The sequence below is a fragment of the Haliotis cracherodii genome, unplaced genomic scaffold (assembly GCF_022045235.1).
Source record: "Haliotis cracherodii isolate W230 unplaced genomic scaffold, xgHalCrac1.p SCAF_12, whole genome shotgun sequence".
NCBI classification, from domain to species: Eukaryota; Metazoa; Mollusca; class Gastropoda; order Lepetellida; family Haliotidae; genus Haliotis; species Haliotis cracherodii.
In genome coordinates, this window is record NW_027266267.1 from 16,240,266 (window position 1) to 16,311,298 (window position 71,033).

Below are 71,033 nucleotides of genomic sequence, written 5' to 3' on the forward strand. Positions count from 1 at the left end.
CCAACCTCTACACACCTTGGTACCTGGCCTTTAGAAGTATGATGCTTCGAGAGAAGGAGTTAGAGAGGAATGTGGGAAGTTGGGCTTTGTTAGATCCATTGAATGTAAGCCTGTAATCATACCTGCTAACGGTTCTGCCATCATTCGTGGACAACTGTGCAAGGGGATTCCATATCCACAAGTGTGTGCCCTTATACAGCTAACTATGGACTCTACTATTTCAAAGGACTTAGACATCATACCAGCCATTGTGAGATACTGCCATGACAGACCAGATGATATACAAGTCCATGTGTCTAATGTTACTACCCAGACCATGATTGTTCCCACTAAGGCTCTACTGTGTGAATTTCAACCAGTGACAATAGAAGACCTACCAGACATGAGATGTTCAGAATCTGAGAAGTGGATTGACGACATTGAGTTGGAGGAAGATGGACTTACACGTGATGAAGTTGCACAGGGACTTGAGGTTGTAAGAAGATATGGTGACATTTTCTCTAAACACGATAAAGATCTTGGACATTCCAACATGGTCAAGCATCGGATAGAACTCTATGATGACGTGCCCTTCAACCAGAGACATCGGCGTATACCACCAGTGATGTATGACCAGGTTCAGAGTCATCTTCAAGAACTGTTGTCCTCTGGGGGGATTAGACACTCTCATAGTCCTTGGGCATCCAATGTTGTGTTAGCCAAGCCCAAAGATGGCTGTTTACGTCTATGTAAAGATTTTCGCCGGCTGAACAACCGCACAATTAAGGACAGTTATGCTCTCCTGAGAACTGAAGAACTTCTAGATTGTCTCAGAGGGAACAAGCTCCACTCAGTGCTGGATATGAAGAGCGGCTATTACCAAGTCACGATAGATGATGACCATAAGGAGAGAACGGCTTTTAGTGTGGGTCCACTCGGATTTTTCGAGTACAACAGTATGAGTGAGTGAGTGAGTTGGGTTTAACGCCGCTTTTAACAGTATTCCAGTTATATCACGGCGTGTCAGCTTAATGTGGGAGGAAAGCCCGAAGTGATGCAGGTCTCAGACGTTTACCACTTCCTTGAAACCCACGAGCACGGGTATGGTGCTGACAAACCTAGAAACATAATCGGGGTGAACCGGGATTCGAACCCACAATCATAGGTTTCTGGCGCGTCCAGGGGACGCAACTCTGCACAGCGAATCGCGGCGCCTTAGACGACTGGGCCACCCGTGCCCCCCTACAACAGTATGCCGTTTGGCTTGTCTAACGCCCCAGTGACGTATCAGTGCCTTATGGAGAAGTGTCTTGAGGGACTGAACTTGAAGATTTGCCTTATATACATAGATGACCTCATCATATTTTCCAGGACATACGGGCACTCGTGAAGAGCAACCTCCTCATGGTGAGTGCTGGGTAACGCTAATCGCTCTTCCCCCGTGTGGAACCGGGGCAGAATATTTCCACAGCCTCCCATTGCTGGTCGTATGAGGCGACTAAAATGGGCAACCTGTTTGCCGTGGGTTGCGTCCCTGTGTCGGCGGAAGACGGGAGTCTGGTAGTTGAGGGCACTGGTTCCTGGAACTGTGTTCCTTTGCCCAACACACTACTTCGACCCTTACTTCGCCTAGACGGGTGGTAAGATGGGCCCGGTCTTATCAATTGGCTGGTCATGCCAGGCCCTGTGCGTAATATTGTATATGCACCACTGTGTTGTATTTTACTGTATATTTTGGTCTTGGCCGTACATTACTTGTGTGTATTCTCAAGTTTAGATTGAATAAATTGCCTAGAGTCTTACGCCAGAAGGCGGTGGCGCATGGGCCAATCTGGCATTATTGACCTCCTGGTTCTATTTGTCATCAGATAACTGTCTTGGGCGGAACCTGTATGACTTTTAACCCTGTTTGACAATAATAGCTACCTGTGTCCTTTTTGCTGGAGTATAGCACCCCTGTAGCCCTGGTGTTTGTAGTCGGTTTCCACTACATCACTGTCCTTGTTGACACTCCATGGCGGAAATCTTTCTTTCATCATGGCTACTCCCCTTCACTCTGGTTCTAGATCTAAAACTAAAAGGAGGCATATAGACACAGATATCTTCTGATGAAGATACTGTACCCAATATCGATTCTTGGCCACGATTTCTTGTTGTGGAAGGAGTTGATGGTCAGCCCCTGAAACTCAACCCCTTTGTCATTTCAAGGTCTATTGAAGGTATTTGTGGTACTGTCAAAAATGTAACTCGTCTCCGGTCCGGTTCCCTGCTTGTGGAATGTGTAAGGAGACAGCATCTCTGAATCTACTCAAACCTCAACATTTTGCAAATACAGAGATTGTTGTCTCTGAGCACAAAACACTCAACTCATGTAGAGGCACTGTACGTGACCATGCAAAATGCCTCTCGGACATGTCTGAATGAGAGATTGTTGCAGAAATGAAGCCTCAAGGTGTATCTTCTGTGAAACGGTTCACAAGGAAAGATGGTGACAACATCATAAAAACAACAACTTAACATTTCACGTTTAATCTCACTAAGCTTCCTTCCTCTATTAAAGCCGGTTATTTCAACATCGGAGTGGATGGATATATACCGAATCCACTCCGTTGTTTTAAATGTCAGCAATTTGGACATGGAGCCAAATCCTGTTGTCATACTCAAGTTTGCTCCCGCTGCAGTAAGACCCATGATAGCACTGAGTGCACAGACACTATCAAATGTGCAAACTGCGGCGGTGTTCACATGTCTTCTTCCAAATAATGTCCCTCTTTTGTGACACAGACCAAAATTTTAAAACTAAAGTACACCAATGATATCTCATTTACAGACGCGAAGAAGTTGGTTACAAGTGAATCAACCACTTCCACTTCTTCACTCACCTATTCTGCTGCAATCCCCTCTTCTCTTCTCAAGGCTGATAATAGCTGTCAAACAGCTATTAGCTGGGTATCCACTGACCAGAAAATTTTATATCAAATTGATGCTGACATCTGCACTTTATCTTCATCAGCTTCACAAACCGAACCGCTGCCAGAAGCTGTACCTTTACCAGACCCTGACATTCAACCTGACTTTGTACCTGAACTCAAAACCAATAGACATCTGACGAACAAAGAAAAAAAAACAAAGACGGAAAGAAGCAAAGGCCCTCAAACATGTTGAGGAACCTTTGTCATTGACTGCTCCTGTAGAGGTTCATAACACCTTTGAACCTCTAGATATGGAGGTCACTCCTTCGCTACCATTACAGCGTAGAGGACCTGCCCCCTGCTCACGATCCCCAATTGAGCCTTCATGAGTTGCTCAACCAATTTAATACAATGGAATTGCAGAGGACTGCGGAATAATTCTAATGATCTTCAGCTTTTAATTCAAGATTTTAAGCCATCAGCATTTTGTCTTCAAGAAACCATCCTCAAGACCACAGATAATTTTGATTTAAGACAGTACAATTCTTACCATTGCTTTTCCCCTCCAGGGGATAAAGCAACTGGAGGATCTTCTGTTATGGTGAGGCAGGGCGTCATTCACAGCCCTGTTCCTCTCATTACCCCACTTCAGGCTGTTGCAGTATGTGTAACACTGACTTTTGTTTTTACTTTATGTTCTTTGTATGTACCACCATTGTACTCTCTTCGACAGTCTGATCTTCAGGCACTGAATGACCAACTCCCTAAGCCCTGTGTCATCATTGGAGATTTGAATGGCCATAACCCACTTTGGGGTAGTAATGACAGCAATTCAAAAGGTAAATTATTGGAGGATTTTTTCATTAATAAAGACTAATGTATTTTCAATGATGGTTCTGAAACGTATCTCCATCCTGCAACTGGAACGTATTCTTGTCTGGACTTGTCAGTTGTCGATTTTGATTTACTAAGTGAATTTGAATGGTCAGTCCACGATGACCTTTGTGGAAGTGACCATTTTCCTACCGTCTTAAAATCTGTGACACCATCTCATGTACCTCCGTCATCGAGATGGAATTTTACTAAGGCCAACTGGGCTTCATTTGAAATACTTTGTACTAACACACTAAAACCTGAAAAGTTTCTGAATGTTCCTGACCCTATACAACTTTTCTCTGACGAACTGAATAAAATAGCTGAAGAATGTATCCCGAAGTCCTCCGCAAATCCTCACATTCGTAAACCATGGTTTACCAACGACTGCAAACAAGCTAGGAAGGCAAGGAAAAAGGCTGAAAAGTACTTTGGACGCCATCCTATGGTCCATAATCTCAATAAATTCAAAATTGTCAATGCTAAAACCAGGCGTACTTTTAAACAAAACAAACGCCAATCTTGGCCCAATTATGTGTCCAAAATTAATTCACGTACGCCGATGTCCAAGGTGTGGAACATGATTAAGAAAATTAAAGGTGAGGGTAATAAATCCAGCATACATCATCTTAAAAATGGCGATCAGTTGTTAACTGATAAATCAGATATTGCAAACAAACTGGGTAAAACTCCTCGTCTAACTATGTAACTAAATTTCAAAAATATAAAAAGCAGCAGGAAAAGAAACCTATTAATTTTTTTTCAGATAACGGGGAAAATTATAATGAAGTATTTTCCATTCATGAGCTCCATACTGCCCTTGGGCAAGCTCATGATACTGCTTCAGGGACTGATAACATACATTATCAACTCCTGAAACATTTACCAGAATCATGTTTGGAAACTTTACTTTTCATATTTGATAATATATGGACATCTGGAAAATTTCCTTCTTCGGTGCGTGATGCCATTGTTGTTCCTATACTGAAACCTTGACGGGATCATAACGATCCATCAAATCATAGACCAATTTCATTGACTAGCTGCGTTTGCAAAACCATGGAACGCATGGTCAATAATAGATTAACATGGTACTTAGAATCCAATAATTTAATTACAAATATTCAATGTGGATTCTGTAAAAATCGTAGTACCATTGACCATTTAGTTAGATTGGAGTCATTCGTTAAGAATGCCATTGTTAACAAACAGCATGCAGTGTCCATCTTTTTCGATCTGGAAAAAGCATATTACACTACATGGAAGCATGGCATTTTAAAAGATTTACATGACTTTGGATTGTGAGGCCGTTTGCCTCAATTTATATCCAAGTTTTTATCTGACAGACAATTTCAGGTCCGTGTGGGTTCCACCCTGTCTGATCATTAAAATCAATATCAGGGAGTACCACAAGGCAGTATCTTGTCTGTCATATTGTTTAGTATTAAGATTAACAGTTTATCAAAAGTTTTAAATGATTCTATTGATGGTTCGCTTTTTGTGGATGATTTTAATATTTCCTGTCGAGACAAAAACATGTATACTATTGAAAGGCAATTACAGCTATGTTTAAATAAAATTCATAAATGGTGTTTAGAAAAGTGCTTTAAATTCTCCAAATCTAAAACAAACTGTATTCATTTTTGCAGAAAATACAAACCTCACCCAGACCCGGAATTAATTTTAGATGACACGCCTATTAAGGCCCTCGTTGGCAGGTGTTTTATATAAGTTTCAATACATGTATTATATTTAACTATTGATAGTCACGATATGGCTGAAATAATGTGACTTAAAATTTTAACTCACTCACTCACTCCAGGACATACGAAGAGCATGTGGAGAGGCTGGAGCTCGTCATTAGAAGATTACAAGAATGTGGACTGAAGCTCGCCCCAAAGAAATGCAAGCTCTTTAAGAGGAAGGTGAGGTACGTTGGTATATTGTGTCTGCTGAGGGTATTGAAGCCGATCCAGAGAAGATAGACAAGATTCAGCACTGGTCAACACCATCTACACCAGAAGACATCTGGGAAATTCTCTGGATTTGCTGGATACTATCGGAAATTCGTCCAAGACTTCTCTAAGATCGCCAGACCTCTCTCAGAACTTATGCCAAAGTGTGCCACCAAGACGTCGCGGTCTAAGACATCCCAAACTGCTTGGAACTGGGGTCCTGTTCAAGAGGAAGCTTTCCAGGAGTTAAAGAACAGGCTTTCGTCACCTCCAGTCCTCGGGTTTGCTGACTTCTCAAGACCTTTCGAGCTGCACACTGATGCTAGTACCAATTGCCTAGGAGCAGTCTTATACCAGGAGCATGATGGTCACCTACGAGTTAATGCCTATGCAAGTATGGGTTTGAATCGATCTAAGCGGAACTATTCAGCACATAAACTCGAGTTTTTGTGTCTGAAATGGGCCGTTTCAGAGAAATTTCACGACTACTTGTATGGCAATGATTTCGTAGTAATGACTGACAATAATCCCCGGACGTATTAAATATCTACAACACGTCTGGCCGCCACAGGACATCGGTGGTTAGCTGCTCTAGCAAGTTACAACTTAACCATCAAGTACCGACCAGGGAAGAGCAACGTTGATGCTGATGTGTTGTCATGTTTGCCCAGCAAACACCAGTCAAGATGGAAGACCTGTCTCATGATGTGGTGAATGCTATCTGTCACAAGATTTGTGCACCTAATCTTGTTGAGAGTTTGTGCTTGTCTACAGAAGTGGTTCCAGGAAGTGAAGCAGATGTAAGTGCCCAGCTGAAGGACACATCCCTTGCTGTTATCATGGAACATCTTGAGAATGCCACGAGACCTGACAGAACTCAGTTCAAAGGAGACCCGGAGATGACTACTTTATTGAAGACATTTGCACATTTGACTTTGAGGGAAGGTGTGTTATATAGAGCCACCAGCATGGATGGATGTGATCAAGAACAGCTAGTACTACCTTCCAGATGTAGGATTTCATGATCACGTAGGACACCCAGGCAGAGATCAGAGCTTATCACTACTCAAGGAACGTTTCTACTGGCCTGGTATGACCAAGGAAGAAGATGACTACCTGAAGATATGTGAGAAGTGTCTGAAAAGGAAGGGGAACACATCCATCAGAGCCCCTTTGGTGAGCATCCAGACGTCGCAGCCGATGGAAGTGTTCTGCATGGACTTCTTGACTCAACAGTAACAGTATGTGTTGGTCATTACTGACCATTTTACCCGGTATCGGATACATCAGCCAAGACGACAGCAGAGTTGTTTTTCAATAACTTTGTCATCCATTACGGTCTACCCAAGAGGATTCATTCTGACAAAGGAGCCAATTTTGTTGGTAAGTTGATGACAGAGCTGTGCCTGCTGCTTGGGATCGATAAGTCGTCTACAACACCCAACCATACCATGGGTAATGGGATGTGTGAACGATTCAACCGGACCCTATGTGATATGTTGGGGACTCTGGAACCAGACGCCAAGAGGGACTGGAAGGCTCATGTTGGACCCTTAGTCCATGCATACAATTGCATTTGACGTGAATCTACCGGACATTCCCCCTTCTTCCTTATGTTTGGGCATCACCCAAGACTTCCAGTGGATCTAGCATTTGGACTTGACATGCAGCCAAGCAAGCCCAAGTCACTGCAGCAGTACACAAAGTCATTAAGAGATCGACTACAAGAGGCTTCACATAACAGCAAGGAAGCACAGCAGGATCAGAAGACCAACTTTGATAAGAAGGCAAGCGCAGCAGTTATAGAGACTGGTGACCGAGTTCTGGTTAAAACCGTCGCCTTTGAAGGAAGACACAACCTAGCAGACAGGTGGGAAGGTGACATATACACAGTTCCTCGTCAGCCGAACCCCTCCATCCATGTCTATGTGGTCGGAGAGGAGAATGGTGAAGGTAGGAAGAGAGTGTTACACCGGAATCTTCTTACTTCCCATTGGTGCACTCCCTGTACCGGATCCACCACCAGAACCACCGAGACCTATCCCGAGACCAAGAAGATCAAAGAGACTTGCTATTCCACTCGAGGAACCAGAGGATGACGAGTCAGAGATATATTTCCCTTCGTCTGAGCCGTCAGTGTCAGCTGCGGATACAGCTGATAGGCCAACTGAGGCTAGAGCAGAAGTTGAAGATTCTGCATTAGACGAAGATGATTTATATTAGTTGGAGACGCAGTTGTGACCCAGCCAGACCAGCCTGAAGATGTTTCAGCTGAGGTTGATCCTGCTGCATAGGAGACATCAGATGTGGAGACCACTGACGCAGATCCTGGTGCAGCCCCAGAAGAACCTGCCAATGTGGAAGATGATCCTGAGTCAGATGAAGATGTGCCGGCACAGCAACCCAGAAGATCAGGGTGAGTATGTCATGTCTGCAGTTCCGCATCCCGATTGGAGGAACAGAGCTGACTATCTCAGTTCTCTTATCAACTCGCTAACGACAGTACTGATGTACAGAATGCATTTCTCCCCCTTGTTTTAGGCAAATGATGAGGACATCATTTTCATGTCAGGGGCAAGTGTGTAGCAGGTGTGTATAATTGTATCTTAGCTTTGTTTGTAAATAAAACTATTTCAAGTTTTGTTTCTGTTGAACTATATTCAACAGAGGTGTGTTTGTTTGTTTTTATCCCATCATTCAAAGTCCAGCCCTCAGTGATCAATCCCAACCCAAGCTCTACTACATTCTTTGTTCAGCCCTCTGCTGATCAATCACATCCCAAGCGATCTGTGATTGGTAAAATTCAAACTTTACCTTCTTGCTCTGACTAACTCCATATTGACACCTTCACTATGCACTGCAATGGGAGTGTGTGTAGATCACCACTAAAGGTTAGTTAATAATTTATCTTTACTTCTAAATAGGATTAAATAGTAATCAAAGATTAGGCATTATAAATAAGCATCTAAGAAGTAATTATATTTACATTGAATCATACATTCTGTTAATGTTGATGTTTTGAATGAACACCCACAATACCCAGCTCCCTCAGTTCTCCTCCCCAACCCCATCGGCATCTATTCCAAATCTCAAAATTCCCAAATTCTATATAAGCAACCCCTAAAGCTCCCTCTTGGGTTGCACACACCACTTTCGCCCCTTTCAGAAACACATTAAATGGCCTGGCCGGGCCCGTGTGCAAAATACGCATCAGTCGGAAAGCGCATGTTAAATCTCCAAAGTAAATAAGTAAGTAAGTAAGTAATTATATTTACATTGAATCATATATTTCTGTTAATGTTGATGTTTTGAATGAATGTGTTTCAGAGACTGAACGTTAACCTAAGCAATATTGTATTTTAATATGATCTTGTATAAATGCTAAGTTATATCTACAATTATCGAAGTGCACAAACTATGCATTTTATTATTCATTTCATTGCATTTAGTCACTCTAAGTATTTATTCCTGCTCTTTCTTCTGCAGGACATATTGTAACGAAAATTTACAGAACTGATTACCCTAGCAGCAACCGGAACAGGATAGTACCTCGTTTTATACGGGTGTTTTTGCATCCGGGCCTTCTGGAAAAGTTGACTTAAGGCCGTGGGTGCCGCCCGATCTTTAGTGAGCGTCGGGCTCCGAGGGCAAGCTTGCCGGGATCTGTCTGTACACACAAGCGTTTTCGGTATGGTGAGATAATTGTATTAGTTTTTGCCCAGTCACACCATTTTAGTCTAGGTTATCATGTTTATCATAATGATATAGCGTGTGTTTTACGGTGACATTTTCTGCTAGAATCTATGTGCTAGTGTTATTTTGAGATTTTCCAAGTCTTTGAACCCGGTGTGTCAACCGAGTGATGTGTCAGATATATTCAAAGACTATGATTATGAAAGCGTTTAAAACCTACAGTGTTGCGGAATGTATTATCAACTTTGTTTGGACAGTAGCATTTTGATTTTATGAATCTCGAGTGTTGAGGCAGACTAAGTTTAGCTTTGAGGTTTTGCACCACTGAGAAGTATATTGAAGATTGAACGGCTGGAAAGCTAGCCAGATAGACTTACTCCAGGTCACCAATTATGTAATTTAAATACTGTGCCCGTCGAAGTTTGCTGTTGTGAAGCATTTTTCTTAGTTTAACATAAACTCAGTGTTTCCTGGCTCATTTGTACTGGCTGTGGTGATTTGTCTATAAGACAGATATGAATTTTGCTTGGTCCATCATTATTACACAAACTCCTCTTGGAACAATGTCTCCATATATTTCTGCGCATGGTTTGTAACCAGTTGTGACCGGACTTGAAACACATGTATCGTTCGATGTATCGTGACCTAGACTTGTAATAAACCACTATGTGGAACAATTTTGTAAATCGCTTACAATATCATGAACGGTGACATTTGAAGGGTATCACGTGTCACACCATTGTGCAACACATAGGGTATGTGAAGCCATTTTACTTAATATGTATTGTAAGCCATTTCTATCATTTCATCTAATAATACTTAGTAATGACAGAAATGATTGTATTGCTTTGATGATGATATGATATATATATATATTATGTTTTAATATGCATATACTATATTATCTGTTGTTTCTTATTACAGGGTGTCTATCGTGATTATAAATAAACATAAGCCTCACACCTCATAGACGTCTTGGTGTCATCTGTATAAAATAATGGATATAAATGTAAATACTTACTGTAATCACCAAGTAATCATAAAAAATATCAGGTCCCTGCTCTTCAGCGGGAATATGTTCAGTCCCTCTGCTTCTCGGCGGATGGGAACCTTTAGGCTTAACTTAATTCATGTCTGCTTTTCAGCAGAAACTTAGTATTTTGCTGCTGGCAACATAGTTGCCCATTGCTACTGCTGCTTTGTAACTCAAGTTGCCAAATATAAGTCATTATAAATATATACTAGCCACATAAAGAAACTGTGCACAGAGAAAATATAGATATAAGGGCACACCGTCCATATACTAGACACATAAAGAAACTGTGCACAGAGAAAATATAGATATAAGGGCACACCGTCCATATATGAAAGATAGGTTTGAACACAGCAATTATTGAAGACATTCAAACGCTCATGCACGTGCCATGTGATATGACGTCATTGATGGGGGCCTATGGACGTGCAATGTGTGACTGCACGTGCACCCTGTGTAGCTGTACACAGCATGTGCAACTCAAATTCGCTGTCACTTTGGAAAGCATGATCTGTGGTCATTCAAAAATTCAAAACTTCTGAGGACACAAGCATATCACAAGCAAATCATGCCAAGATTGACAGCTGCACAGCGTCATGAAGCCATTGGAATGATCCGAGCGGGATTGAGGCAACAACAGGTGGCAACACATTTCCAATGCCATCGTAACACGATATCGGCATTGGTGAGGCGTTACCAGAACACAAATGACGTTGCCGACCACCACCCGATTAATGACGCCAAGACAGGACAGATGGATTCGAGTTACACATCTCCGACACAGGTTCCAAACGGCAGTAACGACGTCCCAGACAATTCATGGACTGCGCCGTATCCATCCCAACACTGTCAGGAATCGTTTATGTCAGTACGGGATTCGACCACGACGCCCTGCCATAATTCCCATCCTGACACACCGTCATCGAGTCAACCGTCTATGATGGTGTCGAAATCATGTTCGCCAACCTCGAATATTGTGGAGAAATGTTGTCTTTACAGATGAATCGAGGTTCAACATTTCTCACAGTGACGGGTGCCAACGTGTCTACCGGCGTTTGGGAGAACGTTATACACGCACTGTATTGTGGAGAGGAACCGTTTTGGAGGTGGCTCTGTGATCATTTTGGGTGGGATAACAGCACGGCACCGAACCCCTTTGGTGGTTGTTCAGGGCAATCTCACCAGTGTTGGCTACAGAGATCAGATTCTGAGGCCTGTGGTCATTCCTTTCCTGCAACGTCATGGCCCGGGATTGACATTTCAACAGGACAACGCTCGTCCTCACACGGCTAGGGTCGCAATGGATTTCCTTCACCATAACAATGTCATGTTACTGCCATGGCCTGCAATTTCTCCAGATCTCTTCCCAATAGAGCATGTGTGGGATGAAATGGAGCGCCGTCTGCGTCGTCTTCCACATCCTCCAGATAACGTCCGTGACTTGGCACAGGATTTGAGGAGGATATGGCAGGCCATTCCCCAGGCCTTCCATGCCCATTTGGAGGACTCCATGCATCGCCGATGCACTGCTGTGATTCACGCACAGGGTGGTCATACCCGTTATTGACTTTGTGACTTTGTCGTTTGACCCCCTACTCCATCTTGATCTTCTGACGTCATCGTAACAGATGTTGTTCAGGTCCCGTTGACATTTTCTTATGGTCCGATCATTCAGCTGCTACAGCGTCTGCATCATTTTGTTCTTGCTGTGTTGTATTTCAATCCAGAATATATTTTCTCCGTGCACAGTTTCTTTATGTCGCTAGTATGGCAGGACTTGTTGGCTGCCCTACCTATGACCTTGAACCCAACATAAGCCTTTCGTATTTCTCTTGCCTTGTCAACTTTGACAAGGCATGTTACTTTGCATGGGGTGTTTCAATAAATGTCATTTATAATAATGGTTGCTGACCAACTGCTGTGACATGGGCCAATGGCCAACCTTGCTGAATAAACAACAATAGAGCTAACAGTAACACACACTCCCTTATATTGATCATAAACCAGTTATTAGACAATATGTTATTCAATGTTCGCAGTCAAACTGTGATAGACAACCCACTTACAAGCTGTATTATATTCAACCAATCATAAATCATAACAATATCGGTATCACCTGTCGTAGAGATGACGTTGTTTAACCCTCTGGATGCAGAGGGTTTTTTCTGACGCACATTTTCCTAAGATCGGAAAAGTGAAAGTTGTGCGAGAATTGCGCTCACGCGGCACTGGATCTACCTCTGGCTATAAAATTACGCAGAGGTGGAGAATATTAAATTTCCTATTTGATGGTGTAAATATAACTGCAAATATTAAACAGGTTTTAAAAAAAAACACTTCTTAGTGTTGTCCGAGAATTTTTTCTGCCTTGAAAAACAGTAAATTTATCCGCTTTTTATCGATACACTGATAAAAGTACTGTGCGACGATTTCTTTTATTTAGAAGCTTTACGGAATCTGTGAGCGAACAAAATACTGTCTAATATCTGAACGACATAACTATATATCAAATGGAGTTATATGCGTATGTATAACGACATACATGCAATGCCAAAAATAGCTTGCCGTAAATGACGAAAACTGATTTTTCTCTATGACGTCAAAAGGCGACAGAGGGGGGTTACACACTTACAAAGAAAAGGGGCATAACTCCGCTAAGCTTAGCACTAGTTTATTGTTACTCAGGCCACTTGGTGAGAATTAGCTGTGGGTAAGGATAATATATTTTCGTGGTGTTTTGTTCATGAGTAACCAAACTATTCCAACACAAATATCGATAAAGAAACTATATACGTTTAGTTGTTAAAAAAACCCAATAAGAAATGATGAAATCGTACTTTATAAAAAAGAGGTAATAGATAAATGGATGGCCCTATGATGTCTAACCTATAACTTAGTCCTTAGATTCCAACATTCTCCTGAATGTATAGGTGTAATTTGACTAATGTTGAACCATTCTTAATGGATCCTAGCCTTATCATCAAATGTAATGAAATACCAAAACAATAACACCATTCTATTTGACGTCATGGCTGGTTTTATGTCTTTCATAACGTCGGAGAAAGACGACACTGGTATTTTGAATTATATTATCTCCCCTACTTTCGTTCATGATATGGAAAATCTCGATGTGTAAAACGGATTTGACGCTTTTTCGATACAACATAAAATGACTGCTTTCACCAAGTAAATAATGTCTTGAATATTAGCTAGTTTATCGTGTGTCTTAATTGGACAAGACACGTACCTGTTTGGTGTTACGATATGGAATATTCATCTCGTGCATCACGTCCCAAATATGTCAATGGGACATCACGTCACTTCATGTACTGACTTCCGGAGTAAACCAACTTCAAGCAGACGCCTCCTGTGATCTTTGAGTTGTGCATCATCTCGAATACAACAAAACACATAACGAAACATTTGGCATCAAGTTACGTAATGAAATACACAAAAGAATATTTCAAAACAACCAAAATTATATTCAATATTGGACAGATATTGTTATTATTTCTCTTCATCTCGTCTCAGAATTACACACTAAAAGATGCGAAGAAAGGTCTATTGGTATAGAATTATCAGGATAATCGTATACAGTTGAACCAACAGGGTACTTTGCATTTGGTTTTATTTTTAAACATTATACAAATCCTGGAGAAAGAAAGTGAACAATTTAATATCCTGTGATCACAATATTGAAAAAAGAATGAACCCATTAATTATATAATGCAAAACGAGAGGATTAAATCGTAAATTGTTTGTGGCTAACACGCACCTGGCAAATCGTTAGATATCACTGTTCTGTGTATCAAACTACACAAAAAAAACCCACAATTCCAAGACCAAGACAATTCTTTCAGAAATGTGTGCATATCTTTTAACGAAAAATATTATCCATTTTGTTAAAGTAATTTATTCAGTTTTAGTTACAAAATATAATGAAACAGCTATTCAGAGACATTGAACTTATGATACTGACTATTACACATCCCAAGAAATACGTACATGCTGCAGTTACATTTACGCTTCATCTGGTAACACTTGTCCAAAGGAAAGAAATATCGTATTCGACACTAAAAACCTATCAATTGTTATGTAAACAATATTCAAACAAACAGAACATTATCAAAGGTTCGTTCATACATGTTGTGGCTTATATTTACGTATGATATTCTTTTGAACATTGACAAATATCCAAAGGGAAAGTAATTGTGTGAAAAAATGTATAAAACATATGCAAAATCTACATCATAACTGAAACTGTAAACAGCATGATACAGATCGTGTGCACTCTCATTCAAAGACCTACACCTCAAAGAAATTACCAAATATGTACAACAATGTTGCCGTATGACATCACTACCTGTGATCGACGTTTACAAAATGGCGTGTTCACTGTCAACAGTACGCGGGATTTTACGAGGGGACTTTCGTTGATTCAGGGATCGTATATACATAAATATGACATGTAAGTAATCAGAAACATTCTGACAAGCTATGTACTGTTATTTGTTGTTCTAATTTTCATTGAAACAAACCGAAATAGTCAGAAATTCCGATAAATACCGTTGTCGTTGTGTATGATTTTGCGCCAGTCATGGCGTCACACAGGACGGTAACTTTGACAATTTCTGTTGAAAATATCAAATCATTGCAATGTATCTATTTTAAATTCCCTAACTTTTCCTACTATTGTCTTCCCATGCCTATTCTGAAAATGTTGAGCCAATATCTTGAAAGAATAGACGAATGGATAGCTCAAAAAGGGCGAAAATGCAACACTGTGTAAAATATGTATTTTGCTTTGTTTACATTTCAAACAAGTGCAGTTTTTCGAGCACAGCGTTCGTTTTCACACCTAACATATTTTGCTTGATTTCATCCTTCCACTTTGTATTGGTGACAAAGACCATTGATCATTTGATTCTAAAATGTATGAGGAATTCAAGGATGTGTGTATGGCAGCTAAGTTTGAAATATACACGATGTTACAGGCGCCTCATAACCTCATGATTTTATTCGACTTCAAAGAGAGGGTTGTAGAGGAGGGACATATATATAGGACATTCACATTTTACTCATGCTTTCCTTTAACCCTCTTGGTGCCTGGACGTCAGTCAGCCTGCATACCTCTCAGCGCCGCACTGCGATGACGTCGCGATTTCAAAAACATATACATTGTATCAAAAGTGTTACAACGTCTTTATTTCTTCACACAGTGTAACCAAATTGTATGACATGCAAATCGAGTTGATTGTCTTAACAGTATCTAAAGTCACCAAATCCAAAAGATCTAAGCACTGCCTAGCCATCGATAAATGTATTGGTATTATAAGTTTCCTACTTTTCTACATTAATCGTAATATGGAAGTAAGACAGCCTTGAGGGGATTCAAATATCTGTCAGGCCTCGATTTGGGGAATTAGCTATTGGGAGCTAGCCTTGAAACAAGTGAGAAGAGAGATTTGAGTTCCTTAGGGTTTTTTCAAGCAAGTGTGTCATATCATTCAAGTTACACCAATTAACATATAATATATAAAGTGACGTACAATGATAATAATGATGATAATATGCTAACACAGTGTCCATCTAATAAAGGCATAATAATAAAGGCAATGTATTTAATATTGCAGTATGTACGGTAACATTCTACAACAGATGCAGTATTTCTTAACAGCTAAATTGAGTAGTCGTAACATTTTAATAGAGCATGTACGGTAGACTGCGCAAACTGCATAGATGAGGAACATGACATTTACTTATGAAAAGACGGTAAACATTAGTATTTGTAGTTTCAGTAATAATTATCACAAAATAATTTCGGCAAATACGGAAAGTAAATACTTGATCCAAATAAAGATACGAATGTACGCGGTAGAAGATATAGCTCGGTTTTAGTTAGTGTAATTATTAGTTTTAGTAGTGATTACTTTGGTGACTACGGTAATCAGTGACTGCGGCTGTGTTGCTATTGACAACGCGCATTTCCTAAATATATACGGAGCTAGACGATAACAGCTAATGGAGTGAATACGGTAATTGTATACTTAAACGATGCGCGTTTGAATGTACGTTGTTAAGAAGTATAAAGGAGGACTATAACAGTATTTAAATGACTACGGTAATGAAATTGTGGTATAGGTTGTGTTGTAGCGTAAGCAAATATATGAGGGACGGGACTCTTTACAATGTATTCAAATACTTGATTAATGAGGATAAAACCTAAGAAATGTGGAATGCGTTGTTATAGCCTATTCTGTAAGCGCACACGGAAGGTAAAGCTGCTCATATAACCTTTGATCGGTGGACTGTCGGAAAATATGGAATAACCGACCTACGTATAAAATAATTCTTGCTTGAAACAGTTGTGTTAACTCTAGGAACCGTTTCGTGACTAAGCTACATGTACGCTACGCTACTACACGGAAATATAAACTGTATACGCATCTGGCATTTTGAACAGATGATGTTAGACATAGAGGGGGAATATACTTATGGATGTCAAAATATAGGAGAGGACTATTGATGTCGTATATTAATGACATAAACTGGAGGTGCCCACGACGCATTACACTTCAAACGACACTGGAAAGTGCCTGAGTATTAAACGGTAAATAATATATAATGAGCAGTCATTTAGAACTTGTACACAGTAGAATGAGAGTAACAATAGGGCAGTAATGATTCAACTTAACTATAACATTTTCTAGACAATAATAACAATGAAATAAGAAGTTTAGTCATAACATCGGAATATTTAAATATTTCTTACCTTGAAACAAGAGAGGAGAGAGCTGTGAGGTCCTTAGGGTTTATTCAAGCAAGTGTGCTGAGGACCAACACCCAAGGAGTTATATACCCCGACAGCTCTACTCGTATCACATTAACAATTAATTTGAAGTTGTAATTTCGGTCTCTGTTATCTGTCCTAGGCTGTCAAAGTTGACTACACAAAAGCAGGTGGTAATAAAATAATATCAGTATTGCCTAACAAGAGTTTATTTTGATTACGGTTTTAGATAATGGTCAAAACATGCGCCAGCTGATAACAAAACATTTATCAAGAGAACAAGGGCCGGGGCGGACGAACGCGCCGACTTTATCTATGATTACATATCGTGAATGTTCGCGCGAATGAGCTTGCCAAAGAGCAGCCGTCATGGTCGACCAGTGGCGATAAAAACGAGAAATACTGGTCTAGCGACTTTCGAATTTTAGAATTTCCTAGTTTAAGTTTAATTTGTTAAAAATATAAAAAGTATAATGAAATATATGCACTGTAATAGAAGCACCCGAATATGGCAAGCAAAGTCAAGTAAGAGCCCTTGTTTGAAATCTAAATGTCCAATAATTCATATCATTGGCAAGTACATGTCCTAACAGTGAAAGACATATGACATTTATGTTGAAGTACTTATTCACAGATGATTTTCCGTGAGTTATATTTACCGATAAAAAAGCCCGATGAAAATGTGCGTGTTTTTGACGTCAGAACAAAATTGATGGAAGTGGTCGTGATTAATTCATAAGCAGACTGTTTCAAAGATTATGTCACAATACGAATGCCAGTTTGGAATGAAAATCTTGAAGAAATTCCGGTTACGTCCATGTATGTTTCAGTGACCGTTCTCTTTTATTAGTGATAAAAACAACTTTGGGGTAATTGACACCGTACATTTTCAAAGGACAAAATGTGAAAGATCGCTAAACAACCCTAACAATACTTAAATTGACATCGCTCAATATTGGACATCGTTATTATTTCTGAATAATTAGTAAGACCATACTAATGTAATACCACCCAAGAGTAAGTACATGTTGCTTCAATCAAAATTGTTGAGACGTTTTCATGGGCAGCAAATCTATTCAACAAACCTATTTTCGATCACTCGCAACTCGGGCGCCATATGTCATTGCTTCGTTGTGCAATCACACAGACCGCTTATTGATGCTCCGGGTGTCAAGATGTGTTGTTAATGGTTTAAATCTAACTTATATAAAGCTTGAAACGAGATGTGATTGGACAATTTTAATACTTGAATTGGAAAGCTCAAGAAGAGTCGAGTAGCTAGGCAATATTTAATACAAGGAAACGATAACTTGCACAGTACAGGTGAGAGGAGGCAATATTATTGTTTTACAGTACAATTATAAATAATATCTAGATTAAGTGAAAGGGAAAACTACAAAAATATGAATTAATTCTATTAAAAAGTGTCCAATGTATATACAGTTCATGTTCTCAAAACTCTGAACAAATTTGCTTCACTATGACCACTATGAAAACATACATCCTCGTCTCAGCATGTATTTCAAACTTGGCTGCCTCATCAAGACCTTTGCTCAAAATATACATGTGAGGCCAGTTTCTTTCATGTTGTTTTATAAATACGACTTAAGAAGTGTATTTACACCTAGGTATGTATATGTACAGTTAAGGACATACATGATAGAGATTTTCCAGGACTTTCCCATTCCATTCTATTCTACTGAAGGAAAAATTTGAAATAGACAATGATCGTAGGTAAATTTAAGTAATGGAATTATTTGTCATAGAAGGAAAAATATATTCTTGGTATTGGACTTCGAAAATAACACTTTATAAAACATCAAAACGAAATCACATTTACACTGAAAACATTTTGTCTTTCAGAAATCGATTATCTATATATTGTGAGTAGATCTAGTTACCTTCATTGTTAATGTTATAAATTGAACCATTAAACTTCTAATAGATGAAGCAAAAAATGTACAAATCTAGGTTGTTTAATATTGGATCCATTTTGACACCTTTCTCACTGTTAAACATTCCATTCCCTTACACAACTAAATGCACAGTATTTTCTTGGAAAGTCAAGCCTTCAAACAGATATGAAAAGCACATATGTCAACATACCAAAAATAGAAAACTGAGCTAAATATTTAACACGGTTAGTCAAATAATAAGCGGTCTCATTCACTCGTCGGCCACTGTGGATATTTTCCAGTCGTGATGTCCTAGATATGCTTTCTAGTTCAGTCAAAGAGAATATTGTTATTTGGAAACTGAAACCACGTGTATCCATTATACTACCACAGCATTAGATCAGCTGTTTCATGTGACGTCATCCACGTCACAACACGCGAGGTCAAATCACGCGCACCTGCACAGAAGACAAATTCACAGCGGCGGGAAATCACCGATCGTCTATTAACCTATTCGAATAAAATTGCAGATTGTAACGAAATAAAATAAAGTGTACTCATTGCTGATATTTCAGATAACATATCAAAAAAGAGTTGAAGACTTACAATAGATGATCATACGTCAATCGAGAGTACAGTGTATATCAATAATGTGTAAATCTAATATTTATATTTGATCTAATATCCATGGCAGAATGTTGGAAATACGAGCTGTCGTGTTATGATAATATATTCCAATTTGTGAAGAGATTAGTAATGTGTATTTGATGATATATCCCAGACAATTCCTGGACTGCACCGTATCCATCCCAACACTGTCAGAAATCGTTTACGTCAGTACGGGATTCGCCCACGACGCCCTGCCATAATTCCCATCCTGACACACCGTCATCGAGTCAACCGTCTATGATGGTGTCGAAATCATGTTCGCCAACCTCGAATATTGTGGAGAAATGTTGTCTTTACAGATGAATCGAGGTTCAACATTTCTCACAGTGATGGCGCCAACGTGTCTACCGGAGTTTGGGAGAACGTTATGCACGCAACTGTATTGTGGAGAGGAATCGTTTTGGAGGTGGCTCTGTGATGATGTAGGGTGGTTTAACAGCACGGCACCGAACCCCTTTGGTGGTTGTTCAGGGCAATCTCACCAGTGTTGGCTACAGAGATCAGATTCTGAGGCCTGTGGTCATTCCTTTCCTGCAACGTCATGGCCCGGGATTGACATTTCAACAGGACAACGCTCGTCCTCACACGGCTAGGGTCGCAATGGATTTCCTTCACCATAACAATGTCATGTTACTGCCATGGCCTGCAATTTCTCCAGATCTCTCCCCAATAGAGCATGTGTGGGATGAAATGGAGCGCCGTCTGCGTCGTCTTCCACATCCTCCAGATAACGTCCGTGACTTGGCACAGGATTTGAGGAGGATATGGCAGGCCATTCCCCAGGCCTTTCATGCCCATTTGGAGGACTCCATGCATCGCCGATGCACTGCTGTGATTCACGCACAGGGTGGTCATACCCGTTATTGACTTTGTGTCTTTGTCGTTTGACCCCCTACTCCATTTTGATCTTCTGACGTCATCGTAACAGATGTTGTTCAGGTCCCGTTGACATTTTTATATGGTCCGATCATTCAGCTGCTACAGCGTCTGCATCATTTTGTTCTTGCTGTGTTGTAATTCAATCCAGAATATATTTTCTCCGTGCACAGTTTCTTTTTGTGGCTAGTATATATGCATACACAATTTGTTATCATGTATCTTGTACCATCACATCATGTACCATGTACATTAGACTCATGGAAAATAATATTTCAGCAAACCAATCACAGTGCCATTATCACAGTTTCAATGAAAGGAAAAACAAATCGAAATCGAACTTTACAGCACATCGTATAGTATCCATAAGCAGTTAACCCAAATACAAAAAGGTATTGCTGTCATCATTGTAGATGTTATGTTGATGTTTTCAGTAGTTGTATTATGTTTGTATCGCGAGTACCATCGACAGAAACGGGGGCCGAGCTACCACTTGTGGAACCGACCTTGACACAATTTGTTTACAATATGGCGTCGACTCATGTTCTAGATGTCGTGGCCACACTTTTGAAATCACCTTTTGCGACAAAATGTGAAACAGTTAGGGCAAGTCACTCACACGGTCATGTAGTTTGAGCAATCACACATGACTCTTAGTCATTTCATATGAAGAAGTAGCAGTTATTTGTCTGAACGGGCGAGTATGTAGGACAACCGGTAGACAAGAAATCGCGGCACAGATATGATGCGTAAATCACTTCGGGCTTGGCCATTGAATGTTTAGGTTTTGATCATGTTCTTCATACACAGAACCACTTTAATATCAACGATCATAGCTATCTTTCAATTTCTTTGATTTGAATATTTTCTGTAAATCAGCATCATAAACAAAAAGACAATCTGCACTGTCGTTTCGTCTCTAGTGCCGTACTAAATCGCATGATACACAGTCGATAAACATATGCAATACTTGAACAAAACACTTCCGTGGCGGACTAAACATTAGTACTCTTATGCCAATAACTGTACAGTGGGGAAAAGTAAATCTTTCTGGGAAAGTGCGATCAGATTTCTTTTTCAAATTGGCTGTCTGATATAATAATAGTAAGGTGAATGTGACATGGGTGCATAATAAAAAACGCCTTCATCAGCATGAAGTTAAATATGGCAGAAAAAGATCGAGAAGCGCGGCAACCACTTTACAAATCTCGCCATATTTCGCAATTAGCACTGCATATAATATGAATTACACGCTGAGATGGTTATGGTGATGATGGTTATAATTTCATTCAATGAACGTCATAAATGTAATGGAAATATACACTGTCATTCTCTCATGTGTACCGACCATTCCGCCATTACCGATAGTCGATAAAAAATGTGGCACTCGCGAAGAGCAACCTCCCCGTAGTGAGTGCTGGTTAACGCTGATAGCTTTCCCCCGTGTGGACTCTGGGTAGAATTGCTGGTCGTAAAAGGCGACCGAATTGGGCAACCTGTATGCCGTGGGTTGCGCCCCTCTGTCGGCGGAGGACGGGATTCTGGTGGTTGAGGGCACTGGTTCCATGAACAGCGTTCCTTTGCCCAATACAACACTTTGACCCTTACTTCGCCTAGACGGGTGGTAAAATGGGCCCGGTTCTATCAATCGGCTGGTCACGCCATGTCCTGTGTATGAAACATGTTCATATTAAAGTATTGCAATTTATGTGAATGTTGGGTATCTATGTATGTATGTTATTAATGTATGATATAAACTTGCCTAGAGTACCATGCCAGAAGGCGGTGGCTCATGGGCCAATCTGGTACTATCAACCTCTGAGTTCTGTCTGTCTGTAATTTTTTGTCATGGGCCGACCTAGCCTGGCATTATATTTGGTAGACTAATTCAGCTATTCACGTTGCTTTTACTGGAGGATACCACCTCTGTATCCCTGGTGTTTGCATGTTGGAGATCCGGTGCAATAAAACATCGCTCTTTGTGGCACTCCATGGTGGGTGGGGAGCAGAGTTGCTGAATTATTTTCTTTCATCATGGCTCACCAATACCCTGGTTCAAACCGTTCCAAACGTAGACATATCGATCTAGATGAAACTGATCAAACCGGAAATTCATCTCCTGTTTGGGATTCATGGGCCCGATTTGTGGTCATAGAAGCAGCTAAAAAACAGCCAATAAAACTCAATCCCTTTGCCATTTCCAAAGCTGTATCTGGAATTTGTGGAGAAGTAAAGAATGTGACACGTCTTCTTAGTGGCTCGCTCCTTGTTGAGTGTTCACAGAGACAGCAATCTCTTAATTTGTTATCATTAACTACATTTGCCATATTGAGGTTGCTGTGTCTGTGCACAAAACTTTGAATTCTTGCAGAAGCATTGTTCGTGACAGAGCCAATTGCCTGTCTGACATGTCCGAACAAGAGATTATGGAAGAACTCAAACTCCAATGAGTGACAGCAGTCAAACGTTTTACGAGGAAATCAAGAGACGGTGACATCATCCCGTCAAGCACATATCTCTTTACTTTTGCACTTTCAGCACTGCCAAAGTCAATAAAAGCTGGGTATATCAACATCAGAGTGGAGGTGTATGTCCCCAATCCACTCGATGTTTTAAGTGCCAAAAATTTGGTCATGGCTCCAAATATTGTGACCATTCTTTGATTTGTCAGCGTTGCGGCGGTGGACATGAGAACACCGATTGTGATGCAGAAATAAAATGTGCAAATTGCAAAGGAAAACATCTGGCATCTTCGAAGCTATGTCCTATGTGGCAAACCCAATCCCAAATTCTAAAGGTCAAGCATGAAAATAACATTTCATTTCATGAGGCAAAGAAACTTGTTGAAAATACCAATGAATAAAACATATTCTGCAGGTGTTGCTCATTCCGCTCCACAAACCTCATCAATCTCTATTCAGACAGAGTTGTCCTGGGTAAAGTCAGATCAACCTGTCAGCATAACTTCAATCAGTACTTCAAATACATCTTCTACCCAAACTGTGAATCTCTCTGAACCAGTCAGTAAGGTGTCTGATGCTGAAGTGCTTGTCACTGAAGAATCTGAGGCTCTTGAACCAGATATTCAACCATTGACCAGAAAAGAAAGGAAAAACCTTAACAGAAAACAGACAACCAGGAACTCCTCACCTTCAGATATAATTGTCCATAACTCCTTTGATGCTCATGACTCAATCGTCCAACATAATTCAATGGAATTGTAGAGGATTTAGAAATAATTTTAATGATATACAACTTTTAATTCAGGATTTTAAACCATCAGCTATGTGTTTGCAAGAAACCTATCTTCAAAACACAGATAAATGTGATATCGAGAAATACACTCTCTCAAAAAAGAAACGCAACCCCAGTCTGAAAATATGAGAAAACCCTAAGAAGAAAAATATTGATTGTAAATACATTTTTTCTGATATGCACTTATACCATGTACAGTGTTTATTAACGTAAGCGCCCAAACACACCAATTTTCGTGCACAAGGGCATTTTATTGTTACTTTTATCATAGCGAGCAAAATTTTCACGTGGCCCATGCCAAAAGGCTCATGCGTGTGCAATTCATGGAAAGAGCAGTAGAAGTATAGGTTTATAAAAGCACGTGTTGATTAGCGATTCACTCTATCATTTTCACCGAGAGACAAGGTCGAACATGCCACGGTTGAGTGCTGCAGATCGAAATATCGCCATTGGTCGTATTGAGGTCGGACAAAGCTTTGGAAACGTTGCCCGGCACCTCAATGTATATAAAACAACGATTTCCCGACCTTTGAGCCGATACACCCAGTTTCATGCAACTGAAGATCCCCCCAGAAGTGGTAGGCCAAGGGTTACCACACAACCTCAGGATTGATTCATCCGGGTCACCCACCTACGTAATCTGCTAGCCACACCTACCGTCACTGCAACACAGGTGCCAGGTTTGAGAAGAATGTCCGCACAAACAATAAGGAACCGTCTACGAGAGGCCGGTCTACGTGCAAGAAGACCACTTATTGGACCTGTTTTACGCCACGAACATCGACGCCAACGACTCAGGTGGTGCACCAACGTTCGGATATGGACCCTCAGAAACTGGAGGCGCGTCTGGTTTAGTGACGAATCACGTTTTCTCTTACAACGCCGTGATGGAAGACAGCGTGTGTATAGAAGAGGAAACGAACATTTTGCCCCGAACTGTGTTCGGCAGGTCGACAGATTTGGAGGAGGGAGCGTCATGGTGTGGGGAGTCATGTCTTTCAACCAAAGATCAGACTTGGTGATCATTCGTGGCAATTTGACAGCCCAGCGCTTACATCCTCATCTTCTGCCGATTATCGACCAACAGAGGAAGCTCTATCAACACGACAACGCCCGGCCGCACACTGCTCATGCAACAGTGAATTTTCTCCCGAATTCTAACGTCAACGTGTTACCATGGCCCTCCCGATCACCAGACATCAACCCAATCGAACTTCTTTGGGAATATCTGGACCGACGAGTACGTGCACGTACACCGCCGCCGCAGACGTTGGATGCACTAGCCGTTGCACTGCAGGAGGAGTGGAGAGCAATCCCTCATGAAAGAATCCGGCGTCTAATCCGTTCTGTTCCTAGGATGTGTAATGCTGTGATCGCAGCTCGTGGTGCTCATACGACGTACTGAGAAAGACGCCCCCTTGCTTCAAGTCAATCGTAGTGAGAGAACTGTCGAAGTCTGGACTTAAACTTGCATAACTGTACTGCCACCATGCCAAATTTCATATTGTTGTCTTCAATAATAAATGTGTTATAATAACTTGAATATTGATATAAAAATCTTGAAAATATAGGGGTTGCGTTTCTTTTTTGAGAGAGTGTATAATATGTTTAATTTCTTCTCACCTCCAAGAGCAAAAGCCACTGGAGGTTCTTCTATCTTAGTCAGACAGGACATTATTCATAGAGCTATTCCTCTTACCACCAATCTTCAAGCCGTTGCAGTCCGGCTAACATTTCACATCGCCTTCACTCTTTGCTCTTTGTATATTCCACCATCTTCTCCTCTTCAGCAGGCCGAAATTCAGTCTTTATTTGACCAACTCCCTCAACCCTGTGTCATCATGGGTGACCTAAATGGACATGACCCTCCGTGATGAAATGTTGATACCAACACTAAGGGCACGGCCCTTGAAGATTTTATAACAAACAATAATTTATGTATATTTGAGGATGGTTCAAACACGTACTTACATCCTACAACAGGAACTTATTCAGCATTGGATCTGTCACTCACAGATGCTAAATTACTATTACGAATTTGACTGGTCAGTTCATGATGACCTGCGTGGAAGTGACCATTTTCCCACAGTATTAAAATCTGTTCTCCCATCTGATGAACCACCTTCAACAAGGTGGAATTTAATAGAGCAAAATGGCCCTTATTTCAAACTCGTTGTTTTGAAACACTAAAACCAGAAACTTTCCAAAACATTCCAGATCCTATTCAGATGTTCTCAGAACAGTTGAAACACATAGCTGATGAAACCATTCCTAAGTCTTCTGTCAACCCGCACATTTGCAAACCATGGTTTAGCAACGATTGCAAACAGGCTAGAAATTGTAGGAAAAAGGCAGAAAAGTTTTTCCGTCGACACCCTACGGTCCATAATTTAGACGAACATTTAAACAAAATAAGCGTCAGTCTTGGAGAAATTATGTATCCAGAATCAATTCACGCACACCTATATCAAAGGTGTGGAATATGATTCAAAGAATTAAAGGCAAGGGTTCTAAATCCAGCATTAAACATCTCAAAGATGCTAATGATATATTAACAGATAAATCTGACATCGCAAATAAATTAGGTGAAACTTTAGCCAAGCATTCTTCATCATCCAACTATGATCCCAAAATTCAGAAATTTCAGCAACAACAGGACTGCAACTGGAGCAGACAATATTCATTATCAACTTTTGAAACACTTGCCTGAATCATGTCTCCAAACACTTTTAACTATATTTGATAATATTGGGACATAAGGGATTTTTCCTCCTTCGTGGCACGATGCGATTGTAGTCCCTATACCAAAACCAGGACGGGATCAAACAGATCCAAAGAGGTTAACACGCGAGTGTGTTTGGGGATGGTAAATATCCTGCATTAGGAATAAACATTGTATTTAGCGTTTATAGTGTTTATTCCTAATACAGGATATTTACCATCCCCAAACACACAAGCGTCATAACCTCTTTATCATATTATGTCATTCTTTAATTCTGTGCTTCAAAATCGCTTTCCCTCTCTCACAAACATTACCGAAACATTGCGAGTTTTCCTGGAATGCGCGCATTAATATTTATTACGTCACAGGGTAAGTGATGTGTCAGTCGGACAGTGACAGTAGCCAATATAGTTCCAACTGAAATCTGTTTCTTATACAGTGGCGAAGCAACATATACGCAAAACAACAATTGTTTTTAATTGCCTTTCGCGGCAATCCATCGGTTTGTCCGCTAGAGTAACTGCCCTTTGTCATTGGGAAGCTACTCTAACCCTAGTCTATGAGACGTCACGGCCACGGTCAGACGTTGTTGACAGTCGGTCTGTCCTGTCATAACGATAAGAAATGTACTCAGATGTACACACAGCGACAAAACGAAAGAAGGTAACAATTCAAACATATTTCGACCAAATCCAACTATTTTAATTTGTGGAGAAGGTTTCAAGCCGCAGAGGTCTACAAGCACAGATATGGCTACTGTTCCCGCTTGGCTAGGCCTCGTGCCCTCGCCAACACAAGACCAAATAGCGTCCATTCCAATTTGGAATGAACGTTGGAATGCTTTGGAAAGATCGATCATTCCAAACTTTCCAAAGCTTGGAAAGATCGATCTTTCCAAAAAATCCAAAATTGGAATGGCAACATTTCCACACATATTTCCAACACTGGAAATGTTTGGAATGACTTGGAATGGTTTGGAATTGTTTGGAAATATGGTTAGAAGGAACAAGTTAAAATATGTTTTATCAGTAATTTGATAAATAAAAAGATAAAATAAAACAATAAAAAGACTATGAATTAGGGGCTTTAGGGGTTGCTTATATAGTAATTTTGAAATTTTGAGATTTGGAAAGAATGCCAAGAGTGGGTGGGGGATGAACTAAGGGAGCTGTGTGATTTGGGTGGTTGTTAGATAAGGTAGTTTTGGTTTTATGATTTTATTTGGGGTTTAAATGCGACTAATTAGTCCTGTTTTAATTAGGTATAAACCTAAGGCTTTGAATTTTTCTAATTTATTTTGTGGATTTAGGATTGATTCTAGTGTAAGTCCGGTTTTAAGATTTAGGGTGGTCTGTAGTGTTGTTCGGTGTGTTTGGTAGTGTGTGCAGTGAATGAGTACGTGTTCTGGTGTTTCTTGTTGTTTGCAATGTGGGCAGTTTCCTGTTGCGTGTAGATTAGCTATTTTACGGTGATTATTTAGTTTGGTGTGGCCTGTTTGTAGTTTAGTAATTATTCTGTCGATTTTTTGGATGGGTGTAGTATTTTGGGTTTATTTAGGTTTTTTTTGGAGTACTTTCCTGATTTGGTTATTTAACTTTTGGTATATATTTTGCCATTTTTGTTGATTTTTTGTTTAGTGAGACTTTTGATTTCTGATTTTGAGCTGGGTAAGTTTAAGCTTATTTCTGGGAGTTTAAGGGATAATTTTGCTGCTTTATCTGCCTTTTCATTTCCAAAGATTCCTACGTGGGCGGGGATCCAAATGAACTCTATTTGTTTACCTACCTTAGTTAAGTTGTTTGAGCTATTGAGTAATTGATTTATTAGTTTGGGTCGGTTTTTAGTGTTTTTACTTTTGAGGGCTTGTAGTCCACTGAGAGAGTCGGTTAGGATGAGGATTTTTTGGTGTTTTTTAGATTGCTGATTGTGTAGTGCTGAGGCCATGCCCATTAGTTCGGCCGTGAATATGGATTGGTTGTTTGGGAGTCGGTAAGATTGTGTGTCTTTGGTTGGTTGTGCGATGTGGACTCCGAAACCTGTGTGTTTTGAGATCGGATCTGAGGATCCGTCTGTGTATATGTGACACCAATTTGGCCAATTTTCATGTATGTATGCTAGTGTGGTGGTTTTAGCGATGTTAGGATCGGTCTGTTTATTTAGTGTATCGGCTAGTGTTGTGTCTATTTTTGGTATTTTAAGTTTTGGAGTGACGATATTGGATGATTTATTGTTTTGTTTAAGATTATTTATTTTGTGTTCGTTTAGGTAATTGGTTATTCTTTGGGAAATTGGAGTAAGTAGTGGATGTTTCCGGGCTGATTTTGAGCTGGGTAAGTTTAAGCATATTTCTGGGAGTTTAAGGGATAATTTTGCTGTTTTTTCCGCCTTTTCATTTCCAAAGATTCCTACGTGGGCGGGGGTCCAAATGAACTCTATTTGTTTACCTGCCCTAGTTAAGTTGTTTGAGCTATTGAGTATTTGATTTATTAGTTTGGGGTGGTTTTTAGTGCTTCATTTTTGAGGGCTTGTAGTCCACTGAGGGAGTCGGTTAGGATGAGGATTTTTTGTTGTTTTTTAGATTGCTGATTGTGTAGTGCTGAGACAACTACTGACTGATATAGAAGATTTAACGTGCGCTTTCCGACTGCAGCGTATTTCGCACACGGGCCTGGCCGGACCATTTAGTGTATTCCGAAAAGGGTGAAAGTGGTGTGTGCAACCCAAGAGGGGGCTTTTAGGGGTTGCTTATATTGAATTTTTGAGATTTTTAAATTTGGAATAAATACCGAGGTGGGTGGAGGAGGGAACTAAGGGAGCCGGGTGAGGTGGGTATTTGAATGTTTATTGGATTTTGGATTGGTAGATTAATTAGATTTTAGATGCGCTTAATTAGGTCTGTTTTGATTAGGAATACGCCTAGGGCCTTGAAGTTTTCTAGTTTATTTTGAGGGTTTAGTATTTCATCTAGAGTAGGAACCTTATTTAGATTGAGGGTGGTTTGTAGTGTGGTTCTGTGTGTTTGTTAGTGGGTGCAGTGAATGAGTGCGTGTTCTGTGGTTTCGGGTTGTTTGCAGTGGGGGCAGTTGCCTGTGGTGTGTCTTCTAAGTTGTTTTAGGTGGTTATTTAGGTTCGTGTGTCCTTTTTGGAGTTTTGTAATTAATCTGTCAATTGTTTTAGAGGGGTGTAGGATTTTAGGTTTGGCTAGTGGTTTTCTGAGCACTTTTTTGATTTGGCTATTTGAGTTTTGATATTGATTATGCCATTTTTTGGTTATTTTTTATTTGTTTACACTTTTAATTTCTGATTTTGAGATGGGTAGGTTTAGGCTTATTTCTGGTATTTTAAGAGATAATTTAGCTGCTTTATCGGTGCTTTCATTGCCGTAAATTCCTACGTGGGCGGGGATCCACAAGAAGGTTATTTGTTTGCCTGCTTTTGTTAGGTCGTTGGAGCTTTTAAGTATTTGGTTTATTAATTTAGGTCGTTTTTTGGTATTTTTGTTTTGGAGGGCTTGTAGTCCACTAAGGGAGTCGGTGAGAATTAGGATTTTATTGTTGTTTTTAGATTGTTGGTTATGCAGGGCTGAGGCCATGCCCATAAGTTCGGCCGTGAATATAGATTGGTTGTTAGGGAGTCGGTAAGATTGTGTGGATATAGCTGGTTCTGTGGTATGGACTCCGAAGCCTGTGTGGTTGGAGGTCGGGTCTGAAGATCCGTCAGTGTATATGTGACACGCATTTGGCCAACTTTCGTGTATGTATGCAAGTGTGGTGGTTTTAGCTATGCTTGGGTCGGTTTGTTTATTTATTTGGTTAGCTAGCGTTGTATCTATTTTGAGTATTTTGAGTTTAGGGGTGAAGATATTTGATTTTTTGCAGGTTTTTTTTAAGATTTTGAGTTTGGTGTTCATTGAGGTAGTTAGTTATTCTTTGGAATATTGGGGTGAGTAAGGGGTGTTTGCGAGCTAGAGTTTGGTTTCTTGGGCTAATGTTTTGGTTAATTGTGAGACAACTAAAAGGTCTCAAGATTAAGTATTCGGCTGGATGGCAGCTGCCATTTAATTACAAAACAGACAGTCGTCTAGACGGCTCACATGTAAGTGCGCCGACATGTGCCTAAGATCATAAAATGGACAATCTTTGGTAACATCTAATTTATTGTTGTCTCACGCCAGAGCTGTGAATAATTCTGTTCATTGAACAATTGGAATTCAGGAAGTTATCAATAATTGTTTCACTTAACATAAGATAAGATAAGTTGTTTACAACATAATATTATGATGTCAGGACGTACTACAGTCAAAACCATATATTTTAAAATCAATTTGATGACAGACTATGATTTCCAAGTCCCGATTAGCAAATCAATGAGGTATCAGTTTCACAACATGTGCACAGACCGCCTATACTTATATATATATTTTTCATAACTATTCTCCAGTTAAAGTTCTATCCTCTTATAAAAAAATCTGTGAGAGTGATCATCATTAACGAAACTCATTCTCGTCAAAGAATACAGAACAAATGAAGAATCAGATGCATACATTTATTGCCATGCTTCATTCATCACGAAGTAGATTTACATATATTTGTGAAAAGCACTTAAACTGTGATAATGAACTTTACCATTGTCCACATTATATTATAAATATTAACCATAATATGGATTTCCGAATATATAAACGACTCCAAACGTTGATATTTCAGACAAAAACAAAGTCAGCTGTCTTTTAACGTTCAGGGGAAAAGGGTTTGCTTTCACAATTGAACATTTGTTTTCACCTAAGGACAATCAAATCAAGCCAAAAACAATAAAAATACACATATATGGTTAGCGACCGTCATTATACAGCGAGGGGGGGGGGGGGGGGGGGGGGGGGGGAATTCGTCTGCTCTAAGTGCCTTCACAAAAACATTCCAGCCCTTAATTACCGAGGCAGCTGTGACGTAGTAGCATTACATTCGCTGCGTTTGCAGCATATAAGATGTGTAATCTGTGGCGTGACTAAAGTAATATTACGGCTGAAATCTTACTTGCATGGTTGTTTTAATAGAAAACTTACGGTTTAAAAACACAATTGTTCTTATATAATGTTTTTAGGTTTGGTTTATAAATACAAGAGAAATTTTTTTATACACATAACACTGGTCGAAAATACAGCTGAACAATAGAAAAATAAAAATAGGAGTTGTGAATAGTGACAAATTTTAATTACATCACCGTGTCAATAATTATTGATTGATTCCGTCAAACAACTGTCAAACCATTTATTGCCATGTACGTACATGTACACAGGAAGTCGGCGCTGTCGGAGGCTCAAGGTAAATAAACATCGTGGTTTTATGACGGGAGATCAGACGAACCGTGAATCAGGGGCATGCGACGTAATTACACCTAAAGGTGGTAGAACCAGGGTATTGTCTCTTGGACTGGCTAATTGACCGTACGTTTAATTGGTAAATATATTCGTTTTGACACCCGTGTTTCATGCGCATCCCGGCTCATAAGCAGAATACAGACAAATGAGACCCGTGATCAGCGGAGCGTGAACAACATAGATGCCGCCTTTCGGCCGTACCTAACAGTCAAGCTGCGACCTCGGAACTGAATCCAACTGCAAGCGGAGACAAGATTACTTCCCTTACCCAAACATGATCGTTGCTCAGAAATGTTCAAATCTATCTTCAGTAAATCATGAAATTAATGCGAGCATGACATTTATGCGAAAAATGCGATCGTCAGTCCCTCTGATTATTTTAATATGTTTCATTTCATCATGATAAAAAAGTTAGTCACTTATAAGGTTACCACGTTGCAAAATGGAAACGATCGTTAACAAAAACAACAAAATGTATTCTCTCATCACTCAGCCTAACAGTGATATAACTGCAAATTAAACAATTAAGTACGCTAAAGTATTACACATGGTGGGTGGAGGACCAGGGGCACTTTGAGTTTGACAGGTGCCATCAACTGGTCAAGTAACATCACGGTTTGTATATTCACGTTGATTGGACAGTCTAGACTGGCGCCAACTAATCATGACGGCGTCTTCAGAACAGAACAGAACTTTATTTCTCCCAGGTTTAGGCTTACGTGGATAACGGAAAATTTTGTTTAAGTGATAGCACATTTGTAATTCAATCTAATATACGGTCTCAGATCCGGATGTATCTAAATATGCTCAGTATATACACAGGGTTTATTGTTATACTATTAGGATTAAAAGATACAACTGAGTATTTATACTCTTGATCATAACGTTAGTCACTACCTTCACACTTTGATTTGTATGATTTGGGTTATGATTAAATTGACAAAATAAGAAATCATTCCGTGTATATGTGTATTATATATTGTACCCCAATACGTTATTAAATTGTGTATAAATAAGGAGACTAGGTTAATTACTGTAATTGATTATTTGATAAACATATTCACATTTAGTTGTGTGATATGTCACAGAGGTAAAGCTAATTCATTACAACTAATTGTCCCATTTATTTGGTTTCTATCTTTTATATGAAACAAATGCTATAACATGGGGTGATAAACTTCATTGGCAATAGCCGTAGCATATAATTGTCCACATGAACAGTCTACTCTGTTCCAGATATGTTTATTCATTTTGTCAGCATTTAAATCGTTGCATTCCTGGCTCAATGATTCATTTGAAGAAATCTTGTTCCCTGTTTTGAATTACCGTCAGATAGTTCCAGAACATTTATAAAATTTTCAGCCCTATGTGTTGCGCATAATTACGAGATAATTCGGAGTTCATATTCTTGTACGAACACTTATCAAAATTCCTTTATACCTAGTACTATCATGTACATATGTATATTAGTTCAAATTACAATAATGAGGCCCTGTATATTCTCGAAACGGTCTTTGTTCTACGACAACCGTAAGTCGGTATGGGAAAACAAAATATTTCTTTAATTGTTCAAAGTTCAAAGTCAATGTCATATGATTATAGACAAGGAAGATACGAAATTAAATATAAAGAGTAGCCACTTTAAATGACAGAATTTCTTTTAGTTAAATTTGCTCATGATTTGGTCTTTTCGTGGTACATAGTGCCAAAATACTCTTAATTATTTACTTTCATGTCATTACTAATCTCACACAAGGTCAAAAGTTGTACAACTTTTAACAGATATGATTATGACATGTTGTATCCAAACATTTCCAAACAAATCCAAACAAATCCAAACAAATCCAAACTTGGAAATATGACCTTTCCAAATATTGGAATGGTCATATTTCCAATTGGAATGGTGGTATTTCCAAGTTTTGGATTTTTTGGAATGGATGATATTTTGTCCAGTGCAAATTGTTTCGAAATTTATATCTCCAAAGTTGCCAAAACTTATAAAATGCCTTAGCTGCGTCACAGTTAGACACAGATTTTCAGTATATTAGACTGTTCTTTTGATAATGATAGCAATTATCACTGTAATTTATCCAGATTCCCGATGGTTAATTCTGACCCGATCGCCGAATGACGAAGGCGACGCAATGATTGTTTATAAACAGTGAAAGTAGTCCCTACTTGACCTTTGATATTTGCATCTCTATCCGCATATGACCCCAACAGATATCGTTTTTATCCATTGGCTTTATCCTGCCGAGAAACCTACCCATTATATGATAAATCAAATTACCTTCCGATATCCCTCACTAGCTGCGTTTGCAAAACTATGGAACGTATGGTGAGTAATCGATTAGTTTGGTATTTGGAAACCAATCTTCTCATTACAGATATACATTGTGGTTTCCGGCAAAATAGAAGTACCATTGATCATCTTGTGCGTTTAGAATCGTTCATGAAAAATTCAATTGTAAATAAACAACATGCTGTATCCATATTTTTCGATTTAGAAAAAGCTTATGAAGCATGGCATTTTAAAAGATCTTCATGAATTTGCATTGCGAGGTCGTTTGCCTCAGTTAATATCCAGTTTTTTAACCGACAGACAATTTCAAGTCTGCGTGGGTTCAACCCTGTCTGACCATTAGAATCAGGATCAGGGTGTTCCACAAAGCAGTATCTTGTCTGTCACATTATTCAGCATCAAAATTAACAGTCTATCCAAGGTATTGAATGACTCAATTGATAGGTCACTCTTTGTAGATGACTTTAACATATCTTGTCGTGGCAAAAACATGTACACAATAGAAAGGCAAATACAGCTTTGCCTAAATAAAATCCAAAAGTGGTCGCTGGAAAATGGTTTTAGATTTTCTAAAGCAAAGACAAATTGTATCCATTTTTGTAGAAATTAAAGACCGCATAAAGACCCGAACCCGGAACTGTTGTTAAACGGTGCCCCCATCAAGGTTGTGGAGGAGACCAAGTTCTTGGGTCTTATTTTTGATCGCCACTTGACGTTTTCACCTCATATTAAATATCTCAAAACTAAATGCTTGAAGGCTCTTGATCTACTAAAAGTTGTTGCAAATACTAAGTGGGGTGGGGATCAGACAACCTTACTTCACCTGTACAGATCTCTTATTAGATCTAAACTAGATTATTGTTCAATTGTATATGGTGGAGCTGCTAAAAGTAATTTAGAGAAATTAGATAGCGTACATCATCAAGGACTGCAGCTCTATCTTGGGGCATTTAGAACCTCTCCTGTAGATAGTTTGTATGTGGAGGCCGATGAGCCTTCGCTTGCACAACGCCGACTAAAATTATCTCTCCAGTATATAACTAAATTACGTACTAACCCATCAAATCCAGCTTATAACTGCGTCTTCCATCCTCTTAATGAGGAACTGTTTCATAACAAGCCAAAACTTGTGCCACCACTTGGCATTTGTATCAAGTCTCACATTGCAGATGCAAATATTGACTTAGATTTAATATCTCCATGCTGTCTTTTGTCTACTCCCCCTTGGCAACTAGTAAGGCCTGAAGTAGACCTTTCTCTCACTAATTTTAAAAAATCTGAAACAAATCAACTAATGTATCTGCAAGAATATAACTAACTACGATCCTCATACAATACCTACAAATCTATATTTACAGATAGATCTAAGGATGGTGATGCTTTTGCCAGCGCCACTGTCATTGGATCCAGGACTATATCAAACCGATTACCAGATAATTGTTCCATTTTTACGGCCGAAGCAAAGGCCATATTCACAGCATAAGAATATATCAATAACCAATCAAAACATAAACAATTCATTATATTTTCAGAATCACTCTCTTGCCTTCAAGATATTAAAAATCTATCTTGTATGCATCGGATTTTAATCAAAATTATTGAATTGTTTAATGATCTTGCTACTGGCCATTACGACATCGTTTTTTGTTGGTTACCAAGCCATGTTGGAATCATTGGTAACACAATGGCTGATGCTGCTGCTGAAGCAGCTCTCAACAAATCTTTGACACCACTTCTTATCCCATACAGTGAGTATAAACCTGTTATTAGATGTTACATAAGGAATCTCATGCAGAAGAAGTGGGACAACCAAGTAGGAATCAATGAATTAAATGAAATTAAACCAATTATCGGTTATACCTACTTGGGCTGTCGGTCCAGATTTGAAGAGGTCATTATGCGACGATGTCGTATTGGCCATAGCAGATATACACACGAGTATTTGTTGAAAGGTGAAGATCCTCCGTTTTGCATCCCTTGTGATGAGAGAATCAGAGTCAAGCATGTCCTGCTTGACTGTATTGATTTTGCCATCACAAGGGATAAATATTTCAAAGTTTCAGGAATCAAGGATCTTTTTAATCTTAGTTCTCATTTAATCATCGGTGTTTTAAAGGAAATTGAATTATTACATAAATTTTGTATGATATATTCTGTATATAATCAGTGTGTTTTTTATAATTGGTTGAATAAAATTAATAACTGAGATTGTTATAATTAGTGGCTGTATTCTCAAAGGGGGTAAAAGTAGTGTAAAATTATTGTCCCCCTGAGAGGGTTTGTAAGACCACGTCTTTCAAAGTATATTTATTTGTACCACTTGTTTAATTGTAGTATATGTGTTGTTTTAATATTTGCTAACTTTACCAATAATCGCCAACAGCTGAAGGGATGATATAAATCCGGGTGGGGTCCATGCAGGTAGCAAAAGTACTGTAAGTCCCCATGGACCCTAGCATGGTGATCTCTCTTCAGTGGCTGGTGATCACTAGTTCATTTTTATCTTGTATTGTTACATATGATGTTATATTTTTATGGCTATCTACTAGTTTTAAACATAATCTGTGATAAATCTAGTTATTTTACTGTCCATCGTTGACAGTTTTTTATTCATTCTCAATATATGTATAATTAATGTACTTCTCGTCACGATATGGCTGAAATACTGCCGATGTGACGTTAAATATTAACTCACTCACTCACTCATTTAATCTGGCTAAAACTGTCATAAATCGCCAACATCGGAAGGGATGATGTAAAACCAGCCTAGGGTCCATGCAGGTAGCAAAAGTACTGTAAGTCCCGATGGACCCTAGCATGGTGATCTACCTTCAACTGCTTGCGATAACATCTTTGATACTCTAGTAATTTTACTGTCCATCAATGACAGGTTTATATTTAATTTATATATATGTATTAAAAATGCATAACTTCCCTTAACGATATGGCTGAAATATTGCCGATGTGACGTTAAACTTTAACTCACTCACGATAAAAAATTACAAAATGTGTAAATAAATTTGTTCGTAGAGGAGTGAACAGAAATGTATTTACGTGAATAAGTATACTATTGTCAAACATATGTCGTTCTGACCACTCAGGTCATATTATTTCTTATGAACAAGGATTTTGTGGGTGCATAATCAAAATTCGCCGTCATTCGCTTGGTGTTCAAACATGGCAGAGAAAGGCCGAGAAGCGCGGTAGCCACTTTACTAATCTCTCTATATTTCGCAATCCGTAGTATTGTATAAAGTATGAGTTGCATGATACTAAAGCTAAGAAGATTCGGGTGATGATGGATTTAATTCTACTTTGTGCACTCAGTGTTTGATATCTAAATTCACAGTTTACAAAGAGCATTTTCTCGGGACCATATATGGTCCCTTGTTGGGCTGGGACGAGTCCAAATTTACTCCCCGGGTACCCATCACCCTATTACCCGACCCTACCCGGATACCCGCTGTAGATATCTAGAGATAGGCACAAACTGTCGGATTTGGAAAAGTTTGACCGTAGCCCTTGAAAAATGTATTAAGATACACGTGTAGAGCGATCTGGTCATGCATACACTGAAGTTTACTGTATGAAGTTTTATCTTAATTCAAATATATAAAAGTCAGAAGGAATGAGTGCACAGGCAGAAAGAATTGGGAACATAAGTGACCTGTAGTGTAACCATAAAGTTTTACATACTTTTTGTCATTAAACAATATATTACGTGACTAACCACGGGAGTAGATAATTATTAATAACTAGAGCACCACCTAGGTGGTGCTCTGACGTCATCAAGGTCACGTGACTGCCAGTGTCTCATTAATATGCAGAATAACTCATTAATATGCAAATGTATGCATGACGTCACAGGTCAATTAGGTTAATAAAGGGTCAACTGACCAGATGCAATCATGCAATGAATGACTTGACCATTTGTTAACCGTAGAACACGGGATAGTAATGACTGTCCCTATACGGACATGTTACTACGACCGGGGTTGGGTCGGGTCTTGACTCACGCGGAATGGAATGTCATTGTGAGACCATTTTGGCGTGAGAACATGTGGTGAACATTTGAACCTTTTGCATTGAAGACATTTCTCTGTGCACATTCGGTGGCCGGCTATGTGTGGTAGGATTAAAAAAAAAGCCCAGGAACAGGTTCAAGTAGAAAGATCTCCCGATATTCAATTACATTCATTAAGGGTCAACTGACCGGATGCAATCATGCAATTAATTACTTGACCATTCGTTAAACGTAGAACAACACGTGTCTAAAAACAAAATGTCGGACGTTGCCATGAACCCCCACGGGTGTCACATGTCCTCGGTTTGAATCTCGCGCCTGACCTACAAGTCAGTTCTATGAGGCCCCATTCCACATCCCAGGCTACGTTGATCCATAAGTGCAATAACTCATTCATTGTCAAATATCATCATGACGTCACAGGTCAGAAAGAGTAATGAGAGGTCTGTTGTTCCAATGCACGAATGAAATGTGTTAATGAGTCCTTCATTAAGTGAGAACAAAAGCATAGTAATGAAGTGGCTACTACGAGGTTCAAATGTGATTCCCGGGGAAAGGAATGTCATTGTTAGACATATTCCATTGATGCATGGATTTCGCGTAGTAAAATGACTGTCACATGTGGCAAAGAGGGGTGTGAGTTGACTTTCCATAGAAACCACATGTCCAGTTCTTAACTCTTCTAGTTCCTTTTAACAAACAGTTGCCATGACAACTATAAAAAAATAACAAAGAACAATGGATAGTAATGAATATCCTTATATGGAAACTTAGGTCACCAATCCCTCATTAATATGCAAGATAACTCATTAATGTGTAAATGTATAAGTGATGTATCGCACGCGAAGTGGAATGTTATTGCGACTGAATTTTGCCGCCTTTTTGCACCTTTTCTCCATGCTCAGCGTCTGCTGAGATTATCAGCCCAGGAATAGGAGTGTGATCTATGTCAATATGTGTTATAAAACTCAATGGTCGTGTTGAGTGACTGACATTTTCACTCTAACCTTGCTGACAGTATTGAAGAAGGAATGAATGAGGAGAATGGAGGTCACGTGCTGCTGTGTCAGAGTCGTCTTGGGTGAGTAAAAATTTTAATCGAAATATTTTTACAAATTATTTACTGATATGTAATTAGTTACATTGAAATCTGTTTTCTTTCTTTCTCATCTGTCTACCTCTAATGCATATTTGTGTAAAGCATTTTTGTAATGTTATGTATGCATTTGTACACCATGCTTTTGACAAAATAATTCAGATTATTTAACAGTTAAACTTCAAACAGATTCTTATTTAACTAATCCATTTGTAGAGTTTAATACCCAACAGAAATCAGATATAATTCTTATTCTTTTTGTTGTTGTTGTTGTTGTTGATAAAACATCACTCGTTAAACATTTTACAAAGCAAGTTAGAATATCCATAGTGATTTTATGAAAATTTACTTTTTATGAAATGTAACAAAGTGATTTCTGATACAGACTATACTTTGTTTTGCGAGCGGCGCACAACTTTTGGGTACATGCTATGGCATTGCGATTCCTGGCTGTAGATGTTATAGTCTGTTTCTGCATGATGCATGTGTATGGAAAAAAAACTTGATTGAGTTTATTATGTTATCATGAGTCCAACGAATTCTCATTTAAGAAAAAAAAAGTACATGTACAAATTCAATGTTCCCTTTGTTCCAGGATGTGTGCACCACAAATGGCGTCCCATTGAAGAACCATCATAATGAAGAGACATAGTGATGTAGTTACTTTTACCTATGTGCTCTTTAATAAAGTCAGACATCGATCAATGTATTCTTATATTGTCTTTTTTATCTCTTTTTACAAAACAGTTACGATTAATCTTAAGGTTTTAAAAAGGTGATCTTAGCATAGTGTTAGTTAACCATTGTCATGATAAATTTCTATGACTCGAGATAAAGTTAGAATATTGTGAATTTAGCATGATTAGCTTTTTAAAACCTTAAGATTAATCGTTTGGTGTATTGTGTCCTCTGTCAGTGGTCAGGAAGACAACGCAAGCTTCACCAAGTACATATTCGCTGCGGAGTGACGTGATCACCTTCGTTACAACGCTCAATGGGCATAGTAATATTTCCATATTTAGTTAGTGTACTATGTACACAGTTGACGACGCATCTAACAGTAGATCATATTGCTTATATGGTAACAAGTGAGGTTTATTTTACAACACTCAGAGTGAGTTGGTATATGTGATACACATAACACCTTGTTTTGTCCGTGTCGCTGTTTTGTGAAATACTGACTGAGAGCCTCCTGAAATTGAGGTCACCACATGCCATTTATCGTGAGCCTGCTTATGAATGGAGGGGGTTGGTTAACCACAGCTCCACTCCGTTGTAGAAAGTTCACATATGGTATGAGTTACTATACACATGCTATTCAATAAAGGCATGATGAATACTAAGAATATCAGGATCTAATTTTGTTAAAGAACAACACTAATTATATGAAAAAACACCAATTCACCTGTGTGAAATTTACAACCATATCCTTTAACTCTGCAAATTACGAATTTGCAAAATCATTGTGTAATATTTCATGATAGTTTTAACTTCAAACTGACCATGTAACCATTGTTTGCTAGATACATATTATAATACCGCGATAGCTAGCCAACGGAATGGTCGTTACCTGATAACTTGGAAGTCAATTTGATAATCATTGGAAATTAATTGAGAGCATGGGGTGTTAGCTGGAAACTTCACCTGTGTGTGTTATAACAAAATCAAGTGGGAAACATGATATTCGGTGGGAGAATACAGTGTTTTGCACGAGAAATTAAAGTCGGAGAGAGGATGTCTTCCACAGTATGTGTCTATTATGCCTGATTCAGAGTATTTGTAATTACAGGAGAAACCAACGAACGACTATTTCACGAGTTGAAATTCGAGCATTTTACTTCAAACACTGCCCGAATGCATCTGACCCTTGACCTACTTACAGTATGAGTGTATATTCGTGTTAATTTGCAGTTATAAGAATAATTTTCGTTAATTGTGTTTATGTCTAATATCTTCCAAAGAGTATGTAGAAGTCAGTAGATCATCTCAGCAACATGTGCATGATTTTCACATGCATCTTTCCCTAGTTTAGTTATCGAATAGCACTTGTACATCCGTACATACTTTTTTGGATTTAATAAATTTATCCATTTTGAACGAAAAGACTAATGCGAGTTCGTCTGCAAGTCGGAAAATTTAAAAAAGGTGTTATACATTGTATTTTACCAAATCAAAATTTCGTAAGTTTATTGATACCAATTATTGTATATTTTTTTCTATTAATTCACCATGTCACATCACAGCGTTCATTACCTTTAACTCAAAACCTCTTGCAGCGAAATATCACAAGATTAATTGCCTGTTTTGTATCAGGTTGGGTATATGTTAAAAAACAAACAAAATGACAATACACTCACATCAAGAATATTTATTCGTTGCGTGTATACAAACGTGATTAAACAATAATATTTAACACTAAACCGACTTACAAAGATTCCAATTTTCTAACGTCTCCGGGCACGCAAGATTCTCATTTAAATAGGCTATTGAAAACCTATCCTGTGACAATTTGTTGAAGAGTGCTGACGTCAGAACACCTCGAATGAAGTTGGATAGATTTATGATGTGAATCTGTACGAAGGGGAGGTCGGATAGCTGATTGGTTAAAGCGTTCGCTCGTCACGCCGAAGACCCGGGTTCGATTCCCGACATGGGTACAATGTGTGAAGCCCATTTATGGTGTCCCCCGCCATGATATTGATGGAATATTGCTATAAGCGGCTTAAAACCATACTCACTCACTCACTGTAGGTTCACAGTTCTCGTTGAATTGAAGTGTTGACAGTGTGGTTTTACTATAGACAAGTTCGTGTTAGTAACTGTATGATACTAAAAAAAACAAAAAACAAAATAACCACAAGCAAACTGTCGTGTGATCGGCTTGTAGAGATAATTGCTTTCCAGAGGCATATTGACCATATGTATGACATCATAGAAATATGAATTAAAACAACAACAAAATATAAACTGTAATGAGGCTTTTATTAACAGCACAGGGTGTTGTCTTTACAAGTGTAGAGTTCGAGTGATTTCAACGATTTACAAAATGATTAAAAACCTTGACGGTTCAATGATTTTAGAATAGTTTTAAGTGTTTAATCTCGACATGAAATACACCACTCAGATGCACCTGATGGAGACGACCATCTTTGTGACATTTATAGATGTTTGCGTCCCGGAGGTCCCAACTTGACCGGTCTCCTGATGTATACGACCAGGCGTTTCTTTGACGCCAGGGAGCTGTCATTTAGAGAAATCTGTTTTGACTTTATGACAGGTCCTGTTTTCAATACATGGATAAGTCCAAATCTTTTTCCTTTACCTCGACTCGGTGACCGATTCTTCCGTGTCATTGCTTTGGGTAACACAAAATCTCAACTGAAGGGTTGTAAAACGAGAACAAGGTTTTTATTCTTGCTCGCTCTGCTCGTCATCGCCATCATAGGCGGCTGAGATAGATTCGGTGTCACTATCTGCTTCAGGTATGTCTACACGAGTCAGAATGTCTTTCATCACAGTTTTCGTGAAACGAGCGATCTTGTTTTTGATAATAGATTGATCAGTGCCAGGATTCATATTGCTCAGGCTGTCTAGGATGGGTTGAAATAGAGGCGCCTGTCTAAAATATTGGGAGAACTCTATGACACTTTTGAGACTGTCGGTCAATTCGCTGTCCCACATCTGTTTCATATTTTCTGTCAATCCATTCTTCTGTTCGACCCTGTTGTCTGTACTTTTTCCTCTTGAGTTTCATCGCGTCATGCTTGATGTTGTACACACGATTCGAGATGCGTTGTAAACCAACATTTTGCCACTCCTCTGCATCCACGTCGGCGTTTGGCGGCTTCCATCGACGACGTTTGACAGCGAGACCTCCACCTTTCTGTTCAGGAAGTCGTTCCTCATCGTCGTCGCCGTTGTCGTCACTCTCGTATCTGAGACATTTTCTCTTGCATTTCAAGTTGTTGTTTGCTGGACACCATGATCTAATATGTCGATGTAGATCGTGCATATTGTCTATCAATACGCCGCAGTCAGTACACGCAGTGGTCATGGTAAAAGGTCCTGTGTCGTCACTCGAGATGGATGCTGTTTCAACGTCGTCGTCGTCAGAGCTTAGAGACCTTTCTTTGGAAATTGAAGTGTGATCAGCACGAATGTCAGGAGCTGTCTGCACGTCTAATGCTAGAGAGACATCTTTTACCCGTTGTTGTTGTTGTTCTTGTCGTGAAGCACTGTGATCAGGTTGATTGTCGCTGGTTGTCAAGACGTTGACATGTAATCTATTCTTCTCACTTGTACCGGGTTTGAGATCCACTGTAAGGTGTCCATAAGGTGTTTCAACAGCCCTTTCATAAAGAGTCATAAATTTACCAATATCTTCAGGAAATATTTTTCTGGCGAATAACTTCACCTGCTGTCTGTCCAATGACATTTTTGTGGTGGGAGGTTTGGGTAAACAGACGGGAAATCCGATTGTCATTCTTTGCTTAAGACAAAAAGTCATCCAACACCATCATGTTCTGATTACGGGCATCGAAGAAGTTTTCATCTTCGAGATTGTAAGGTATTCCTTTCACAAACCGTACTTGAGGTAAAGTTTGAAGAATGCTATCGTAAAGCGGTTGCCACACAGTATAACACCAGACAATACAGTCGGGCAGGGGTTGAACGAATCCACGACGTAATAGGTTGAAGACAAACACCCACTTTCCGCATCCACTGGGTCCAACAACGGTGCTATTGGAGGGTATAAGGAACTTGAATCGTCCGTGTCGCTGGTGTTCCCGAGATGAAAGCAAACGTGGAGATATTTCCTGATGAGGAGGAGGAGGGTGTTTATCGGGGGGAGGAGGAGTAGGAGGAGTAAGGTGTTTATCCAGAGGAGGAAGAAGAGAAGGCGAGTCTTAAGTTGATCTATGCACCTGCTTCTGATGTCTCTGTAGGTTTTCTTTTTGCGCAAAACTCTTGCCACAATCTGGACAGGTGGTAACCTCCATAGTGAACAAATACAAGTGCGCGATAAGAGGGTCTGAACCATTCTTTAATATCCTTCACCCATGCAATGCTTAAAGACAGCTTGGGTTCATTTCACAGCAGCTTTTTATTTTCAACACAGGTTTCCTGAGGAGTAGGAGGAGGAGGAGGAGAAAGAGGAGGTGTTGGTTGTGGTGGAGGGTGTTTATCAAGAGGAGGAGGAGGGTGTTTATCCAGAGGAGGAGGAGGAGGAGGGTGTTTATCCAGAGGAGGAGGAGGATGGTGTTTATCCAGAGGAGGAGGAGGAGTAAGGTGTTTATCCAGAGGAGGAAGAAGAGAAGGCGAGTCTTGAGTTGACCTGTGCACCTACTTCTGATGTCTCTGTAGATTATCTTTTCGCGTAAAACTCTTGTCTCAGTCTGGACAGGTGGTAACCTCCATAGTGATCAAATACAAGTGCCCGATGAGAGGGTCTGAAGCATTCTTTTATTTCCTTCAGCCATGCGACGCTTCAAGGCAGGTCGGATTCGTTTCACAACAGCCTTTACTTTCGACACGGGTTGCATTTTCAGTATAGTCATTTTCGCTTTCTTGGTTGTCATCTTTTTCTTCTTAGATGCAACCAGTCTCTTCGGCGACCCCTTTGATGCCATTGATTTTCTCCGACATGTTTTTCTCGACTTGGTCTTGCTATGCTTTGTGAAAATGACTGTAGGTCCAAATATATCCTCTGAAACTTTCTTCATTTTGAAAACGGACGTCTTATCTGTCAGCAAGGTTAGAGTGAAAATGTCAGTCACTCAACACGACCGTTGAGTTTTATAACACATATTGACATAGATCACACTCTTATTCCTGGGCTGATAATCTCAGCAGACGCAGCCCCCCCCCCCCCCCGAATGAGCATGGAGAAAAGGTGCAAAAAGGCGGCAAAATTCAGTCGCAATAACATTCCATTTCGCGTGCGATGTCAAGTTTCCATATGATGATATTCATTACTATCGAGTGTTCTTTGTTAATGTAAGTAAATTGCATCTGGTCAGTTGACCCTGTATTCATCTAATTCACCTGATACATCACTTATACATTTACATATCAATGAGTTATCTTGCATATTAATGAGGGATTGGTGACCTAAGTTTCCATATAAGGATATTCATTACTATCCATTGTTCTTTGTTAATGAATGCTCAAGTAATCTTATCTCTTAGAAGTGATCTACTAAACTACGTTATTTCACTCTATTTTTTCTCATGAAAATGATTCTGGGTATGGGTTAAACGAGTATTTTTTCCATTGAAATAGGAAACTGAACCGACATTTTGAAATCAAACATCTTTTAGAAAAAAGAATAGAATTTTACAGTATTAAAACGTCATATACCAGACTGGCATACATTACAGTCTCGCGATACCGACTCTATATTTCTCCGAGCTGACCTCTAGCTAGGAGTCAGGACTGTTAACCCTTATTTTTTTATAGTTGTCTTGGCAACTGTTTGTTAAAAGGAACTTATAATAGGTAACACTAGAAGAGAGAAGAACTGGACATGTGGTTTCTATGGAAAGTCAACTCACACCCCTCTTTGCCACATGTGACAGTCATTACTACGCGAAATCCATGCATCAATGGAATATGTCTAACAATGACATTCCTTTCCCCGGGAATCACATTTGAACCTCGTAGTAGCCACTTCATTACTATGCTTTTGTTCTCACTTAATGAAGGACTCATTAACACACTGTATTCGTGCATTGGAACAACAGACCTCTCATTAGCCTTTCTGACCTGTGACGTCATGATTATATTTGACTATGAATGAGTTATTGCACTTATGGATCAACTTAGTCTAAGATCGCTTTGTGGAACGGGAGCCCATAGAACTGACTTTTAGGTCAGACGCCAGATTTAAACCTAGGTCACGTGACGCCCGTCAGCGTTCATGGCAACGTCCACCATCTTGTTTTTAGACACGTGTTGTTCTACGTTTAACAAATGGTCCATTAATTAATTGCATGATTGCATACAGTCAGTTGACTCTTTATTAACGTAATTGAATACCGGGAGATCTTTCTACATGAACCTGTTCCTAATGTGCACAGAGAAATGTCTTCAATGCAAAAGGTTCAAAGACCTCAAAGAGTCAAGACCCAATCCAACCCCGGTCGTTGTAACATGTCCATATAGGTGGTGCTCTAGTTATTAATAATTATCTACTCACGGGTACGGTAGCCTTGTGGGTACCCGGGTTTCTCCTCAGGACCCACTCGACCAGTGTACGGCTGCAACGATACAGGAAGGTCACGATACGATACGCATCTCGATATTCCGGTCATGATACTATACGTATCTCGATACGCAATGATAAAAAACAAGACTTAATTCATGTCAAGATTGCACCTTTCATGATTTTGGAATAGTCAAAATTGTTTTATAATAACAAGACTACTGAAGTTGTTCAGCTTCAAAGTGGAACTTTCTCTAACTTTCTTTAAAAACAATTCAAAGTTCAAACACCAGAAAATAATTAATGTGCTCCACCAGTGATACAACGTCAAAGAATTTTGATGCAATGGTCGAAGAAATTGTATCTGAAATTATTGTTTTATCAGGAATAATATAGCCCAATAGCGTGTTACCTCAGTTGCAGCTTTTATTATATATATATCTAAAATTATAAGAACCACAAATGTAGCATTTGGGTACTGGTGATTGCTGTTGCAGGATATTTTTACGCATGGAACAATTTGACCAGTCCCCCTAGGGACTTCCCGTGCTACATGTATTTCGATTGCGAAAACGTTATGTTGACATATATTAGCCAAATTGCCACAAATATGACTTTTAACACGTCAAAGTATGGCATTTTTAAAATATGTATCCATTCTATAGCAACTGAAGTTCGTTTCAATGCGTCAAAAGCGGTAATCTGATTGTGGTTGCTGTATCTCTTCACACACGATTTCATATAACTTAATGAAAACAATATTAAATGAAATTTTGAAAAAAACTATTAAAATATATTACAAACACAAGTCCAGATATACAATGAACACGTTTTAATAACAAGATAGTATGATAATGGTATTGAATTGCGTGCTTCAGTTCGGATTTTTATTGACAGATATTTCCATTGTTACGTGCTTGCGGGAATCAGCTGATAATGTTTTTTGAGATGGGGAAAAACATGTCGGTGTAAAACCGGAGCTTATTAAAAATGTAAGTGCGGTTTTGGGAGCCATGCGTTGCCGCCCGCTATAACCAAGTTAGCGATTTATTGAAAGGCACAATAGCGAGGAAACGATGTACTTGAGATTTGCGTTCCGTGTCGTGGCATATCGATAAATGGGCCTACGTTTATCTAAATCGTATCGTGGGTCAAGTATCGCGATGCATCGGAATATCAGTGTATCGTTGCACCCTTAGTCCCTTGGCACTATGCGGGTGTGAAAAGTGAGGGACCATATACAGTCCCGTGGCACCAAGAGGGTTAAAGGGAGAAGATGCTCCAATGTGTATTTGTAGCAGGACTTGTTCCGATGCCCACAGACCACAGACACTACGGTGTTCGTCAATGGCCAATATTTATTTGCAGAAATTTCGAATATGATTTAAAAGAAAACCACCCTGAAACAATCAGGTATACAATATAGCACATATTAAATAATATACACATATCACAAACACAGATATATACATACAATTCATATGCATACTAGTATATTGAGATAAAGTTCATAGTATTGTTGTAAATGCACAGGGTAGAATATATTTATGTACATGTTAATTAGAAACATATTCTGTCTTGATATATGATCAAATGCATACACTAGATAATGACATTTAAACACCAACATGTAAACGACAACATGTAAACCTACCAGGTGTTTGGGCCTGGGTTGATATCCCACCTGGGGACGATGCCGCGCTAAGTTTCTGCACAGTAGTGCAAAACTCGTCTGCAGAGGAAATAAAAATATATACAGTACATGCAGACGTGACAATAAGAACACATACTTTCTATCATACATACATGTAGCTGAACATGAAAGAGTAATATTATAAAATGCCTCATGCATTCATTCATTTATGCTTACCTTCATTCATTCATTTATGCTTACCTACATTCATTCATCCCATGCATGCTTGCTTAGCCTTACCTCTTATATCACAAGTAACCTCTATAATTTCTAAACCTACTAAATCTCACTTTTTTTAGTTTAATGCTTATACATGTTTTACTGATTGTAGGATACTTATTTGGTTGTTAAACTCAATAATAATTACGAATCTACATTCTGTGTATTCGTGTCTAAACACACATATATCCAAATGTAACCGGGGTTTGTGATGGCAAATACAACGTCCAAACTCAGGCTACGGATGTGAGTCTTTATTGCCTTAGTAGATAATAATGACACCCTGTAATGTACAAACAATAAGATTATAAAAACAGTAGTACACAGGTTTCATACACACATATATTAATACAATACAAAGCGACCTTTCATTTCATATAAACATAGTCTATATTCATTACATCAACATGAACTTAATAATTAATGATATATAAAATCATTATCTTACCCTGAAGTGAAAAAACGATTTATCAAGGGCGATAACTCGATCCCGACATTACTGATAAGATTACAATATATAAATGGTCCATGGTTCTAAAATACACTGAACATTACAAATACAATTACCACTTTGTTGAAACTACTATATTAATTCATTACCTGATCATACATTTGGTATGATACAGTATTTACAAAATATATTTCATGACAAAACAAACAGGTAAATTATCCATACCCTGTGGGTGACACTGGGGTGTTTGTCCTCTCCAGGCAGCAGCCTTACGTGGTAGCTATGTAGCTGTCAGCACGCTCCTAATTACTGAATCAGCTATGATTAAATGTAACATATAGAATACAATTGAGGAAATATAACTAACTACAAACTATCATACAATGATTGACATTGCATACAAATTCAGTATTTACACAATGCTAAAAATCAACGCATTCACTCAAACATTCACACACAGAAAGAAGAAGGATGAAAAGCATTTATAGTGTTTACTTAGGCTTATTTAATTATTAACTTAGCAATATGGTGACACAATCACCATACCAGAGATAAGCATGTTAATAATACGGAAATAACATTCCACATAACTTAGATAACATAAGTTATATTATTATATAAATACATACATAGATATTAGCTAGCAATTTTATAGATTACTAACCTTAATAATCGAATTATTTATCCCAGATCTGTCCAAGTCCAAATTGTTGACTGACTTCTGAATTGGTGTATTGTCAAGTGCAAGATGAATGAAAAGTGCACAGTTTGAACAAGCCAATGAAAACAAGGCTTGGGTTAGAACAACGAGAAGAAACAATGACACAAACATAGACCAACCCAACCACCCTCTACATTATAAGTAAACTAATCCAGAAGCCCATAATAGATATTGAATTAAGAACCTACTTTCCTAACAACTTAAAATAATATTACAAACCTAAAGGACCTCAACTAGATAAAACATATATACAACAAAACTGTATGTTAATACTTGTGTCTGCCACATACTTCCCCCCACAGGAAAATGATGTCTCATCATTTGACCTTGCCGTTAACATGGTCGAGAAGGGTATCAGCCACTCGGTGTCGCTGATCCCGGAATCTATCATCTGCTAGCAGAGAATTGAGATAGTTGGCTCTGGCAAGCCATTCTGGATTTCCAGGATCACTTATGGCAGAAAGAACATATTCTCCACTTCTCATCCAGCTGGGCTGTGACCTGGTCCTGGTTGACCGCCGTGGCTGAGAATCTTCTGGCTGCAAATTGGTTTGTTCTTCTCTGTCATCCTCACTACCTGTGGCCCCAGTCTAAGATCTGTCTTCATCTTGCTCGTTCTGGTGAACAGTATCATCAGTATGCTCTTTTTCTTCCCCCCCCCCTTCTTCAGTAGGAGTCTCATCTCCTTCTAAAGCTTCTTCTGACTATCCTTCAGTTGGCCTTTCCACTGTGATCTCAGTAGGAACTGAAGGTTCTGAAGAATGGGTATAGCCAATTGCTGATTCCTCATCAGACATATCTTCACTCGTTTCGACAGCCGTGTTCTTCCTCGGCTTAGGCACAGGTATTGGTACTTGTCGTCGTCTGGGTTTAATGGCTGGTGGCATTTTGACTGGCAAAGAACTAACTGGCAGCAAGAGGTTACGATGTAGCACTCTATTTCTTCCCTCTCCATTCTCCTTTCCAACCTCAAAGACAGGTATCGATGGATTGGGATGGCGCAGCACAACATATACATCTTCATCCCATCTGTTAGCTAATTTATGTCTTCCATCAAAGGCCACAATCTTTACAAGGACTTGATCTCCTGGTTCCAACATTGCAGCTCTGGCCCTCTGGTCATAGTAAGTCTTCTGCTTGCCTGATATTTCTGAGATGCTGTTGAAGCTATGTCATAGGCTTGCCTCAATTGGTCCTTCAAGGATTTGGTGTACTCTGTTATGGACTTGCTTTCCTGAACTTCCATGTCCAATCCAAAAACAAGGTCAACTGGAAGTCTTGGATGTCTTCCAAACATCAAGAAGAAGGGAGCTACAGATGTTGACTCATGGCGGGTACAGTTGTAGGCGTGGACGAGTGGACCTACATGCGCCTTCCAGTTCTTCTTTTCATTTGGTTCCAAAGTACCAAGCATGTTACAAAGAGTACGGTTGAACCGTTCTGTCATCCCATTGCCCATTGGATGGTATGGCGTTGTCCGGGACTTTTCTATCTTCAGAAGCTGGCACAGTTCCTGCATCACCTTCCCTGTAAAATTGGCTCCTTGATCAGAATGGATTCTTTTTGGAAGACCATAATGGATGACAAAATTGCTGAAAAAGGCTTCTGCTGTTGTTTTTACTGACATGTTCTTGGTTGGGTAGGCTTGGGCGTAGCGAGTGAAGTGATCTGTCACAACCAAGACATGTTCTATTCCTCCTTTAGAAGGGTCTAGGGAAAGGAAGTCCATGCATACAAGCTCTAGTGGCTCGGAAGTCTTGATGCTGATTAAGGGAGCTTTGATGTTGGTTGCAGTTTTCCTCCTTAGACAACGCTCACAATGTTTTAGGTGGGTCTCCACGTCACGTGTTATCCCTGGCCAGTAGAATCTGTCCTGTAGAAGTGATACAGTCCTGTCTCTTCCAGGGTGTCCTACATTGTCATGGAGGCTCCTCATTGCCGCAGTTCTTAATCGAGAGGGTAGAACTAGCTGTTCCCTGTCTACGCCATTAACACTGGCGAATCTGTATAGAACTCCTCGCTTGAGTTTGAACTGACTGTAGTTCTTCATCAATGATGTCATTTCAGGATCCTTCAGGTAGTTCATCCGGTCCGGCATTGCTCCATTCCTCAAGTGTTTGATAATTTCTACAAGGGCTTGATCTTTAGCCTGTGATCATCTCCAGTCTCTGGCATTCTGTTCACATCTGTCCTCAGTTAAGTCAAGATCTTCATCTTCAACCACCTCTGCAGAGAGGCACAAACTTTCCACAAGATTCGTCACATGGGTAGAATGACAAATAGCTGTGACATAATCTTTGGCAATCTCATCCATGTCATCAGGGTTTTCCTTGACTGGTAACCTGGACAGAGCATCGGCATCACTGTTGGATTTCCCTGGGAGGTACTTAATGCTGAAATTATAGCTGGAGAGAGCAGCAAGCCATCTATGACCCGTGGCGTCTAATCGAGCACTTGTCAGCACATACGTCAATGGATTGTTGTCGGTGATAACCACAAAGTCATGACCCCACAAGTAGTCATGAAACTTCTCTGAGATAGACCATTTCAGACACAAAAACTCCAGCTTGTGTGCTGAATAATTTCTCTCAGAACGACTGAGTCCTCTACTTGCATAACCTATTACTCGTGGCTGTCCGTCCTGCACCTGGTAGAGTACAGCACCTAGTCCATGACCACTGGCATCTGTATGTAGTTCAAAGGGCTTGGTACAGTCAGCATATCCCAGAATTGGTGGCATGGAGAGTCGCTACTTTAGTTCGTTGAAAGCACTCTGTTGGGCTTCCCCCCACATCCAGTTAACGTCCTTGGGTTGCTTTGACTTCTTTGAAGCTGACTTTTGCATTAACTCTGAAAGTGGTTTGGCAATTTTGGCAAAATCTTTGATGAATTTTCTGTAATAGCCAGCGAATCCTAGAAATTTCCTGACTTGTTCCGGGCTGGAAGGAGTTGGCAAATGTTGCACTTTGTCAATTTTCTCAGGGTCAGCTTCAATTCCATGTTTGGAAACAATGTTCCCCACATACCGAACTTGCACTTCTTGGTGGCGAGTTTGAGCCCACATTCTTGTAATCGCTGGAAAACGTGTTTGAGTCGTTCAATATGTTCTTCATACGTGTTAGAGAATATGATCAAATCATCGAGATAGATCAAACAGATGTTAAGGTGTAGACCAAGGCATCGTTCCATGAGACGCTGGTAAGTGGCTGGGGCGTTGGTAAGTCCCAATGGCATACGATTGTACTCGTAGAATCCTAGAGGTCCTACAGTGAAGGCGGTTCTTTCTTTATGAGCTTCCTCGATCTCCACCTGGTGATAACCACTTTTCATGTCAAGGACTGAGAAGAACTTGTTTCCACCCAAACAATCCAGTAAGTCTTCAATCCTCGGCAGAGCGTAGGAATCTTTAATGGTTCGGTCATTAAGCTGGCAAAAATCTGCACACATCCTGAGACGCCCATCTTTCCTTCTGGCCAGTACAATATTAGATGCCTAAGGACTGTGTGACTTCCTGATTACTTCAGCTGAGAGTAGTGTTTGAAGATGGTTCCGAACTTCATCATACATTGCAGGTGGTATTCGGCGATGTCTCTGTTTGAAGGGAACTTCATCAACAATGTCTATCCGATGATGCACCATGTTGCTACATCCAATGTCATCATCATGTTTGGAGAAGATGTCTGTGAACTTCATGATGATGTCAAGTCCCATCTGTATCTCTTCCCTTGTCAGGTCAATGTCATCAACATCGACTTGGTTGATGATGTCATCTGGGTCACCTTGTTCTCCAGTGGGTAGCTCCGGAATAGATACAGGCTGAATCTCACACAACAGAGCTCTAGGAGGGACAACTACTGTTCTACTTGTAATGTTGGAGATATGCACATCCACTGGGTTCCGACTGTCATGGTTGTAAGATATAAGCGTAGGCGCTATGTCCAAATCCTGTGGTAATGAAGCAAAGCTGGTAGGTTGGAGTAAAACACATATGACTGGTGAATTGAACCCCTTGGTTACTTGTCCTTTGATAACCATGTTGGTGTTGGTTGGAATGATGAGGTTCTTGTTCTCTGTGCTGCGAACAAATCCAAGGCAGTGTCCTAGTCGCTCCAGTTCTTTATCCTGTAATGCTAAAGTCCTGTAGGCTAAGTACCAAGGAGTGTGGAGATTGGCCTTCTGAAGAAAACGTGCTCCGTGTTGTAGCTTACACTCATTCAAGAGATGCTGCAACACATTAGTTCCAAGCAAAGCAGGTACCTTGGCATTGTATCTTGTTTCAGGAACAATTAACATGAGGCACGAATCCGAAGTTTTGCTTATTCCTCCACCAATGATATTGAGTCTTACACTCACATATCCAAGATACGGAAGCTGTAAAATGTCTTGTAAAATGTCTCAGATATGATAGAGACTGTAGCACCAGTGTCCAACAGAGCACGAACAGGAAATCCTTCGATGCTGATCTCAACTTCCGTGGCAGAAATTCCAAAATTTTAGATATAAACTTTCGGACAGTTCAGTTCAAAATTCTTCAACCTTTTATACATCACAGGATTTGTAGCTAGACGACGGGAATCTACAGTCTTGACTGTGTGTTTTCTTTGATGAGAATGTTTCTCATCGACCTTAGCGTGTAGGGGTGTGATATCCTGGGCAGGAAATGACAGTGTATTGACATTAATTAACGTGTTGGACATCCCTAATTAACCTTTACTAATTCATGTTAAACCAACACAGGATGTTTTCTGGAAGTGGACAATCGCGAATACCATAGGGCTGACACGACACGTGTTAATAACTGTCCTAGAACTTCTAAAGTTACTAAACAATCTAAACTAAACATCGTCTCTATCAGAAGCCAGCTAAACAACCAAACAATCAAATTTCAAAAACAAACCAAATTCTTAGGACTTATTTTCGATGAACATCTCCCCTGGGATGCTCACATCCAAAACCTAACAACTAAATACAGTAAAGACCTAAACACCCTAAGATGCCTAACTGGCTCTAACTGGGGAGTTTGAATACTATTCCTGTTGTTTTTCTGAGTTAAGGGAGAAGCCCCATTTGTCAGCCCATTGTTGTATTTTATTTAATGATTTTTGGAGTAAAGTTTGGGCCATTTTAATGCTTTTAATGCTTTTAGTGTGGATCATCCGCGAATTTTGATGTGTTTAGTTTAGGGGATAGGCCATCGAATAGATCGTTTATCATTATATTGAAGTGGGTGGGGCTGAGGATACTGCCCTGGGGAGTGCCATTTTCTAGGGGACATTGGTCCGATAGAGTTTGGTCTATACCCACGGTTATTTTACGATTGTTTAGGAAGTCCTGGATGTAGTTTATTATCTGACCTTTGAGTCCTATTTTTTAAAGTTTTTGTATTAGCCCATCGTGCCATACCATGTCGAAATCTTTAGAGAAGTCTAAGAAGATGCCTGTGGTATATTGTTTATTTAGTTGTCCTCTCTAAATATCTTGCTCTAGTCGGGCGAGGTTATCTAGGGTTGAGCGGCCAGGAGTGAAACCGCTTTTATCTGGGTTAAGTGCCTCAAATACAATCACACTGCCTCCCAATGCACGTACCCTAAAACTAAATGTAAAAAATGCGCACAAACAGACTGCCCAGGCACATTCACACCCTGGTGCATCTCTGCAAATCTATCCAACACACTTTACTTTCAAACCAATGCCCACACAGACACACACTCACCCAGCAGGCAAACAAACACATAAACATAGACACGGCCAAAATCCAAACACAAAAATGTGCTATACCTGCATCCAAACCACTCCTCCCTACACCACACCCAAACACCATCCCACAAATAAACACCACACCCATAACCGACAGCTCTGTCTGGGGACCCTACCAAGAAACCGCACCCACCTCACACACACAAGCAGCCACTCAACCAACCACGAACCCTCCCACATCTCAACATAGCCAAAACATCAACCCCCGCATGCAAAACAAACCACAAAACGACCGCCACAACACGACCCTCATCCAAGCACCCTACAGCCCACATGGCAACAACACTCCCCCACAAGCAAGCACAACAACAAAACACAACCACTAAGAAATCCACAGCTACACCCATCCCGTAAACACCTACACAACCCTCCAGATCACATGCCTCCCCTATGGAAACTCAAACAGCTAAACCTAATCTAACCAATGACGAAGATTTCCTCCACTACTGACGAAACAATAGACACTACTCCAACTAAAACAAACCAAACTTCCCTCTCAGCCCCAAAAAAGGAAGAAAAAAAAACTAAACCGCAAAACTCCCCAACCAGCTAACACCCAAAACCTAAATAACCTCACCTTACTCCTAGTATACATGCATAGTCAAAACTCACCAAAAGCTAGAATGAAATCCTTCCACAAAGTAGCTTTCAATCTAAAATTAACCCATCTTCCCTTCTTCCTCTTTAACCTCCATCTGAAAGAAGTCACCGAATAAAATAAAAACTAAAAACTAAATCACCAATCACCCAAACCCAATAATGGAAGGACTAAATATTTTTCAGTGGAACGCCAACGGACTCACCTCCCACGGCCATGAACTAAAAACTAAATTTAAACTAAATAAAGGCCCTCACATTGCTTGTATCCAGGAAACCAAATTCTCAAAAAATCCAAATTCACACTACCTAACTACAACTCAGTTAGAACTGACAGAGCTAAACCAAAAACAAGAAGAGACGCAGGAGGACTAATCATATTTATCAGGGAAGATATAAATTATGAAGAAATAAAAATAGACACGCCAAACCTAGAAGCCAACGGCATTAAAATCATATTATATAACCGAAAAATAAACATCATAAATATATACCACTGGGCGGAACAAAAAGTCCAACCTGAGGATCTAAACAAACTACTCAAAATAAGCGATAAATATACTATATTCCTAGGATACTTTAACGCTCACCATCCTACATGGAGCATAGATGATAAAATAGATAATCATGGCAAATTAATTTCCGAATGGATAGAAACAAACAACCTAGTACTCCTAAATAACAACCAACCCACGAGGTACGATAAGATAAACCAAAAAATGTCAGCTATCGACCTAACCATATGCACCGCAGATCTAGCTCAAAGTACTCAATGGGAAGTGCACGACGTCCCGCTAGGTAGTGACCACTTCCCCATAAACATAACCATAGGAAATACAAACGTACCAATCCAAACAGAAAACCAAGAACCAAAATTCCATTACAATAAAGCTAACCTGGACCAATTCCAAGATATCTGCAACGAAGCTAACTTATACGAAATAGAAAATAATGATCCAGAAACCTATTGTAGAAACCTAACAGACTATATAATAAACGCAGCCAAAACCTCCATCCCCTTCAAAACATCTAAGACAGGCTAGGCAAACCCACGGTACCATGGTGGAATGAGGAAATAGAACAGACTAGACGAAAACGTAAATCAGCCTTCAATAAAGCAAAACGCGACTACAAACATCTAAACATAGCCCACGAACTAAACCACCAGGTTAAAAAACTAGTCCAACTAGCCAAAAGTTGAGACTGGAAAAAAATCTGCGAAGGTATAAATAACCGTACAGATGCCAGAATGGTCTGGCGCAAAGTCCACGCCATTAGAGGCTTAAAACGACATTAAAATAACCTAACATTGACAACTCAACCAACCCCGCCCAAAAAGCAAACAATCTCGCCAACCACTTTTCAGCCGTTAGGAGTAACACCAACTTCAGCCAAAAATTCCAAGATAAACTTAAAACAAAAAACAAACCCACAATAGACCCAAACAATAACAATCTAGAAATAAACCAACCCTTCACAATGGAGGAGCTCCTCTACGTAATCCAAAACAGGAAAAAGGGCACAACCCCAGGATTTGACCTAACTTCTTACCAAATAATTAAAAATCTCCCGCTAAAACTACTCCAGGCACTACTCAAACTATACAATCTCATCTACCTGGAAACAGGCCCTAGTCATTCCAATCCCTAAACCTAATAAACCAGCTAATCAAGCTAACTCATATAGACCAATATCCCTAACTTCAAACTTATGCAAAGTAATGGAATCAATGGCTAAAAAGATTACAATCACCTAACCCAAAATAACATCAACCATTTAACTGCATGGCAAGTATTTATAAAACGACCGGGGGGAAATATTCTGGGGGGAGATTTTATTTCGTAGGGTTGGGGGAGAGTTTATTTTGAGAGGGGCGGAACTGTACCGGTATAAATTCGCCGGGGGGAGATTTTATTCTGGGGGCGAATATATTTCGTGACACCGGCAAAGATAAATAAATACTATGAAGTAAAATATATTACATGATTGATTGCAAAGGGAAGTAATTTACAAATTACCAGATATCAGAAATATGCTTTGTGTACGGGAATAAGGTACAAGTTACAAAATACACAACGTTATATCCACGTTGTATCCACAAATGTCAGTACACAGAAGTCAGTCACAGATACCGTGAAAGTGAAGGGAATCACATGGCTTGGCAGATCACATGGCTTGGCAGATCTCACTACATGTGCCTGTACACAGAATGGAAGGGGAGCTGTCTATACCAGGAAGAGGCTGGCTGACATTTCTTAGGCAAAACTCCTCACTGGGGGCTCCATTTTGTAACCGGGGTTTGTGATGGCAAATACAACGTCCAACACAGGCTACGGGTGTGAGTCTTTATTGCCTTAGTAGATAATAATGACACCCTGTAATGTACAAACAATAAGATTATAAAAACAGTAGTACACAGGTTTCATACACACATATATTAATACAATACAAAGCGACCTTTCATTTAATATAAACATAGTCTATATTCATTACATCAACATGAACTTAATAATTAATGATATATAAAATCATTATCTTACCCTGAAGTAAACAAACGATTTATCAAGGGTGATAACTCGATCCCGACATTACTGATAAGATTACAATACATAAATGGTCCATGGTTCTAAAATACAATGAACATTACAAATACAATTACCACTTTGTTGAAACTGCTATATTAATTCATTACCTGATCATACATTTGGTATGATACAGTATTTACAAAATATATTTCATGACACAACAAACAGGTAAATTATCCATACCCTGTGGGTGACACTGGGGTGTTTGTCCTCTCCAGGCAGCCGCCTTGCATGGTAGCTATGTAGCTGTCAGCACGCTCCTAATTACTGAATCAACTATGAATAAATGTAACATATAGAATACAATTGAGGAAATATAACTAACTACAAACTATCATACAATGATTGACATTGCATACAAATTCAGTATTTACACAATGCTAAAAATCAACGCATTCACTCAAACATTCACACACAGAAAGAAGAAGGATGAAAAGCATTTATAGTGTTTACTTTGATGTATATGTTGTGCTGCGCCATCCCAATCCATCAATACCTGTCTTTGAGGTTGGTAAGGAGAATGGAGAGGGAAGAAATAGAGTGCTACATCGTAACCTCTTGCTGCCAGTTAGTTCTTTGCCAGTCAAAATGCCACCAACCATTAAACCCAGACGACGACAAGTACCAATACCTGTGCCTAAGCCGAGGAAGAACACGGCTGTCGAAACGAGTGAAGATATGTCTGATGAGGAATCAGCAATTGGCTATACCCGTTCTTCAGAACCTTCAGTTCCTACTGAGATCACAGTGGAAAGGCCAACTGAAGGAGAGTCAGAAGAAGCTTTAGAAGGAGATGAGACTCCTACTGAAGAAGGGAGGGAAGAAAAAGAGCATACTGATGATACTGTTCACCAGAACAAGCAAGATGAAGACAGATCTGAGACTGGGGCCACAGGTAGTGAGGATGACAGAGAAGAACAAACCAATTTGCAGCCAGAAGATGCTTCTCAGCCACGGCGGTCAACCAGGACCAGGTCACAGCCCAGCTGGATGAGAAGTGGAGAATATGTTCTTTCTGCCATAAGTGATCCTGGAAATCCAGAATGGCTTGCCAGAGCCAACTATCTCAATTCTCTGCTAGCAGATGATAGATTCCGGGATCAGCGACACCGAGTGGCTGATACCCTTCTCGACCATGTTAACGGCAAGGTCAAATGATGAGACATCATTTTCCTGTGGGGGGAAGTATGTGGCAGACACAAGTATTAACATACAGTTTTGTTGTATATATGTTTTATCTAGTTGAGGTCCTTTAGGTTTGTAATATTATTTTAAGTTGTTAGGAAAGTAGGTTCTTAATTCAATATCTATTATGGGCTTCTGGATTAGTTTACTTATAATGTAGAGGGTGGTTGGGTTGGTCTATGTTTGTGTCATTGTTTCTTCTCGTTGTTCTAACCCAAGCCTTGTTTTCATTGGCTTGTTCAAACTGTGCACTTTTCATTCATCTTGCACTTGACAATACACCAATTCAGAAGTCAGTCAACAATTTGGACTTGGACAGATCTGGGATAAATAATTCGATTATTAAGGTTAGTAATCTATAAAATTGCTAGCTAATATCTATGTATGTATTTATATAATATAACTTATGTTATCTAAGTTATGTGGAATGTTATTTCCGTATTATTAACATGCTTATCTTTGGTATGATGATTGTGTCACCATATTGCTAAGTTAATAATTAAATAAGCCTAAGTAAACACTATAAATGCTTTTCATCCTTCTTCTTTCTGTGTGTGAATGTTTGAGTGAATGCGTTGATTTTTAGCATTGTGTAAATACTGAATTTGTATGCAATGTCAATCATTGTATGATAGTTTGTAGTTAGTTATATTTCCTCAATTGTATTCTATATGTTACATTTATTCATAGTTGATTCAGTAATTAGGAGCGTGCTGACAGCTACATAGCTACCATGCAAGGCGGCTGCCTGGAGAGGACAAACACCCCAGTGTCACCCACAGGGTATGGATAATTTACCTGTTTGTTGTGTCATGAAATATATTTTGTAAATACTGTATCATACCAAATGTATGATCAGGTAATGAATTAATATAGCAGTTTCAACAAAGTGGTAATTGTATTTGTAATGTTCATTGTATTTTAGAACCATGGACCATTTATGTATTGTAATCTTATCAGTAATGTCGGGATCGAGTTATCACCCTTGATAAATCGTTTGTTTACTTCAGGGTAAGATAATGATTTTATATATCATTAATTATTAAGTTCATGTTGATGTAATGAATATAGACTATGTTTATATTAAATGAAAGGTCGCTTTGTATTGTATTAATATATGTGTGTATGAAACCTGTGTACTACTGTTTTTATAATCTTATTGTTTGTACATTACAGGGTGTCATTATTATCTACTAAGGCAATAAAGACTCACACCCGTAGCCTGTGTTGGACGTTGTATTTGCCATCACAAACCCCGGTTACAAAATGGAGCCCCCAGTGAGGATTTTTGCCTAAGAAATGTCAGCCAGCCTCTTCCTGGTATAGACAGCTCCCCTTCCATTCTGTGTACAGGCACATGTAGTGAGATCTGCCAAGCCATGTGATCTGCCAAGCCATGTGATTCCCTTCACTTTCACGGTATCTGTGACTGACTTCTGTGTATTGACATTTGTGGATACAACGTGGATATAACGTTGTGTATTTTGTAACTTGTACCTTATTCCCGTACACAAAGCATATTTCTGATATCTGGTAATTTGTAAATTACTTCCCTTTGCAATCAATCATGTAATATATTTTACTTCATAGTATTTATTTATCTTTGCCGGCTTACGTTTTTCATTATTGTACATTTATTTCAAATTATCTGCATCTATGTAAGGTTTTCATAATTGTAATTACATTCAACCTTTCTCTACATTTGTAATTACAGATATTTATCTGGCCAGTAAACTTTGTTATGTAGCATTTCACAACTTGTGAAAACATTTTTTCGGTGATCACCAAGTTTGTATACTTTGGTATTGTGTACATTTGTTTACAGCATGTATCCATAGTTTAGTTTAGTTTAGTTTAGTTTAGTTTAGTTTGACTATTGGATAAACTGTTTAGTTAGTTTCAATAAAGTTTGAAATATTTGCCTACCTTACGTAGACTTGGTTTCCTTAGATTGGTTTAGTTAGTATTTAGTTAGAATTTTAGATTAGTTGTTTAGTTAGTTTCAATAAAGTATCATATTTAATTATAACCACGTGAGTGTGTGTGTTTGAATCAGTTCTATTTGCTTCTTTCACCTTACTACACATATGCAAATAAACTTGGATAGGTATTAAATAATAATAATAATCAGGTTAGAATTAGTTGTTGTTTTTTCTGACTGCCCTACCACAGACTGACTTAGTTTGAAATCATTTTCCCCATCTGCACTTCTTCTTTTTTCACATTTACATAACAGCATGCCTTGATCTATTCCTTCGTGTTGTTTTGTGGGGCTTATATTCAGACCGTGTATTAGTTATCTTAGGTACTTTATTTCATTATGTAGCATTTTGGTATCTACTTTTATTTTTCACTGAGATTATTTTTTTTTCTAGGAAATATTTTGCAATCAATTTTTTATGTTACATTGCAGCTGTTTTTCTTTCAGATTGCAGTTGTGACTCGGTGATCATCTCTATTTATTTTCAGATTTCAGTTTTCAGCATCTTTCAAAACTTCTGTGACTTTTTATAGTCTTTGCACTTATCATCACCTTAAACTGTCTTTCCTAGAATAACCAATCAATAATATCATTACCATATTAACACGTATAATTCCTTTGAAATATCACAGGCATTCAAGAGGCTATGGTTGTACAAATCTTCCAAGCTAAATAAAAAAAAGGTTGGTTAAGACTTAAAAGTAACAGCACAGACATTTGGTCAGCTTTATCTAACTTTTCTTATCCAATCACAAATATTATAATTTTATGAAACATGAAGAGATATGTTTTCAAACTTGTCGCAGTTTAGAAGAAAACATATATACATAAAAAATAGACTACTTTGTTGAAGATAGTTGTCTGATAAAAAAAACAACAGAAGGGTGAGGTTAAGAAAAGTGTGGAGAGGACAGATGGTGTGGTGGAGAAGGGTGAGGTTGAGAAAAGTGAGAGTGACATTTTACTATCCGTTCCAGTTGATACAGAAGAGTGTCTTGGAAAATATGTTGTGTTATATGATGGTTATCTATATCCTGGATACATAGATGTTTCTACCTATGATATATATGTGCAATGCATGCACACAGCCTGGCAAAAAATGGGATCAAAAATGATTCTTCTGGCCAAGACTCCTGCTGGACAAATGCTGGTACAAGCACGAGGACATTATTACCATCATTCCTCATCCAAAGAAGATTGAAGGCACTGCTTCCCACTTCAGTGTTGAATTTTTTTACTGGGAAGCTATTACAGATATGATAAAACAGAAACAATAAACAAGCTCTGGTTTCTGGGTGAATGAAAGGCATCATTTAATTCTGGCACTAATCAAATAATCATAGATACAAGTGAATTGTACTTTTAAGTAAACTATAATTCACCCATTCAGACCGTTTATTTGAGTATTTGCGAATACAATTGCAAAAGAATACAGCTTCAACAGAAAATCTTCTTACAAGTTTTTTTCTCCAGATTATGTTGATGTTTGGCATGGATAAAGTTGGTTATTATGTTGTTGCTTCATGACAAAAACTGTCACATGACTATTTAGTGTAAGTTTAAATCAATTTAAATTCTTTGTAATTCTAGGGATTAACCCCAAATGCAAAAGTTATTGTCTTTGGCGTTACTTCCGTCTGTGCTGTTACCCTATAAGTTACCAGTATCCTACATTCAGATTACGTAGAAGAACATTCAGTTTATAACATCCATATGATCAGATACTGTTAATTAAGCAAAACATTTTCTTATTTGTCTGAGTTCAAAACTTTGAACTTCTGAACAGGATAGTTGACTGCAAACATAAGTTTGTCCGTCCTGTTACTTTCAATTGTTTGTCACGTTACCGACCGGTTTGTATAGTTCAGATTACATACAAGAATATTCAGTTAATTACACCTTATATGTTCAGGTGTAATCAATTGCACATACTATTTTCGTATTTGTCAGATATTTCAAAATCTTGAAACTCCTGAATGTTATAGTTACTTGCAATCAAAGCCGATTGTCCGTCCTGTTACTTTCAATTGTCCGTCCTGAGTAGATAACTTTGGATAACCATCCACCCTCACCCTCATTTGATGACGTCACAAGTGCACCTAGTAACCCCACGTGACTGATGACGTCACATAACCTTGACCTTGGGGTTGGGGGTGGGGGGTGTTGTCAACGTCATTGCCTCATTAATATGCAGAATAACTCATTAATATGCAAATGTATGCATGACGTCACAGGTCAATTAGGTTAATAAAGGGTCAACTGACCAGATGCAAGCATGCAATGAATGACTTGACCATTCGTTAACCGTACAACACGGGATAGTAATGAATGTCCCTATATGGACATGTTACTACGACCGGGGTTGGGTTGGGTCTTGACTCACGCGGAATGGAATGTCATTGTGAGACCATTTTGGCACGAGAACATGTGGTGAACATTTGAACCTTTTGCATTGAAGACATTTCTCTGTGGGCATTCGGTGGCGGGCTATGTGTGGTAATATTTAAAAGCCTCAGGAACAGGTTCATGTAGAAAGATCTCCCGATATTCAATTACATTCATTAAGGGTCAACTGACCGTATGCAATCCTGCAATTAATTACTTGACCATTCGTTAAACGTAGAAGAACATGTGTCTAAAAACAAGATGGCGGACGTTGCTATGAACGCTCACGGGCGTCACGTGTCCTCGGTTTGAATCTCGCGCCTGACCTACAAGTCAGTTCTATGGGACCCCATTCCACATCTCAGGCTAAGTTGATCCATAAGTGCAATAACTCATTCATAGTCAACTATAATCATGACGTCACAGGATAGAAAGGGTAATGAGAGGTCTGTTGTTCCAATGCACGAAGGAAATGTGTTAATGAGTCCTTCATTAAGTGAGAACGAAGCGTAGTAATGAGTGTCCCTATATGGAAGTGGCTACTACGAGGTTCAAATGTGATTCACGGGGAAAGGAATGTCATTGTTAGACATATTCCATTGATGCATGTATTTCGCGTAGTAATGACTGTCACATGTGGCAAAGAGGGGTGTGAGTTGAATTTCCATAGAAACCACATGCCCAGTTCTTAACTCTTCTAGTGCTACCTCTTATAAGTTCCTTTTAACATTTAGTTGCCATGACAACTATATATAAAAATAAGGGTTAACAGTCTTGACTCCTAGCTAGAGGTCAGCTCGGAGAAATATAGAGTCGGTATCGCGAAACCCGTGTGTTGAAGACTGTAATGTATGCCAGTCTGGTATATGATGTTTTAATACTGTAAAATTCTATTCTCTTTATTCTAAAAGATGTTTGAGTTCAAAATGTCGGTTCAGTTTCCTATTTCAATTGAAAAAATACTCGTTTAACCCATACCCAGAATCATTTTCATGAGAAAAAATAGAGTGAAATAACGCAGTTTCAAGAAATTTTATACGATATCCTTTCACATGTCAACACTTTTCAATGAAAAAGAATAATGTCTCACGTTTACAAGAGTGTTTCAGTTTTAATGCATAAAACTCTTGTTCTTAAACAATCTGGTGAATAGAAACAGCTGTTTCAACGGGGGGGGCGTGTTAGGAGTATTGGGTTGTAGCGGACACGTCTGTTGACTAAGCAAACAACTGTGTTGAATGGAAACAGCTGTGTCAACAGGCGTGGCGTGTTAGGAGTTAGGTGTAATTGGTTGAAGCGGACACGCCTGTTTACTTACCAAACAAATCTCGTGAATGAAAACAGCTGAGTCAACAGGGGCGTGTTAGAAATATTGGGTTGTAACGGACCCGCCTGTTGACTGAGCAAACACCTGTGTTGAATGGAAACAGCTGTGTCAACAGGAGTGGCGTGTTAGGAGTTAGGTGTAATTGGCTAAAGCTGACACGCCTGTTTACTTACCAAACAAATCTCGTGAATGAAAACAGCTGTGTCAACAGGGGTGACGCGTTAGGAGTTAGGTGCAATGGGTTGAAGCGGACAAGCCTGTTGACTGAGCAAACAACTGTGTTGAACGAAAGCAGCTGTGTCAACAGGGGCGTGTTAGGAATATTCGATTGTAACGGACACGCCTGTTGACTGAGCAAACAACTGTGTTGAACGGAAACAGCTGTGTCAACAGAGGCGTGTCAGGAATATTGGGTTGTAGCGGACACGCCTGTTTACTTACCAAACAACTCTGTTGAATGGAAACAGATGTGTCAACAGGAGGGACGGGTTTCCCTCTTGGGTGGGTCTGTGTCAAAAACATCCGTTTTGCATGGCTATCGTGAACCAGTTGACCAACACCTGTGTCAACAGGGGCATGTGCTGCTTCTCACGATAGCCATGCAAAATCATATAAAAAAGAAAGCCCAAATCTTTTTGCGATACAGTTGGTCTCCAATCCACCATTGGTATCATCACAGAGAGCTTTTTCACCATACCCCCCAAAAAATGGCCACGTCTCTCAAGCGTTTATCATCAGAAGTAGCTGATAACATGGAGGGGAATAAAATGTTCAAACCCAAAGTGACCATCGTTTCCCGACATGAACTGATGAAAAAGGTGAATGCAAACGGAATCCTACAAGAAAATTCCACAAGATGTAAAGTGAGTGATTTACCAAAGAATCTTTTGCTCGAGATCATCTCTCACGAATCCATCTGTGTCAAGGATGAAGACCTGTGGAAAGTTCTACTGTCTCCTGCAGTGAAGAAAGTAGGAAGCATGGACTTTGACGTCCTTCTGAATATGCAGTACTCGGAAGCCCTCGAAAATTCAACTCATTTGATCTTCGAGGGACAAGGTCGGTCTAAATCCAATCGAATGTTCAACCGAATAAAATTCTTCAAGTGTACTGAAGACGGAATGAATGAGGAGAATGGAGATGACGTGCTGCTGTGTCAGTCAGTCTTAGGTGAGTAATAATTTTAATCTAAATATCTTTACAGATTATTTACTGATAAGTAATTAGTTATATTGAAATCTTTTTTCTTTCTTTCTCATCTGTCTACCTCTAATGCATATTTGTGTAAAGCATTTTTGTAATGTTACGTATGCATTTGTACATCATGCTTTTGACTTAATGATTCATATTATTTAACAGTTAAACTTAAAACAGATTCCTTTTTACTAATTCATTTGTAGAGTTTAATACCCAACAGAAATCAGATATAATCCTTCTTCTTTTTGTTGTTGTTGTTGTTGATAAAACATCACTCGTTAAACATTTTACAACGCAAGAAATAGAATACTCGAAGTGATGTCATGAAAATTAACTTTGTATGAAATGTAAAAAAGTGATGTCTGATACGGCCTATACTTTATTTTGCGAGCGGCGCACAACTTTTGGGTACATGCCATAGCATTGCGATTCCTGGCTGTAGATGTTATAGTCTGTTTCTGCATGATGTATGCATTTGTATGAGAAAAAAAACTTGATTGAGTTTATTATCTTATCATGAGTCCAACGAATTCTCATTGTACATGTACAAATTCAATGTTCCCTTTGTTCCAGGATGTGTGCACCACAAATGGCGTCCCATTGAAGAACCATCGTAATGAAGAGACATCGTGATGTAGTTACCTTTACCTATGTGCTGTTTAATAAAGTCAGACATCGATCGATGTATTCTTATATTGTCTTTTTACAAAACACTTACGATTAATCTTAAGGTTTTTAAAAGGTGATCTAAGCATCGTGTTAGTTAACCCTTGTCATGATAAATTTCTATGACTCAAGATAAAGTTAGAATATTCTGAATTTAGCATGATTAGCTTTTTAAAACCTTAAGATTAATCGTTTGGTGTATTGTGTCCTCTGCCAGTGGTCAGGAAGATAACCCGATGATCAATTCAACGCAAGCTTCACCAAGTACATATTCGCTGGGGAGTCACGTGATCACCTTCTTTACAACGCTCAATGGGCATAGTAATATTTCCATATTTAGTTAGTGTACTATGTACACAGTTGTCGACGCATCTAACAGTAGATCATATTGCTTATATGGTAACAAGTGAGGTTTATTTTACAACAGTCCGAATGAGTTGGTATATGTGATACACATAACACCTTGTTTTGTCAGTGTCGCTGTTTTGTGAAATACTAACGTCCAGAGAGCCTCCTGAAATTGAGGTCACCACATGCCATTTATCGTGAGTCTGCTTATGAATGGTTAACCACTGCTCCACTCCGTTGTAGAAAGTTCACATATGGTATGAGTTACTATACACATGCCATGTGATACACGTGAATGGAGAGACAAAATTCACGTACCGCGTATTGAATTTTATCCAATAAATAATGGTCGGTAATTCCAATACAACTGAAACACCCCTCCCGTTTTTTGACAATGAAAACCCAAACTGCGGGCCTAGATGACTGTCCCGACACTGTTAGATGCCCACACCCAACTGTCTGACTGACATTGAATAACGCAAATATTTTAAACGAATAATTTGTCTAGTCATACGGTTCTAAACTAAACACGCTACGTGGGGTGTGTTCATTCTTAGATTTTTCACTTATAAGAAACTGGTGTAATTTTATCATATGCTATTCAATAAAGGCATGTTGAATACTAAGAATATCAGGATCTAATTTTGTAAAGGAACAATACTAATTATATGAAAAACACCAATTCGCCTGTGTGAAATTTACAACCATAATCTTTAACTCTGCAAAGTACGAATTTGCAAAATCATTGTGTAATATTTCATGACAGTTTTAACTTTAAACTGAACATGTAACCATTGTTTGCTAGATACATATTATAATACCGCGATAGCTAGCTAACGGAATGGTCGTTGCCTGATAACTTGAAAGTCAATTGATAATTATTGGAGATTGATTGAGAGCATGTTCGTGTATGAGTATGTTTGATAAGTAAATATATTGCTTGGCAATCGAGTTGTTGACAGTTTAATTTAACTGACCGGTCGTAAAATCAGACTGTCAGACTTGCGACTTAACTAAATATTTACTGAATAAAATATGTTTAAATCATAACTTATGATATGGGTGGTATGATATGGGTTGTCCCAGAGAAGAGTGCTTAAACAATGATGAATGCTTACATCTTGTGTTTAACTTACCGACATTTATTGGAGGAACTATTCTGCTCACATACGCATTTCCCCAAGAGAACAATGCCATACATTATTTTGACTGCTGGCTTAATGACATCCTGAGTCGATGTGAAGAGATCTGACAGCAATAAGTGACATATCATCGCCCTCATTTTGTGTATGTAAACAGAACAGCACAATATGAACTTAATAAGAATTATTTGATGTCTATTTTTTTTGGTGAAATTTTACATCCTTATATCAACAAGTATTGCGGACTTTCACATAATATCGAGAATGTGTACGTTCATATGTCAACACCAAGATCGCATGGCTAATGATGTTTTTAAGTCAACTAGATAAACAAAATGGATTCTTTAATTTGCCCACAGTTCCTATTCTGTATTGCTGAGGGAGTGCTGAGTTCATATTTATGAAAGTGTTGTGTGAAAAAAATGTGACACATGGGAACCTGTCAGACACGTTTTTGTTTTGTTGGGTTTTTTTTTTTTTGGTGGAGGGGCAAGCACGATGTGGTTGTTTGGATGTGGTTTAAGCATAATAGGTATGCAACCCTGCTGTTGACATTCGTGGGGGCATACAATAGCCGCAACACCTGCTGCTGTTAATACAAGACGGGATCCAGACTCCAGGGCGTGATGCCTACGGCTCAATGTCCATATGTATGAATGTAGGTTTAATAAAATAACTTTCATCAAGTACAGCTTATTCAACACGGATGGTAAACAATGATTTTATATCACTGAACATTTTCTACAAAGAGTCCATATTTCTTTTCTTTCTAAAGTTACTTTACCGCATCTTGCGACGTCATCAGTGAATAAACAGTGTAGACTTAAACTTCTCCTTGTATATCACTGTCCATCCTTGGAAAATAGAAGACTGCATACACTTAACACGCAAATTGACATCGGGAACCATCTTAATCAAAGACAATGTAGTATGATGTTAAAGCATCTAACCCCTCAGTAACATATCATTGATACAAAGTGATGGGATGTTTACTGCATTGTTTTACTGCAGAACAAACATGCCTTGGGATTTGAGTTTTACTGTAGAACTAAAAGACCTTGGGATTGAAGTTTGCAACTGCAATTAAGTCATGTGGAAGCAAATGTAGATTTCTTCTCCTGTTTCAGTCCCCGTATTTGGAAATAGACTGCAACCATTGTGTATCGGAGTGTTCTCGAGGAAAGGGGATTTTTAAAAACAACACCGGAAAAAAATAATGAGATCTACATTTTATTTAACACAATGAAATTATACATTGAGAAACAAAATTGACGAAAAGCATCAAGAGGTTAACAATGTTGATCAAAAGTAAACATTAGTTTGTCATCAACTATCACAAACAATGTATTTCATGTTATGCATAATTTGTATCGACAACTTGTACATCATCTATATGGATATACATGTTCATGTGCATTAAAAAGCTTCTAACTTTCTCGATTTAGCGTTCCCGGGCACACCATCAACTGCTTTACGCTTGATAACTAAGGCTTTTACACGCTTTTCTTTTTTGTCTTCCTTTTGTCTGCTTTTCACGAAATGCTTTGGAACGTTTAATTGTCTTAAAAGTTTACGAAATTCCTGGTAACCCTCCGGATGCCGTCTGCTTTGAACACGGGGTGACGTGATGACATAGCGAATCAAGTCCACAATGTTTGAATTATGCAATACATCTCCATTGCTCATCACAACTTGTAAATGTTTATTCAAACTCAATTGCCCACTCAGAATGTTTTCTTTGACGAACAACCACAAAGCCATTAACCTCCCTATTGTCTTCGTAGAGGAAATGTCTCTGATTAACTGGTCAGGAACTTGAAGCATGAGCTTTCTTTCAGTTTGTCCCTCTGTAACAGGCAGTGATGTATCATTGTCAAGTCTATTAGAAATCGCTGTCTGAGGATCCTCCGCTGTCTGATTCACTGTCGTCTGTGGATTCTGTTCTTCTCGGTTGGTCATCAATCTTTGATACGTCTCCCTCGTCAGAAGAACCAAAGGTTTGCTCATGATGAACGTTATCTCCCGACTGTGCTGACGACGAGAGGTATGCTCGATAGGCTCTGATGCAAACCGGGAGAACAGAATGATGTGCGAGTATCAACTCACGTTTTTCACGTCGACTTA

The 71,033-nt window shown here is 39.1% G+C and overlaps 1 protein-coding gene and 1 pseudogene across 1 annotated transcript; one reads left to right on the top strand and one right to left on the bottom strand.

Moving 5' to 3' along the window:
- The first annotated feature begins 7,332 nt into the window (after nt 1-7,332).
- Nucleotides 7,333-59,836, top strand: LOC139457589 (uncharacterized). Its single transcript, XM_071238957.1, has 2 exons — nt 7,333-7,597; nt 59,097-59,836. The coding sequence occupies exons 1-2, from the start codon at nt 7,333-7,335 to the stop codon at nt 59,834-59,836; spliced, it is 1,005 nt and encodes a 334-aa protein (XP_071095058.1).
- Nucleotides 50,057-51,036, bottom strand: LOC139457588 (uncharacterized; annotated as a pseudogene).
- Nucleotides 59,837-71,033: the final 11,197 nt, after the last annotated feature.

Excerpts from the sequence above, each read along its gene's own strand:
- LOC139457589 (XM_071238957.1), top strand. The coding sequence starts at position 7,333 with ATGTTTGGGCATCACCCAAGACTTCCAGTGGATCTAGCATTTGGACTT. Across the intron at positions 7,598-59,096 it reads CCTAGCAGACAGGTGGGAAG|AAAGAAGAAGGATGAAAAGC; the intron begins GTGACATATACA and ends ATTCACACACAG.